This window comes from Cibotium barometz, chromosome 66 (genome assembly GCF_041138505.1).
Source record: "Cibotium barometz isolate CiBa-2024 chromosome 66, ASM4113850v1, whole genome shotgun sequence".
Lineage (NCBI taxonomy): Eukaryota > Viridiplantae > Streptophyta > Polypodiopsida > Cyatheales > Cibotiaceae > Cibotium > Cibotium barometz.
Window position 1 is genome coordinate 2159793 of NC_141111.1, and position 72089 is coordinate 2231881.

Below are 72089 nucleotides of genomic sequence, written 5' to 3' on the forward strand. Positions count from 1 at the left end.
TAAGCCATAAGCATAACAAACATGTATGTCTATTGAAGATCATGGGGAGTTTCTTGTGATATTCTACCATTTTTAGGTAGGCCATTTGTGTGATTTCCTTGTGTTTTATCAATTTTTTTCTTTTTGTTTTTTTTATTTCTTTTCTTTGGTTTTTTTTTGCCACCACCTTGTGAGCAACGAGTTCTTATGGGTTACTCTCCTTTTTTAGAGAAGAGGTTCTTATGTCTACCACGTAACTACCACGTAGTTGCTGTATTCATGCTTCTCATCTAGAGGGGTGAAAAGAGCATTGTGAGTTTGTCCTTGATGTGCTTATAAGTCTTCATTAGTAGACATGGGGATTGATTCTTGAAGTTGTGCCTCAATTGTTGTCGAGGTGGTAGGTACAGCTTTTGGTTGGTTGCCATTGGTGTTGACTAAACACGCAAGCGCTTATGTATGTGTTGAATGTACAAGATGGGTGGAGTGGCTTGCTTGGTGTTCCTTGGGACTCCATTCTTGTCAAAATTTAGGTGAAGTTCTTGGAATTGAAGTCGGTGGTGAGTCTTTCTTCACTTTATTCAATCTTAGCAACCATATGATGGGATTTCCATCATAATATCCTTGTTCTTGAAGCATGTGCATAGGCACCCATCTTTGATGAACATTATGAATTGAGGTAACTGATACTTTTGGTGCTGAGGTTTCTTTCTTTGTGCAGGCTTAGGGAATTTCTTGATGCGCTTGGGAATCCAAGCTTTGGTATTACCTTGGTAGTACACTTGAGCTTGCAGTAATGTTTTTGGTATTACCTTGGTAGTACCCTTGAGCTTGTAGTAATGTTTTTGGTACCCACACTTGTTGAGTTATTGGAGTTCTTTGAGGAACTCGTATAGGCTCTTGTGGACGATGTTGTAAAGTACTTTTATTCTTCTTTGGCCTTTGATTTTTGTGTTGAGAAAGAGGCTTTGATAATTGAGGCACCCAAATTGGATTGGCACCTTCATAGTATCCTTGACCTACAAGTAGCTCGTTTCCACCCACATTTTGATACCATTAAGATACCGAGATCTTGGTTGTCGTAGTGGGGTATTCTTTTTTGATGAAGTGGAAGGTTTGGGGCCCTCCTTCACATTGGTTGGCATTGAGGGTGCGGGTTTGAGACTTATGGGCATTGTTGACAATGAGGCTTGAGTCTCTTGTGGAGTGGTGGCCTACTGATGATGAGGCTTTTGAGCATTCATCCTTCTCCACACAGCAGCAGTGAGGTTGGTCGAGGAGGAGTTGTTGAGGTCAAGGATTTTCTTTTAAGTTCCTTTTTAAAGATTGATGGTTGCACTTGGGAGACTTCTTCAGGAATAGCTGGTGAGTGCGAGATTTTGGCATTAGACTTAGTTGGTGAGGATGGAGTTGAAGGGTTATATTCTTTGTCTGAGTTGGTCGTTGATACAGATGGTAGGTCTTCATGTAGAGGGCCTTCCAAGAAAGAGGCTTGTATCTTTTTTTTGTGTTCAGCATCATAGAAATCCATTAGGGTTCTCTACCTTGCAGTATGGTATTGTCAACTTTTTGTCGTTGACTATCATGATGACCTTATCGCTAGTAGCAAAGCAGCACAGTGGTGCTTGGGCAGCAATAGTCCATTTATGCCCCAAGATCAAATCTGCTTCAACACATACTCGACCACAAAAACTTGCAAGTAAGGGGGTTAGATTCTATATATATTGTTTGCTCAAGTATCCCAAACATGGCATGTTGATGTCTTTCATAAATGGGATTTTTTCAGGATGAGCGTTGAGTGTTGGTTGAATCCCATAACTCCTGGAGGGTCATGAGATTGTGTTCTCATTGTGGATAAAGTTGTGCCTGGGCTGTGGTGATTTTATTGTGAAGTGCAAATCCAATCATAATGTTTATGATATTTTGAGTAAGATATGTTTTTAGGAGATCCAGCTCCCCTCCAGGGTCTCTTCCTCCTGTAAGAAAAATTTCATAATGCCTACAAGAGTGTCCAAGGTGATTATTTGCATGGATTCATCAATTAAATACCACGAGTCATGTACCCAAGTTCCACCCAAGATGACATCATATTCAAGGGGATCTGGGCTAACATGGAATCTAAATTTCACATTTCCACTGATTGTTTGAGTAGCATAGCTAAAGCAACATGAAACTTCAATTGTTTCTCCATTGGCACCTTTTGCAAGACCATTGTCTTTATTACATATGATTTTAGGTTGTCCCAATGACATCCAAGTGTCTATTGTCATGATGTTATGACTAGCTCGAGGGCTAACCAATGTTTGTTTGTGCTTAACATAATTTTCCATAGGAAAATCTAACCATACCATGATAGAATCCTCAAGCGGAACCATGGATGTTTGAGTTTTTGTTTTAGCTTTTGTTCCCGTTTCAGTTTCATATTCCCATTCACTTTCATCTCCTCTTCTTAGCTCTCAGCTTTTTCAAGAGTGCCCAATGTGTAGAATGACACACACGATCCTTTGGCAACTTTAATTGAAGTCTATTTTGGAAACTTGTGAATCCTTACAGTCCTATTCTATGTAGCTCTAGAGATCTTGGTACAACTCATGGTAGCCTTTAAAGATGTGGGGGCTGAAGCTATGCTAGCCTCACCACCACGAGAGAAGAGCACTCCTCCAAATGAGGATTTGAGAAACTACTTAAATTTTGTAAGGGATTCATCAAATTCCTCACGTGCTTTTTCAACTGCCTTATTCGTGAAATCTTCCTCACATCACTCTTTTTGGGTTGATGAGTTCATTTCTATAGAGAGTACATCTTCCTCTTGAAAGGGGAAGCAATACTCCTCCAGTTTGTGAATTTTGGTTGCTTTGTTAGGTTTGACATTATGAGGTTTAATCACAATCGGTGACAACCGGTGATCCTGCATCACACTCAACAATGCAAAGCATGCTCTCCTGAGCTTCCTTTTTGCGTTCCTCGTATGTCACATGATCATAACTTTCAATTTGGGGTGGTTGGGTGGGTTCTTTTTTCTTTTATTGAACTGTGAGGTGCACTAAGTAATAAGTCAAAACTTGTTTCGTCCTCACTAAGTGACGTACTATAAATTGTTTCATCTTCTGACTTTCCTTATATCATAAGGTTTTCATTATGTTTGCCCATGCGACGAGAATGAACTTTCCTTTGGGCTTTTGTATCATATATCGCACATGTGGGCTTCGGGGTCCGAGCCTTTGAGGTGGATGCTTCTACATCATGTGTGGTTTTTGGCTCTTTTGGGATTAGGTCCTCCCCACAGGCTCCTTTCTCTTGTTCTTTATTTCAACCTTGGTTTTGACAGTTTTTTGGTTCTTGTTTTTCTCAGGTTTAGAAGGTTTTGCATCCTCTTTTAGTTTTTGTTTTAAAACATGCTCTTCTACCCATTTCGAAGTGTGTACTTTTGCATTCTTTTTTAACATTTCTCATGCCTTGGCTTGCAAGTATGTAAGAACATTCAAGGGTACCATGGACAATTGCCCATTTTGCACACTCAAGATTGTATTCTGCGAGACATGTTGCATTGAAGCAACTCATTTTGGGCATTCTTGGAATATGTGATCAATGCCACATCGTTCACATATGGGTTGTAAAGTGTCAGTGACTGTGGGCGTAGAAGTATTCCAAACTATGCACTCTGTCACTTTATGTAGTCCACAACAATAGAAACACTGAAGTGTTTGCTTAACTGCTTCCTGAGTAGTTTCTACCCTTTGGACTATTTCTATTTGAGGCAAGGACGGTTGTAGTATTGATGTAGCTATAGTTGAATTAGGACATTGAGATGTGTTGTGACCAAAGGCTTTACAATGTATGCAGTACATAAAGAAGGGCCTAGGGTATGCACATTGGTGATTGGGATGGACGTAGTGATGGCAATGTATGCAGTACATAAAGAAGGGCCTAGGGTATGCACATTGGTGATTGGGATGGACGTAGTGATGGCAATGAACACAAGGCATTTCACCCATCACTTTAAGAGGCATTACGGATGTTTGGTTTTGAGGGAGTTCATCCTCTCTGACAATTTGGTTCAAGGCTTTTACGCAAGGCTTTATAGAATTGAGGGAATGATGATTCCAGGATCAATTTTTCTTTTGCCTTTTCTTTACTTGGTTTAACATCTTATATCATGATCATCATGTTGTCATCTAAACGTATTGCTTCCTTACAACAATGATCGAATGTTTCTGGATTGGATATAATGATCAAGTTATGTAAGATGTTATTCTTTATGCCCATCATGAAACATCTCTTCAATTGAGCATCGTTTAGTTTCACCCATATCTCACATCGTGAGTCCAAGATTTTTATTCGAAGGATAAAATCTCTAATGGTTTCATTTTTTTTCACTCAATCGAATAGAGTTCTCTTGTTGCACTCCACCGATCACCTTGTCTGAAAAAGCCGTGGATACAAGTTGTTTTCAAGGTCTTGAAGTTGGTCTTAATCGCAAGCATCAATGTAATGAACCATCGACTAGCCTTTCCCACTAAGCAAAGGTTCAACGCATGTACCTTGGTGGTTGGGGCAGTTTAGATTTCCAAAGGCTTCACATCTCTGTTCAAACATTTGCATGAATTGAACAAGATTAGTCATTCCATCGTACTTGCCCATAATTTTAAAAATTTATATGGCTGTATTTTTGGATGAGTCATTGAGGTCATGTGTGGATAATGTGGTTTAGGACCTCATTTAGTCCTTAGGCGACCCCCTTCCTAGATTAGTCAATATGTCCAAGGTTTGGGCATTTAGGGGTTGCAAAGGGTTGGCAGCTAGCATTTCTAAAGGTTTAGGTCTTGTGATAGTGCTAGGCAAGGGACCAAATCCTGAAGGGATTGATGTGACAGGGGGTGTAAAACCCGATGACACACTTGTTGTCGACATGGCAAATGGTATTAGGAGTTATATTTGGGGCATGGATCTCAATGGCTCAAAGATTTCAGCCATTGGGTTCAGTTGGGGTGTGGGCCCACATAATCCCTCTATCGTTGTCATATCTTAACGTTGCCAATTACTCCTTTAATGAGCAAGCATATACGTGTTTTTTTTTGCTTTTTAGGATTTCTTACAGCCTCGAGGGACCTGGCGTACCTTTCTCTGGTCAAATGAGGGTTCATTTGCCTTAATTTGCTTAGGCGCTAAGCACACATGAACAACCTTAAAGATATTTTTCCAAAAAAAGTGCATGCCACTAGTGATGGAAGTCGCGGTCTCAAAAACGCATGTCAACACCCTCTTAGGATGAACTTTTCTAGAAAAAGTACAGGCTATTAACATCCCATATGGAAGAGAAGGTCACAAAACCTATTTTCTATCACTATCTCAAGAAGATATAAAAAAAATTTTGGAAATATGTTTTATGTTTTACTGCCCGTTTTTTAATGTGCTCCAAAAGGAATGTGGAAAAACGTTGTATGAGAGAGTTGTAGTATTTTTAGACTACTACAACTTTGTCTCTTTGATTTTTTTTGTGATTTCCTTGTTTAGACACTCAAAAAGTAGCCAAAATAGGATACGGGATCTTTTCATGATATTTTGGGTGATTTTCAGTACTTTAAAATCCACTTTTTTGCTCGAATTTTGGGTCGAATTTTGAGGCTACAGGTCAGAGGCCAAAGCGATGGATTTTTTCCTCGGGCACTCAAGACCAATTTCAAAGAGCTATGTAGGCTTTCCAATGAGCACTAGCACGCGTTCATCAACCTCACGGTTTAGGAGATCAAACAGGGTTGTTTTTTATACTCTCTCTTTTTTTCCCTAGACCTGTTTCACGCCCATGAAAGTGCACGAACCTTTCACGCCGTGAAATGGATCTCACTAACTTAACTAAATTTATTTAGTTATTTACGCAGACCGTTTCAACACATGAAAGTTCAGGGTTTCACAATGTGAAATGGGATGATGCAAATTTTTTGTTCACGTAGGCCTGTTTCACACTGTGAAACGAAGAGTTTCACACGTGAAATGGGTGTTTCACGAAAAAAAGATTCACGTGGGCCTGTTTCATGCCGTGAAACACAGGATTTCACGAAAATCTAAAATGGATGTTTCACGGAATTTTTTTCCGCACACAAGCCTGTTTCACACCATGAAACACAAGGTTTCATGAAAACGTAAAATGGATGTTTCACGAAATTTTTTTTTCTTTTTATTTTTTTGAGTCTAGAGGGAAATTCGAGTTTCCTTGTGTGGAGGGAATATTTTTTGAATTTTAAATTGAGGAGATATGGGCATTTTTGAAAAAAGGTAAGTGGGAATACAAAAAGTCAACACTTTTATGACACCCCCTTACACCCTTCATAAATGACTCCCAAAAGTGGCCATTTGCCAACTAAGGGACATCCTTTCATTCAATCCTCATTAGCCTTAATGAGTTATGGAAAAAAATGCTTAAGAATTAATCAAAGATTAATCTTTCCACTAATCTTTCTCTCTTTTGAATTGATCAAGAGCTCTAATTAACCACTAATCACTAGTTAATTCACACCATGAAGCACATTATTAGATAGATTCTTGGATTTCTAAGCTTTATGCTTAATCTAAAGTGTAAATTAACTAATAAAGATTAATTAAGCCCTTAATTTTGGCTCTTTCCCTTATGCAAATTAAGCGAAAAAGAGCAAAATTCCTCCAATTGATGAAGAAATTGATGCAATTAGGTGTTTTGATGCATCTAGATGCTTTCAAAACACTCAAGAACACTAGTTTCGACCTCTTACATGATCGAATTTGACCCCCAAAAACATATTTTCTAGTTTTTTTCCTCTTGAAACTGGATTAATCACCCCCTAATGACAAAAACCAATCAATTAAGAAAAATTAGTCGATTTCAAGAGTTTTAAAAATTTTTTATAAAATTTTACAAATTATTAAGCTACCCCTAATACTTGCTAACACTCTTATGCATACAAATCAAACAATAAACACATAAATCAAGAAAAAAATAATGATTCTAGCTCTATGTTTAACTCTAAAGAGAGCTAAAAATCCTAAAATTGCAATCCATTTCATTGTTTGATGCAATGGATGTAAACTGAACGTAATACACTCTATGTGCACACTTAACAAATACTAAAAACTAGATTAAAATTAACAAAACAACACATTTAAGCCAAAAATTTTATTCTTTCAAAAAATAAAAAAGAGAGCGAGTTCTCACAAAATCACACACAAACCTCCATCAAAACCACATCTTTTTCGTAGGAAACCATTAATCAAGACAATGGAAAATGGGTTTGTGTAGATTAGAGAGCAAACATTGGAAAAAGCCAAGGGATGGCTCCCTGACACCAAAAATGTTATGGCTTACCCAAACGCCTATCAAAACACATCCAACAACAAGATTACCTGGTGTGAATGACAACTCTCGTGAGGATCTTTCCAATGGCCGAGCTCATAACCCTTGAGGTCTCCAAGCTCCACAACACTTTGAGAAGCAATTCAACCATGCCTCCTGTAGCGTTGTCACACCATCGCGTTGCACTACATGTAATCATCCCTCCTCTCACCTCACTCACTCACACACACTCACTAGCATGGATTAGAGAGATATTAGCAAGATGATTAGCAAGAGCAAGACTCTATTCCACAATGGGAGAGTTCTTTGTATTATGAGAGATTTTCACTTATATACATGGCCATAAGTGTTCACACTCACTTAAAATGTGGCCGACTAGGCACTAGGCACATTAAGCTCATAAGAGGCCTAATGCTATTACAATGACTAATTTCATAATCCATGAAGTACATCATTTGGTACTTGATCCTAACTTGCTACCACATGCTCTTGAAGCAAAAATCACCATAAGTAATCCGTCGGACCATTACGGGTGCCCATCCAAGTTATAGATTTGGACACCATTGCTTCATATCTTGAATGTATGACCTTTTGGTGTATCTACCTTGACTCCTTGATATAATTAGCTCTCTTGTTAAACCTAGGAGTGGGTTAATAAATTGATTTAGGTGAAGTACTTTGTGTGGGTACCTTATGCACTAGACTATTGAAATAGCAAGTGATGGGTCAATGCTAGGAGCAAGGGGGAGTGGTATGTAACAAACATTTGTATGAGTTGCATAAGGCATAGACCATGGTTTAAAGGTTCAAAGGGATCCCAAATATGAAGGAATATGTGGAATGGCCAGCCCATTGGAGGCCAAAAGTCAACACGTGGAAGGTGGAAAAGAAGCCAAGTTGGGGGCTTGGTGCTCAAATCTAGGAAATACTAGGGAGAATTAATCAAGCTTATGGGCCATGATTAATGGCTAATGAAGATGTAATCAAGCCTATAAAAATGCACTTTATCTAATGAATTATTATGTGAGATACCTTAGCATTATGCTTCATTTTTACCATTAACAGTATCATTAATGTCAATCTCTTTCTTACATTTCTAGCATGCCAAGATGTTAATCATGATTCATTTCTACACACCCTAATACTTTCTAGACATAAATCTCAAGTTGGTATCAGAGCCACCCATCATCTCTTGGGTAGCTATGCACCCTAGGATAATCTAGATTACCAAAATAATTAGTTTCTCTAATTAGCTCAAGATTCAAAATCATCAAGGATCAAGATTTCTTGACTCATTTATTGGAAAAAGAGACTATTTGGAGCATCTACTTCAACTCATGAAGCTGTAAGATGTATCAAAGAAGGGCAAGGTTGATCAAATCAAAGACTTCAAAACATATCTCAACTTTACTATCACTCCATTACACCGAGTGGGTGTTCACTTCCAAGGGAGATGGTGCTCAAATCTAGGAAAGATTAGGGAGAATTTAATCAAACTTATGGGTCATGATTAATTGCTAATGGAGATGTACTCAAGCCTATAAAAAGATGCTCTATCTAATGGATTATCGTGTGAGCTTTTTGCTAAACCCCTTGCCTTTTTCATTATGCTTCATTTTTGTTATTAACTTGTTATACTCTTTCTTGTATTTCTATCATGTCAAGTTGTTGATCCTAATTCATTTTCTACACACCCTAATCCTTTCTAGATATAAATCTCAAGTTATACTTGTATAAAACATAGTCTAAACAATGATTTTGATGCAAACGGCCTTTATATAGCTCAAAAATGATGATTGGGCACTAATAATACACCCCCACTTAACTAGTGCATGTAGCCCATAAAATCTAATTTCATTAGACCTTATATTTGTGTAGCTAATCACTTTTTATACCACTTCCATATGCATCTAAACCTTACACCACTCTTTCATAATGCCGGTTGAGTTAACTACTAGTTCAAGCTTGTCTCCTCATTTAATTTATTTGTTTGGCATTCAACCTTAGACTAATTAATATTTACTCTCCCATTTATAAGTGCCACCAACAATGATTTCGCATCCAAGCACATGCTTAATTTTAATTTACATGAGCATTATTTTTTACTTTAGTTTTACTAATTTTTTAATGTCATAATATTTGCTACTAATGTTATTTTTCTCTTCCTAACCCTAATATACGATAGGGGGATACACATGTGTGCACATAGGAAGGCTCCAATAAATTTGTGCACACACTAACTTGGCCCAATAACCTCAATTATTTATCTTATTTTATTTTCTTAAGCTCTCAAGTTTTTCTTAGGCTCTCAAGTTTTATCTGATTTTATTTTTTTTGTCTCTCAAATTTTTCTCCTTAAATGTACACCTTCCCTCTTTAAATTTAGATTCTCACACTAGCATGTGCACTATAGAAAAAAATACCCCATATTAATTTATTATAAGATACCATACATAATTATGTTTTCTACAACTAGATTAATTGGAGAAAAGGTTAGGTGAAGAGAATTGACCCAGCCTTTGGATTATATTTGATAACCTAGGCTTAAATATAAAAATAATAGAGAGAGAAAACCCTTATACATATCCACATATAGGTTAATAATAATTTAGGGTTCAATTGCACAAAATATTATTCGAGAGGATGTGTAAATCCTGACCTTAGTTTTGAAAAGAAATAAGGAATAAAAGACCTATGTGAAACAAGTTTGTCATTAGTAAACCTTGTTTAATTTCATTGTTCATCACTCTAGGATTTAGTGAAAACAATCCAACCCTAGGAAGAAACTAAAAATTCGACACTTAGATTTAGTTAAATCCAACGTATAATTGTACTAAGCCTAGGAAGAAATTAAACCTTGTTTAATTTCATTGTTCATCACTCTAGGATTTAGTGAAAACAATCCAACCCTAGGAAGAAACTAAAAATTTGACACTTAGATTTAGTTAAATCCGATGTATAATTGTACTAAGCCTAGGAAGAAACTAGAAAATAGACACTTAGACTTAGTTAAATTCAACATACCATTATACCAACTTAAGTAGATTTCTAAGGATATAGACTTGGATTGAAATGGCCAAGAAAGGATCTCAATTTGAACTTAGACAGAAGTTATAATGACCCTAGAAGACCCTGTAAGAAAAGAGTTATAAGCTCTTAAGAAATTTGGGTACGATCCCAAGAATGTTAAAAGGAAATGTCTTGAGATGACATCACCACCATGATACATGCGACTAGAGGAATTTGACTTATTCGGGCTTCAATTGGAGATCTTGATTTCTCATCAAACTTGCAATGGTTTACACTACTTTGGTTATATGTATGATTCATGTTGCTTGAAGTCCTAACTTGAAGCAACCGTTTGAACACTCTTTTCATGTGATATATATATATTTATATATACATACATACATATACATATGTTGTTTGTTTATAGAAGCTTGTGAAAAGGTACCACAGATGTTCATGGATTGCCATGTGGATGTCATCCACAAGGTGCATTACATGAAGGTGGTTATCTGAGAACTTAACCCCTCTCGACCAAACATGGGTGTGCTCCTAGAATGGTTGGTGTGATGGACAAGGAAGACGCTCTGGATTGGTGCTTGGTGGCTAAATAGTGTGCAAGATGATACTAGACATACGCGGCCCCCAATGCCAGGTACTTGAGTGTGCTCACTTTTAGAATAGGAAGTGGCTCCTAGGATAGTGAGATTTCATGACTGTGGTGGATGTGAGACATGTGGGTTCCTAATCCACACAGAGATCTAGGAGTGATAGTATGTGTCATCTTGTCTAAGGATCACGATCGTGGTGCAAGGAGATATTTTATGATGATGTTGTAACTTAATGATATGTGATGATGTTGTAACTTAATGATATGTGATTATGATTATTGTTTACATATATAAAACTTATAGATGTTATGTGAATAGGTTGGTATGATGTTCTCATGAAAATAAAACTTATAAATGGTTTGTCTTCATGGAAAGAACTATTTTCAAAGGAGTGCATGAGTGAGCTCTTGCAACCTGCTTTCCTAGATTGTTCAATATTGCTAGAGTCTAGGCATCTAGGGGTGCAAGGTGTGTGGTATCCAAATCTGAGCATCTACATAAAGGTAGGACCATTTATTGTATTTGGCATATGACCAATCATCATTGTGGGAATTGGAGTCACTAAGGATTTGAAACCCGATGCCACATTTAGAGGCATGAGATGGTTCTTTGCATGGCAAATATGATTGGGGGTTGTACTTGAGGCATACACCTTAAGGGCTAGTAAGTTTCAATTGTTGGATTAAGTTTTGTTATTCACACATATACCTTGATTAAGCTAATCCTTATAAAAATATAAAAAATACTAGTGTATACTAATGTCCTAATAAGTAATCTATGGCTAATGCTCAGAATCACACTTGGGAGAGCTTGCTCTTCATTCCACCACTCCCATGAGACAAAGAATTAAATAAACGAAATAACATAAAACACAAAAGAGGTTGAGGTTGCTAGAAAAGCCTACTCTAATCACAAAAATATACTTCTAATCACACCAATTGCACACACAATCACATAATGCAACTCAAGTCCTACCCTAGAACACATTTCCTCCAACAATCTATGAAGGATTTGCATGCAAGGGTAAGATAGAGTGGAAAAAATATAAGCTTTTTTAGTAGAAAAAAACTCAACTTCCTTACCTCTTCCACCAACAGCAATGCCATTTATTCATGTCAAGAACCTTCTTGCTCTCTAGCAAGGAACCATAGTGTTGGTGGTTAGATCACTTGTCTTGGATCATGGAAGTCCCTAGTAAAGAGGCTAAAGAGGCGAGGAGGTGTGTCAATCCCTCTTGTTTAAGCCCTTCCTCTACTCTCTAATTAAATAAGTAATCCTTCCAAAAGATAGAGGTTAAGCTAAAAAATTTAGACCGCCTTCTTCTCCAATCATGCTCAATCACACTCTCACTCAAGCAAGCATGCACACTCAGCACACTCCATCCACTCACACAAGCACGTACACAATCAAGCAATCAAGAAGGTAAGAGCTTAAGCCTAAGAAGAAAGCTTTGTACTTGAGAAATGATAGAATCCCCCACCCCCTATTGCCCCATTCATATTATCAAAAGTTGTATATATATATATAAGGGCTTTGCCCAATTTCCCAACTTAAGTAGGTGCCCAATTCCTGATACATCAATGCCCCATGGCTTATACATAATGTGAATACATCTTAGGCTGGAGGTGGGGATTTTGGGTGTACAAAAAAGAATTAACAATCCCATAAAATCCAAACCCCATTTTTAGAATGAGTCAAGAGGCAATAGGTGGCATCCTCTAGCTTGTCACATTAGGCTGACCCAATCTCTAATAAACATCACATTCTTTGGAAATTTTCCCTGCATCCTTTTAACACAATAAGCCACCATAATCCTTTGAACTACCTTCTTTCTTGTAACTTCTCTAGAGAAATTTCCTCCATTTACCCATTGATGGGCTTCATGCCAATATTGCTTTTTAATCATGTCCCTTACAAAGTGGTGAAGAATTTGGTCAATGCCTATCCAATACAAATGCTTGGCAAACCCTGAAGAAATGCATTGTTAAACCACTCAAAGATTTCATTGCAAGCTTGAGCAAAGCTATGCCTGACAATGAAAAGGATGAGCAGATGTCAAAAGAACACCAAGCAATCCTGTGAGAGTTCCTTGAAAGTCAAGAAGTTTCTCTAAAAAGAAGATAAAAGAACTGGTGCATAACAAAACAAGGGACCCACATAGCCTCAGGGATGAAGATCATTATTTACATTATGTCAAAGCCCTGAGAGCTATAGAGGAGTTCTCCTCAAATTGGAAGGATCTAATGAGGAAACCACATCACAATATCTTGAAAGTAGATTTGGATATTACCAAAACCTTAGCAAAGAAGGATTCTATCAATTCAGCCTTAGTCCACTCTAAAAAGACTTCTAATAAGTTAGGACGAAGAAGACGAAATAGGTTCTTACAAGAGAGACAAATCAAGGAAGATTCTGGAGACGCTACTTCGGAGGAAAGTGATTAAGAAGACAACCGCAGACAAGTTCCCTCGCATTTCAGGAACTACAAGATTGAAAACCGTAAGGTATGTAACCCAAGACCAAAAAGGGAGAGACCATAGGAACCAGCTGTATATGATGGACTTGAGGATGCTAGCACAACCTAGTGTGAAGAACCTAAAAAGTGTTGGATCTCTGATTTGACCCCCAAAGAGGAGACCAAACTTACAGATTTTCTCAAGGAATACAAAGATGTGTTTTCTTAGAACTATTCACACCTAAAGAGAGTCCCTCCAAAAGTTTGCCACCACATAATTCCACTCATAGATGGTGCCAGGCCAGTCAAACAAAGGCCATACACATATAATAAAACCTATTCCAAGACTATCAACAAGGAAGAAGTTGACAAACTCATTTCTGTAAGAGATAGAACATATCGATTGTGTATCACCAGTGGTCATGTACCAAAAAAGAATGGTAACACCTGCACATGCATGAACTTGAAGAAGGTGAATTCTGCCATGGTGAGAGGCCACTACCCTCTACCATACACAAAGAATACACAAAGCATGTGCTCAAAAGAGTAGCAAGAAAAGAGTCTTTCAACTTCTTAATGGACTCTTAGGATACAATCACATATCCATCAACCCAAAAGATTAGCATAAGACTGCATTCAAAACAACAGAGTGGGTTCATATAAAGTCATGCCGTTTGGACTCACAAACGTACCATCTATGCTAAGGCTATGTTCCAATTATCGATATCCACTACATACAAGGATTTTATTACAGAAATTCTTAGAGGTCTTCATGGGCGACCTCTATGTGAACTCAAAGTTAACAAAAGAGCATATTCCCTATCATTGCAGGTGTTGGAAAGATGTCGATACTTTAGGATGTGCGTGAATCGATAAAAATGTAAATTCATGGGTTAGGCATGGGAGAATCCTTGGACGTGGTATCCAAAAATGAGATCACCACTGCGATGAAGGGAATATTTGAGTGAATATCGAACTCAAAAGACCCAAAACCAAGAAAGTTGTCCAAAGATTTATGGGACATATGAGGTACTACAACATATTTATGGGACACACGAGGTACTACAAGAGATTCATCTTTATGTATGCAAAAATCACAAGACCCCTTTATGCCCTATCGATATGCTTTGTTTGGACTGAAGAATGTGAGGAAGCATTCCACAAGCTAAAACAAGCCTTAATCTCAACTCCAATCATGAGAGCGCCAAGGTGGAATGTGATCTTCCATGTGCATATCGATGAATCGGCCTATGCCATATGATGCATATTAGATCAACCAGGAGAGACTTTCCTATGTGCTATGTGGTAGCCACTTTCTTATCTGTTATGTGGCGGTAGCCACTACTCTCTACACGTGCCTAAGCTTTGGGGTAGCATCAAAGGCATAGCTTTAGGTCTCCACTCTACCTTTGGTTTTACATTTGATATTTTACATACTTGGAAAGGCTTGTGGTGCATGTTTTTTAGAATTTGGGTTCCAAATGTGGGGTTCCCTTGGTAGAACTTCCAACATCTTTAACGAGATGATCAAGCAGAGGCTGTTTAGATTATGGCACTAAGGTTTGGGGCCAACCGCTTGACTTTCATTGGCTTGGGAGATTGTGGTACAAATGGCAAGGTTTTTGGCACCACCCAAACAGAAGGGTTTCCTTCATAGAAGCCTTGAGCTTCTAATATATTGATGGGGGTCTAGGTAGACTTGGCAAGTTCTAGGTAAGACTTCATTGCTTAGGACTTCAACTTAGTAGGCTTTTACTCATGAAAGGGCTTCTATTTGAATGGTTAGGAATTCAACTTAGTAGACTTTTTCTCATGAAAAGAATTCTATTTGAATGTTGGCTTCCATGTCTTTGTTTGGGCATCATACATTCCTTAGCTAGCCAAGGTACTCTTGGGTATCCACTCCTACTTGGTGACATCCTTGAGGGGTTGTTGTGGTTGAAGCTTAGGGGGTCTACCAATAAGGTTCTGGATCTTCATAATGGTTTGAGGGGCCGATCAATGCAACAAGGTGACAGGAGTGTTTGCTTTCAGAGGTTTACCTAAGGTGAGGGCACATATTTGGAAAAGAAAACTTGGGAGGTGAAAAGGTTGAAAGATAGGGCTTGGGACTTTGAAAGGTTGGAAGATAGGGCTTGGGACATTGAAAGGTTTAAGATGTCCCATTCACCACCAAGGGTACAATGACCATCCCAAAGGGGAAAAGCTCTAGTGTAGGGCTTGGGACATTGAAAGGCTCAAGGTGTCCTTATCCCCACCAAGGGTACAGTGACTATCCCAAGGGGGAAAAGCTCTACTATAGGCAAGTTGCTTTTTCCAAGTGATTATGCAATTAGTGTGGCTCCAATCCATCCCCTTTCGAGGACAATGCTTACATGAGTATGCATGTAGGAGTCACAAATGATGCAAGTGGCTCCAATCCATCCCCTTTCTTTTAGTGTGCCTACATGAGCATACATGTAGGAGTCACAAATGATGCAGGTTTAGTTTCAATGGAAAAACTTTCCTCAAAGGTATATAGGACTATGTACTCACAATTGTTTACTACAGCGCTGAGAATGGTTGTGGATGGTGTTAGGCATGGGTGGCCGAATGAGGTCCACGTCTCCTAGGAAATAAGGTTATTCTTTAGCCCTAGTGTCAACCAAGGCTGGTCGCATAGCTACATGGTTTTTTAGGGGAAACTCTAGCTCGAAGTGAGCCGATCCCATCATGGTTTTGTTTAAATATATATAGCACAAACATGGATGTTTTTCTACACCATCCAAGCGTAAGAGTGTGTTTTGCCAAAATGTGCATGGAGTCATCAGGCTCTTGGATGGGGTCATATTTTGGGTCTTTCACCATATAACATCTTATTACAAGCTCTGCATATATCAATTGAAGTGGTTAGAGCTTCTATGTTGCATGCTCTACAGATATAGACTAAAATGATCAAAAACAAGTAGTCCGAATGGTTGTATTATCATTAGATTCGTTTGTGAGCATGCTTCGACCGATTGGGTGAGTCTTCCTTGTTTTTAAATCTATTTTTAAGGACAAGTCACCCTTGCATGTGCAAATGTGATTGGTTTCCCAATCCTGAACTAGCCTTGTATATAGTGTACAACCCCCCTCTTATCTAGAAATCCATCACCATGAATGAGCAATGGAAGCTTAGCCCAAAGGCCTTGATTTTTTCCCAAAGGTCTATAAGTGGTGGACTTTCTAAGATCTACCAGTAATCCTCCCTACCATTATGTTAGCACCAACCCCATCTTCCAAGATTGTGAAGACCATCTTTCCGTTGTACATACACAACAGGCAACACAACATTCATCTTTCCCTTGTACACAACCTATAGCACTATATTCATCTCATCACTTTCGAAATAGTATGCCAACTTGTGCATGGGAAATTTTTCTATCATTTGGTCCTAAATATAGAAGGAGAGTGCACTCTATGTGGCATGACTGATCCTCCTCTTTGAGTTCAGCTATGTGGCCTCTTAGATATTCCATTCATCCAATTAGATAAGTCTCTCTAGAGTTGAGAATTTCCTTTCAAAAGAGAACTTATCACGACTTGGACTAGAAGGTTGTGAGGCCTACTACATCCCATGGGCAATATTCACACTCAAAGGTGGACTAGGAACTGCCACATGTAGGAAATGTGTCTACTGAATCCTCCTTGGGAGATGGTGGCTCTGAAGGGGACAAAATGAAGTCGTTTACTAACCTGAAAGAAAATATTATGATGACCCATTAAAGGCTAACATTGGTTATCCTTTGACTTTATCTAGCAATGGGGGATCTTATTGGATTGATCCTGGAGATAGGGCTCTGGAGGAAGTGGCTCTTTTGACCGGTTTGGCTAAGGTCTATGGCAAGATTTGAGGTTCCCTCGCTGGTTTTGAGGTTGGATCTAGGATAGGGTCATGGATACGCTCAAGCGAGGTCAATCACACTTGCTCAAGGATCTCTAGTTCGTCCTACACCTTCCTCACAAGCTCTTGGGCTTGTATCATTCGCTCCTTCTCCAACACAGGGTTGGGGTACTCTTTGAGTTTCTTGGGAAGGTTTGCATAGCCAATAGGTTTCTTTTCCTTGTGAGTAGGGGATTATATGTTTTTTTTTGCAAGGGAGGTAGCTTCAAAGCTCTCATTTAAACCATTTTTTATGGTTATCAAATGACAATTGATCATGTGTTATGCTTCCATGTGCTGTCCTCATTTGAGACCTCTAAATCTAGTTCTTTAATCTTTTTGGGTCCTACCATAGCCTTCATCAAGTCTTGCGACTCAAGCTACTTACTTTAGGTTGAAGCTTGTGCTTTTTACTTCTTGGTGGAGCCTTGGATGTTTCCTTAGCTGCAACCTTTTTGTCTTGACTTGAAGCCTTGTGATGGCATTAAGGGGGACCGTATGGATTAGTCCTCTTCATACACTTAACAAGTTAAGGCTCCTTGAGGTGGCTAATGTTTTTGCCACACTAGAAAAATTATCACTATGCCAGGATAATACTTATAAGCGTGCTCAAATCTACCCTTGTAGCATGTGATCAGGAATGACATTAGGATTAGGCAAGGAATTCGGAGTGCTTGTAGCACACATGGAACTTACTATAGGTTCCTTGTGAGAACACTCTGCACAAGCAATAGAGTGTGTGGCTTTGCATCTAAATAGTTGTATTGGTGGTAGACGTACTACGAGGTCCCTCACTCATTGTTGCACTTTGGCTTTGAACAAGGAGCCATAGTCTATGCCTAGAGCTTGTTCTGGTTACCATATACTACTTGTATGGGTCTTGTTACTCATTAGATTCATAGATCTGTGACTCACTAAGTATTTATTATATTGGTGCGGTTCTTGAAGGGAGGAGGTGCGGGTTGAGGTGGTAACACTAAAGGTGGGTATGGAAACTGTGGATGTCTATATCTACCTCTCAACAAGGGGTTATGGAAAGCCGGGGTGTACTAGTTGAGTAGTAGCAGGGCTAGGACTAGTAAGGCTAGTGGTTGCCTTAGCACTGGGAGCATGTGGCGGTCTGTGTGGGTACATCACTCTCCTGTGTGGTGGGTTTGAGCTTAACATTGATGCCACTGCAAGAAAAGAAAGGTGACCTCCTTAGCTCTTGGAGCACCTCTTTTAAGTTCTCTTTTCTACCATTTTCATGTAGAGAAAGTTGTAGATAAGATAAGAGGCAAGGTGTTATTGTTTTTTGGTTTGATTTTGAGTTTATGTGTTGTTTTTTGGTTGTAGATTAAACTTGTGTGGTTAAGAATTAAGCACATGGTTCTAATTAGTCACTGAGCTCCTATAGTTGTAAGGCAATTGAAAGAAGCATGATAAGCCAATGAGCTGACCCATTGATGTGATTGGATGTTGATGATTGTGGAGCTAGTAGATGGTTGATAAGGATTGTTTTGCTCCTTTTGTGGGAGAGGAACTCCATGTGGAAAACCAAGCTCATATCTACGATCAACACAAAGAAATCTACCAACTCATTGCATCAAAAAACCCAAAAAACTTTACTTTTAAATTTTCACCAAAATTCTAGTGTATTTTTTGGAAATATTATTGATTTTTGCTCATATCTCTTGATTATTATTTTTGTTGCAACTTTAAGGCAGAATTCGGATTCCTCATGCCAAATTTGATTTCCTAGCAATTGGCATTTAGATTTAGAAGGAAAAATCACTTACTTTTCCACGCCTCCCTCCTGGCTCAACTAAGAACACTTCCAATTTGCCATTCTTGCATTCCTCTCCTCTCTACATTGTTTAGATAGCTCAATTATGCTTGAATTGCATCAAAATTTTAATTAAATTTGTGGATTCATTGTCAGACTTTTCTACTATGCAAAGTAGAGTTGAGAGCTTGCCGAGCAAATTTCTCTCAACCCAAGAGGAGTTTGTGATCAGTTAAATGCTCCACATTGGTGATTCTTGAAAAAAAATCACCACAACTGAAATTTCAACGGATACAGGTTTTTTGCATTGGCTAAATCCCTAGGTATTAAGTTTTTTGAGTGGCTCAACAGTCAAGCTTCTTGAACTAAGGTGAGTATTGGTAAGCTTCCTTCACCCGAAAAATCAAGAGTTGGGAAACTTTTTTAATCTATAGATTCTCTGGACACCATGCTTGCAAACTGTGTGTGTGTGTGCGCGCGTGTGAGCGAGTAGCTACCCTATTCCAATCAAAGTGTACAAGTGTGCTGTTTGAGCAACCAAGGCCTACTTCAGCACTCATTATTCATCGATGGACGTGGATCAGACATCAATGGACATGGATCGGGCTTCAGTAAGTCATGGCAACCTCAAACTCTTCACCAATCAAAGCACGATTGTCATTTAGTAAATACCCTGTGAGGTCCCTCTTGCAAGTCCTAGAGTGAGTTAAAACCCACGGAGTCCAATGGAGTCAAATTGATTATCAGCTGCATACACTCAGCTTTTCCTTGAAGATTTGGTGGTTTAGAAGTGCAACAAACCCTCAAGCAGTGCCATTATTAAGCAACATAAAAGAGGTGAAACTCGCTTTTGGAGCCACAAAAAATGAAACCCGAACAGACATCAAACCTTCCAGGAATGATCCAGACCTGTAAAGTGTTCATTTGTGCTTTGCTTCATAATAGCAATTCAAAATTATGTTTTGAGAGTCTAGCCGTCAACCTAGGCTTGAAGAACAGGAGGTTTCCAGGCCTCAATTTATCTGTGTGGCTTTGAATATCTGCATTAGTTGCATTGAGGTTTAGCAAGTTGACATCCGGATCTGAGACTCAAGGTATCCACAACACCATTGGCACTATCGGTTACCCTATTGGCAGGTTTTGTGTCAAGCGGTGCAAAAGTTAGCCAGATAGGGCCTCGTATGTTTCCATGTTAGATCATTGTTTGCAAAGAACACAAAATTGGGCCAAGTCTAAGACCTCAAGAGCCGTCATTTTCCCACGCCTGGTTCTTATAGGTAGACGGAGCATCAGACAAATACAAAACTTTGCACGACTATGAACCATTGCTAGAAGTACGCCCCAATTCCTTGCAGTGGGCAGCAAACGCACAGAAAGCTGCCTAGTCTTCCACCAGCTATATTTAGAAGCCTGGTTCTCAGATTTGTCACATCCAATTGAAGAAAAAGGGCATTTTGGACCAAATTTTTGATCAAGTCTGGGAATACTAAACCTTCTCAAGCCAATTTTCCACTCCTGCTTCTGGATCCCGACCAGATCATTAGATTCAAACAAAATTTTGTAGAGGGAATTTCCCCAGACCCTGTGAAGGTCAGATTCCATGCTTCGCCCTATCTCCCCGGAACAAGCCAAGTGTATATGACAAAAAGGGCTGAAACATAGCGAGCAAGAACCCCTACAAAAGTAAATTATACAACATAATCTTACTGCCCAAACTTTAGCAATCACTGCTGTCACTAAAAAACATGACCAAAAAACGGAGGAAAAAAAAATATGACCAACTCTGACAATGTTTACAGCACAGAAAATCTGACAAGCGTAACTCAGCTTTCATTATAGGAACAGTAAGAAAAATGACTTCACTTTAACTCAGCACTAATCCATTCTGACACGTTTCCTAGGCAAAAGCTAATATTTACAACATACTAAACTCACCATGATCAGATGCATAGCTACTTACACACAACTAACACCACTTTTGCAGAAAAACCATGGAGCAGCTGCAAATTTGTTCATGCATAGGACCCACAACATTTGACAGCATATCTTTTCTAATCCTGCATTCGGCCTTGGCACCCTTAGACCTCGGCAGTTACAGAAGCAAAATAAAACCAGGAGAATGGACTACATTCTCCACAGAGCAAAACTAGAGCATTAAACCAATGCTTCATAAAAAGAGAAAAAACCGCTCTCACTGTTTACTTGTCATCTTGAAGACAGACAAATGTCACCAGGAGTATGGTCTATTGTTTTGAGTAGAGATGCACGCAGACTATGGCATCATTCAGTTTCACCTTCTTAAAAAACTTGGGTGGTTTTAATCGCACTCCACTCATTCTTGACCTACTTGTGCTCCACCACTCCTCTTAAGCCTTCAAAGTTACTCTGTGGACCATGGTTTCCCTGTGGATTTGATGACAGCTCTTTTCAACAAGGTCCAACAGCCTTTCAATGTTCACTGCCCAAGAATTTAGTGTTTCATTGCTATCTTTTACAGTTTGGAACGACACAATTCCAGCTGGTCTATCTACTTTCGCAATAAGGGCCTTCGACACCACCATCTCTGAAAGGTGCTTTTCAGTTTCCTGCAAATTCAAAGAACCTCAAAATATCTTCAAATTTGAAGTGTAACTGAAGAAGCCCAAAGAAAAGGGCAACCTACCATGTAACTAAGGCACCTCTTGACTGTAAACAAGACTCTCAAAGAAAACGTTTTACCTGCAGACTAAGATTTAGTAGTTCTGCAAACCGTTCCAGCCTTATTCTCGAGTAATATTTGGACACAACCAGTATATTCTGAAATTGAAACATGGATCAAATTAGGATCGTGTACACTAACAAAATTGCTGCTCGTAGTTCATAACCACCTAACTCACACTAAGAAATTTTTGTGCTCACATGTTCAATGACACGTTGCCGAAGATCCTCAAAGGCCTTTTCACCTAAGGCACCCCCTGGAAGACTGCTTTCCATGTTGAATTCACTCTCATAAACACCCCAGAATGCATCCCATTGTATAACTTCCATGGTTACAAAATGCTTCAAAAGTACACTGCACCAGTTACAATCAACATGCATACCATCCAGGACATTAGATAAAACTCCAACTCCAACCATGCTTAAAACTATAAGCCCATCATAATATAAAGAAACCTCAAAGCTTGTAATCAGTGGAAAGCAATTATTCTGCCTGTGCATGTGAACACATACCCACAGGGTATACAACTCCTCAAGAAAAATCATGAAGCTATCAATAGATAGCGATAGCAAAGCGAAAACATAAGAAGAAACTTTGACCCTACAGGTAACCATTAGAGCATAAGGCCCTCTCACGAATGATAGTCCTAATCAGTGAACAAGGTACAATCTGCTAATCACTGAGCAAGGTACACTCCAGACCATTCTGCTGAGAGGATTCTTCATTCATCTGTCCAAAAAGTATTAACCATGACCCTGAAGCTGATTGCTGGACAAGTTAACAGCACCTGATCCTTCCATTGTACTCAGAAAAATCTACTAGAAGAGCTTTTCTCAAAAAGACTATTGAAAAGCTCTTCTCTTTTCTTTTCTTTTTTTCAAGAAAGAAAATAAAGAAAATACATGGCGCTTGGGCATTTTTTTCGAGAAAAAAAAAAGAAATCCACGTAGCTTTCTCTCTTTTTCGCCGTTTGCTGCCCAGCGTTTCTCTTCGATGCTTTTTTTTCTGTGTTTTTTTGGCTGCCCGATGCCATCGCGTCTAGTTGTTGGCCGCCTACGCTTTTGCTTGCTGTATGGCGCTTCGCTGCTGCTGCCCATGTTATATGTGCCTGCTTGCGTGGCAGCCAGCCGCTAGCACCTCAGCCAAGCCTTCGCTTCTCTCTCTCTCGCGCGCTTGGGTGCAGTACGGCTAGAGCGCCTCTGCCATAGCCGCCTCAGCTCGTGAGCAGCAGCCAGCGGTACAGCCTATGCAGCCAGCCGTACCTGCACACGAGTCAGCTGCCACGTGGCAATGCCAAGTCAGCTGTTGACTGTGCTGTCCCAAAAGATGCTGCCCCTGCAACAGGATAAGAAAAGAACACGTGCATATGAACATGCACACACACACACACACACACCAAACATGCATCCACACACGTGTACAAACTTACACATGCAATTACAGGTAAACATGATTAGTGAATGCTAAACAGGTTTAAAACATGATTACAATGCTTAAGATAAAAAGGTAAAATACTCAGTCCTGTAACATACCCCCCTCTTAAAACAAAGCAATCGTCCTCGATTGTTCATTCAAAGGATCTGCCAACTCAAATAGAACCTAAGAGAGCAACGAGAAAGCTATGTCCTACCAACTGAAACAAAACATCGAAATACATAAATCGAGAGCATCCACTTCGTGAATAATCATGTCCCCCTGGATGCTTTACCTGCTCTACTCCATCCACTTCAAATCCATAGGTGAATAGTTCACAAACTTCACCAAATATCGACGTGAAACTTTCCCTCTGACTTTTCTTTCTTTATGTGCCAAAATCTGTTCCAGTTGAAGAATCTCATCAAGTTCTTCTACCTCTGGTTGCGGCTCATCAACCTGCTCTGTAGGCACCGCACCTCTGAAAGGTCTAAGAAGACTCACATGGAATGCATTATGAATCTTCCAAAAATCCAATAACTGAAGACGATAGGAAACATCACTCATCTTCTCAATCACCTGAAAAGGCCCATAGTACCGCATACTCAATTTAGGATATAAGCTCTGTTTACCCTTCATTTTTATGAGTCTAGCCTTCTCAAATCTCAAAAGCACCCAATCACCCAAATCACCCAATCACCCAAATCAAAAACCAATGATCGACGGTGAAGGTTTGCTGCTTTCCTCTGTTTCTCTTGAGTCCTTTGAAGAGCCACTTTGACCTTTTTGTAAGCCTCATCCATATTCTCCACAAAACAATCTGCCTCGAAGATCTTATCTTTTGTATACAGGATCGGAGGTACTTTCTTCCCGCCTTCCACAATCTCGAAAGGTGCCTTACCTGTCGAAGTGTGAATGGTGTTGTTGTAAGCAAACTCCACCAAAGGAAGATACTTTTCCCACTGTTCCTTATGATCCGAAACATAACACTTAAGAAGATCCAATACAACTGAGTTGGCAATTTCCGATTTCCAATTTGTTTGTGGATGAAAAGACGATGAGAACTTCACCGAAGTCTTCATGTTCTCAAACAATGCTCTCCAAAATAAACTCGTCATTCGAGGATCTCGGTCACTGACAATAGATGTGGGCATCCCATGGTATTTGAAGATATTCGTCAAAAATATCCTTACCATTTGCTCTGCATTAATCTTCTCCTAACTGGAATGAAATGAGCTTGCTTGTTGAAACGATCCATGATAGTCCAGATGCCATCATTCCCACTCTTTGTCCTAGTAAGATCAAATATAAAATCCATAGCAATACTCTCCCACGGTCTATCTGGAATAGGCAAAGGATGAAGTAACCCAGGTGTCTTTTGACGATCATACTTCACCTTCTGACAAATGATACAATCACGAACAAAAGCATCAACATCCATGCGCATAGTAGGCCAATAAAAGAATGCCTCCAAAGCCTTTACTGTAGCCTCAATACCACAATGGCCTGCATAAGGTGGAGTATGGCATTCTATCAAAACCTCCTGCCTCAACTCAGATGTGACACACAATTTGTCATGCATCATCAAGAATCCTTCCTTGAGAGAATAATGATCAACTCGCTCTCCTTCGGTCAAACGATCAAAAATCCGCTCAAAATCTGAGTCATGAGCATATTGTTCTCGCATATCATCAAGTTCATGATGAAAGATAATGGAGACGGCGGCCACATGTGGTTTCCTAGACAAGGCATCCGCTACCACATTCTTTTTGCCATCTACATGAACAATCTGAAAGTGAAATATGGACAAAAAGTTTGCCTATCTCATATGCTTCTCTGAGAGCTTCGTTTGAGTAAGGAAGTATCGAAGAGTCTAATGATCACTCTAAACAATGAAATCAGCCCCAAGAAGGTAATGCTTCCAAGTAGAAAGAGCATGAATAAGTCGCAAACAGCTCCTTCTCATATACTTGTAGATTTCTTTCTGCTGGTGACAGAGTTCTACTCTCATAAGCAATAACATGTCCTTCCTGCATAAGAACATCTCCAATGCTATTCCCGCATGCATCACACTGTACCACAAAAGGTTTATGAAGATCCGGTAAAACCAAAACTGGACCACTGGTTAGCTTTTCCTTAAGCTTGTCCATTCCTTTGCTGTCCATCGGAATTTTACATCCTTCTTGGTCAGGTGATGTAAAGGTGAAGCAATTTCTGCAAAGAATCAAATAAACCTCCTGTAATATGAACAAAGTCCTAAGCTTCTCACATCATGAATAGTCTGTAAATCTGGCCAATTCTTTATCGCTTCAACTTTTGCTGGATCCATCCTGAGACACTATGTGCCCAAGAAAGTGAATCTCCTACATGAAGAATTCACTCTTCTTTCCATTGACAACCAACCAATGCTTTTTGAGTTCCTCAAAGACTTTGGTCAAATGCTCTCGATGCTCCTTCTTTGAGTGAGACAACACAATCATATCATCAAAGAAAGTGCCCACAAAAGCACGGTGGGGTCGAAAAATCCGATCCATCATCCTGTTAAAAGTCGCTGGAGCATTCGTAAGACCAAAAGGCATGACCAAAAACTCATGAAGTCCAAAAGTTGTCCTGAAAGCTGTATTGTGCACATCTTCTGGCCTGATGCGAATTTGATGATATCCACTCTTCAGATCAATGCGACTGAAGTAAGCTGCTCCCTGTAATCGATCCAAAATATCATCGATTAGAGGTATAGGAAATCTGTTCTTGATGGTAATCTTATTCAGTGTCCTATAATCAATGCACATCCACCAAGAACCATCTTTCTTTTGTACCAAAAGCACAGGTGAACAATAGGGTGAAGAGCTTTGCTGAATCGGCTATACCTGTGACTCGAATGTTGAGGCGGCGGGCATGCCTCATCTTCTCCTCCTCAATGGTGGTGTGAATGATTTGGTGTTCTTCCCTTTGAGTCTCCTCCCTCACTTCTTTACGGATGTTCTTCTTCACCACCTCAACCCGACTGCTTGGCTTCGAGTTTTCCCTCCATGTCCTTTGTGATCTCCTTGGAGATCTCTTCTTTGATGGCCGTGAGAGTGTTGTCATTGATCTCCCCTTCTTCCTTCTCGGTGTTCTTGATGGCTACCAGTTCCACTTTCAATGCACTCACCTCCTCCTTGAGTGCTGTATTCTCTTGTTCAAGGTCCGTGACCCGTGCTTCGAGGGCCATGATGTGCCGGTGTAGTTTGTTCTCCACCTCATTGAGGTTGGAACCGGATGACATAAAAAGCCCAAAGGAACTCTCCTTGATTAGTGCCTCCATTGCCATCTCAAGGGCCTCGAGTTTCTCTTGGAGACTCGGGGCCATTCCTCGAGATTACTCTGCAGCCCTTCCCACAGGCAAGGAGGAGAGAGAGAGAGAGAGAGAGAGAGAGTTATGTTGCTGCCTTGGGGGCCTGAGGAAGGGTGGGTGGGAAAAGGAAGAGAAACCTGCAGACCTTGTGTCACCTTCCCCCAGAGAGAGAAGAAAAAGAAAAGAGAAACCTGCTGTCCTGCAGTCCTAGCCGCCGGCCTACTCACAAAGGGAGAGCTGTTCGCCTGCAGACTGCCCGCCCACATGCAGTCCAGACCTGCCGGTTCTCCACAGCCCAGCCCACGTGCAGTCCAGCCGTCACCAAAGAGAGAGAGATGATCGTTTCTGTCCTGTGTGCCCAGCCGACCAGCATTTCAGAGAAAAAAACACCCACGTATGCTGTAGCCCAACTGTGTGCCCAAGGAGAGAATCAGCCAGTCGCCTGTCTCCTGCCCCGCCCTTCACAAAAGCGTGTGAGAAAAATTCAGTGTGCAGTTCTGTGCGCCCAACAAAACTCCCCGCCAGCCTTCCAAAAACGTGAGAGAAAAGCACACATATCTGTAGTTGCTGTCGACTTGCTCCAAAAGAAAACCCAATAATAGCATAGACCTCCCCCAAATGGGCCACAACTCTCTAAAAAGTATTCCTTTGGATTATTAAAACCTTTGTCCCCTCTTAAGGTTTTTCAAACCTTTGTCCCCCACATGGGATTATAAAAGGGAAACTTCAAAATAACACCTAGAGTCCTCTAGACCACAAGTGTGCAGATTTAATAAATGCCCTGCACACTGGTGTCCTGCAAACTGACCACCATGCCCATACGCTTGTACAAATTCACATGGTCGTGACACCATTACCTCCACCAGAGAGTCGTCCTCAGTCTTGCACAATCAGTAAGCTTGCACGAGTTCACGCTTCGGATGTAGTGATGACGACGATCAAAGAGTTCGATATGCACCTCGAGGTGACAGCTCCGTGTAGTTGCTGTCCTTAGTCTCATGCACTCTAGATCTCCAAACTTTGATACCAAATGTTGGTTCACAAGTCCTTGAGAGAGGCAATGGGGAATGGCGAGAGAGGGAATTCATGCAAAGATTGAAATATTGACACAAAATTAGCACATGATTAACAACTAATTAGGAGGGCTTTAAAGCAAGATTAAAGGGGCACGATTCGTGCAGACTTAAGCATAATTTATCATTGAAGTATGTCCAAGTCTGTAAACTTGGCACATATCACAAGCTCGCGTGAGCTCCTTGAGTCATGAAGAGCTCTGAGCTCCCCCCCTCGCCCGCCCCCCCCCAATCCTGGTGTGCGCCTCAGCCCGCCCCCTCTTCCTGCAGTCGCGTAGCTGCCCCCCTCCCCTATGTGTTCCAGTGCTCACCACCCCCCCCCTTTTCTCTTCACTCCTCTGCCCGGCTTCTTTTCGCCACCCCCCCTCCCTCCCCTCATGATGCTTGCACCACCCCTCCCTCTCTCACACCTCTCTCCTCCACCTTGCCCTGCCCACCATCCCCCCTTCCCTCGGCACCCCCCCCCCTCCCTTTTTTTTGTTTCCGTCCTCCTTGTGTTTCTTTGCCTCTCTCCTTTTCTTCCCTCCCGTGCACGTTGGTGCTTTCTCGTTCTTTGGGGTTTTTTGCTCTATTCAGCAAGCTTCGGCCAATTCAGGTCTTTGCCCTAAGGAGGACTCGATGGCAGCCGCCCGTCATCCCCGACCGAAGCCGTTGTTGCTTGCATTTCCTCTTCCGAAGCGGATCTTCAAATTCTCGCCACGATTGTTGCCTCACTTGAGGCTGGTAGTGTACATTTGATTGGTAGGATGAGAGAATCTTGCTACATCACTTGGAAATCCCTCGTATAGGTAGGCTAGACAGTTAAATCCTCAAGTTATGTACAAGGGAGAAGATTTGGACATGGCCATTTTGATCTAGATAGGAGTCCCTACACCTATCACCCTAGAGGCACTGTGCGATGACGGTCCCTTAGTCATAAACGCTACACTGGGAGACCTTTGGTATTGCATTACCCATGCAGGTTCTTTTTTGGAGACAATTGGGGCATCCAACTTGGAGAGACACATCTCCATGTTCTGGTTCCTCAAGCACTGTAGACTCCTCCCCCCACCCCCCCCCCCAACCTTCCCTCACATTCAAGCTTGAAGCTCCATAGTTTGTAAAAAGTGTTTTAAAAAAAACCGTATTTTATCGTATGGTATCCGAAAATTTCATATCGTACCAAAAATTCCCGTACGGTATCGTATTTTCGTACCGTGACTACTATGACGAGGACAGCTCATGGATCTTTTACAGGCGAGCCTCATTGGCGAACCTGCAAAGAACGCCCATATTCACCCTCTGGGGCACGCATACTACCAAGTGGAGTTCAACTCACCATCAGCATCAAACCGAGTCATGCAGTTGAGTCCCCTTGGATTGCGTACGGCACAAGCCTTCTTTGCACAGTGGCAATGCAGCTTCGATCCAGCATCTAACCCTCTGGCTGGCGTTTCGGGCTTCCGAGTGCCAGTTTGTTCCCCAGGCCTTAGGAAGGAGTACCTTCCTCTTCTCCCGGTGATTGGTGGTGCCATCAGGAGAGTGATGGAGTCCCCCCCCACTGTTGCCTCGACCCTCGCATAGGCAGCTGGGATTCCATCCCTCCGCAACTGTGTAGCCTCGTCGGAGTCTATGCCGCATTGTATATCTATTCCTAGCCTCAGGGGCGACCCCATATAGTAGCACGTGGAGTATTCAAGCCTTCCAGGTCAATGCTTCATTTGCAAGCAGACGGGTCGTTTAGCGAGAGCTTGCCCTCGATGGCAGTCCAAGAGACCACCTCCAGTGGTTCCTCCCCCCATTTCTCGTGCTGATCCTCACCACAGGGCAGGGAGAGAGGCAAGCCCTTGGGCAACGGAGCACCAGGCTCCGCCTACAGATGACCCAACTACCGGCAGGTGGCGGATGGTTGGCCCACACACAGGCCGCCGGACGACCACCAGAGCTGAGCACCGCCCCCACCGCGTGCGCGACAGGCTAGCAAATCTCAGGAGGATCAAAGAACCGTTATGAGCATTTATCTCAGCATTTTCCTGTTGGTGACGCGCCCTCTCCCTCTCCAGTCTCGGAGCGAGCCCAACCAGTATGGCGGGCCGTGGCCGGTCCCTCGTCGAGACCCCCCCTCCCCCCAGCCCCCAGTATTTCGTGAGGCCGGCCAGCCTCTCTAAGCCCCCGACAGGCCCCTCCCTGCAGCCTTCCTAACCAATGGATCTTTCACAGCAAACCCCCCCCCACTACCTCTCCAGAGCACTCTCGTCGCCTCCCAACAGCCCTTGACCTGGAGTGGAGGCAACCGGCGAGTTCTGTTCATCGCTTGATCCACCAATTTTCTGACCCGGTGTAGATGACCACCAATAAGGGCTCTCCCGCCAGAGTCCCCACGTGGGGCCCTCTAGATCTTGGGACAGCCTGTGGACTATAGTTTCTTTCGATTGCCTGTCGACAGAAGGGACCGACATGTTTAAGGAGATAGTAGCCCCTATTCGGGTATGTGTGGTTTTTCACCACTCCAAGCCCTCTATGCCAGATAACGGCGCGATGATCTTCTCTTTCCCTTCAGTGCAGCCTCGAGGACGAAGTGGGATTATGAGTTGGTGGCTGCTGCCATCCAGGGACAGGCAGTCGAACTCTCCCACCATCTCCACGATCTTCGCATCACCGACATTCTCACCCATTTTTGGGGTTAAGCCCATCGATGCCAGGACGGGGAGATGGTAGCCTCCAACCTGGAGGTGTTACTTTTTGTATTCATGCATACCTTTGTCGCGATTCCTCTCCCCCCCTTACACATACCTCCATTATGATCAATGGAGTCCGAAGTATGTATACGCTCGCGCTCGGACAAAATGGCGGCACATCAAGGTTGCATCCATATGCACGTACCTTATTGTAAGGTACGTTTTAGTGTGCAGTACGGTATTGTATCGAGCTGTACAAATCCGTATGTGGCACCCCCCCTCCCCCCGACGGCAAGGGCGCGCATGGGCGATTGACCTTTGGCCCAAGATCCTCCCGTAGTTACCAATTTTTCACAGCTCGTAGACGCCCGCCTATACCTGCTTATTTATCCACCTCTAGGCGATGCCTGGCAGTTTTTAAAAACATTTTGGGCCAAAAAAAAAAAAACTAGGCCGACCGTCGTCGTTGATTTTAGCCGCAACTTATACAAAGTGCAAACATAGCCATTCCTCTCATTGATACAAACATTGCAGCGAGAGATGATGACGATGCGGTACCAGTCGTTGTGGTCACCGCCATTGCAGAGCCAGAGCTAAGAGTACGATAGCAAAGGGAACATGTTGACAGATGGAGCTCTCATTTTGGTAATTGTGGTGTTGTTGAATGTTCAAAAATGAATTGTTTTTCCATTCATTTTTATGTATATACATATGTACACTATATAGTATATACCTAGATGAATCCAAGAACATGCCCAAATTCACCTTTTAGGAACATGCATGTTATATACTCATGGTAGTCAACCCACAAGACTATATAACTATCAACTCCATTATGCATAGTATGGACTAGATACTATGACATCCCCACCAACATCATCGGTGCCCGATAGTGGGTGTAGAAGTCTGTATCAAGATATGCTCTCACACACGCACTCCACACGCACACGCACACGCACACGCACACGCACACGCACACGCACGCATAAGAGCATATATTCACACAAAGCCCTTCGTACTAAGTTTCTGTCAAACCTAACAAATAAGTAGTTGATAGGACAAATGCACCGCTAAAGATAGAAAGAATAAGCACAATATCAGTTGGCAGCAACTCCGATGAAAACTTCACAATGTGAAATATGCATGTTCGCTAATATGGCTGAATTATATACCTAGATGAATCCAGGAACATGCCCAAATTCACCTTTCGGCCTAGAAAAATCACTCTCTTTCTTTGGCTGATGGCACACAGGAGTTTGGCGGTCGGTACTTGGCTCGCAGTTGGAGATTGGCCAGCAACTTGCCCGCAGTGCGGCCACCCCCAGGAGTCTCAACGACAATGCATTGCGTTTGGGATTGCCCGGAGGCTCACCAGATTTGGCAGCGGATTCTCCACATCTTCACTATGGAGAGGGCATCAACCTAGATCATTACTTGGGGTACTGTCGCTTGGGCCACAGAGGCTGGAGTGGTCATGGCTCACGAGGAGGATGGGGGAGGGCTAGCCCTTCAAACTCTCACCATCGTATTCCAGCAGTACCAGTCACAACCCCACCTACTGGCAGCCAAGCTCAACCAGAGATGGGAGATGTGCAGTAGCATAGCAACCTGGCACATTTGCGGTGCTAGATGCAACGAGGCCATCGAGGGTATCCACACTCCACCGGCTGAGACCATCAGGAGCATATGGCTCGATATCATTCACACCCTCTACGGTTAGTGAGAGAAGTTACAGGGAGGTTCTGACCACATGTGGAAGCAACGGGAAGCTTTCTTGAGGCTTTGGAGGCCTGGCCTTGTCCTCACCGCCCGATAGAGGCGGAGACCCCATTTGGCATTACAGACCACCTGTGTGGTTGTCCCCCCCCCAACACCCCCTGCCTCCCTATATGAGATAGCTTTCTCCTCACAGAGCGGCCAGCCGGAGGAGAAGTGTCTCTTCCCTTATGATTATTTGATTCTCGCCCCATCCATGAGGTGAGTTTATATCTAGCCCTACGGAGTTGTATCTAGCCCATTGTGGCTGTTTTTTTCATTAACTAATAGAAGTATCTTTTTCTCGGGAAAAATTATCATTGAAGTTATAATCTCTTATAAACAGATTTAAGCCATTACATTATTTTGGCAAGTATATGCCACATATATACAAAGGATTATAGCAAGTAAATACTTTCTAGACACGTGAACTCTTTCTACATGTAAAGTGAGAGCTTATGTGTAATTTCTTGAATAATGCTAGACTAAGGTCTAAGAACCTTTTATTAAACCATATGTACAACGTGCACCTAGCACTTTTTACAATATTTTGTGTGTGTTTATGTGCACACTACACCACTACACATTTATCCTAACAGAGAAAACCCTGGTTTGTTAGTGATTTGCATTATTTTGAAGCCCATAAGACTTTGATTAAGCTTAGCAATTGTGATTATGAATGGAATCCACTCCGAAAAGTTAAAACATAAGCATTAAGCTCTGTTACGTGTGGATTAGAATGGAATAGTTAATTTTTGTTCATGCATTTCATATTTTTTCATGCATTGTTGGAATTGGTAGAGCTTCGAAGCATGCAAAAACGAAAAAAAACAATCAAAAAACACTTAAATATTTGCATAACCACCATTAGAATCCTTAACCACCCCTAGCAAGTCCAAAAAACCTCAAAGAACTCCAAAAACTAAGCCAAGCCAGCTCTCGGGTTGGGAGACGTGAACCCAGGGTCCCGCGAAAAAAGACCAATCGAGGTAAGGTGATGTGGGTGGAAGAATGTGTGACATTTGTGGTATAGGCTATTCATATAACTGCCGTTCATAGGCTTCCCATAGGCTAGGGTCTATGATAGATGTGGGGGTTCTTTTTTCCTCAAGAATGCACCAAGCTCCTGAGGTATCCTCGTTCAAAAAAGAGCTAGCAAGAAGCGCACACTTCTTTTGACAAGTGGGTCTACACAAGATGCGTTGCATCTCACGGGCTGGAATCAGCCCCTGTTCCCTCTCACATGAGGTGGAGCCTGATGATTTTGCACTCTTCATCATAACAACCATTTGGGACTGGAAACTGTAAGACCCATGTCTAGCCACACCTGTAATTAAGCAAAACACACGGAAACATATAGACATGGCGTCTAGCTCACTGCTCATCCATAGACCCATTGAGGAGAGGCCAAGGGGTTGATCAAGGCTGGTATGGATTCTGGAAGAGCCAAACCAATCGGACATGGTCAGGTTATCCTCTTTCAGCCTGCTGAACGGCCATGAAATGTGTGTTGTCATTATCCAATGCACCAAATCTAGAAAGAACACAAACAATCTGGCCACATGTTGGACTTGCCAGCTTGCTCAGTTTATATTACATCATCTCCATAGACACTGAAAATTCAGGGACACTTAGATATGATAAAAAATCGTTACACCAAGGTAATGCCAAATTTTATTGCATTTTGTTGTAGCTCAGGAGTGGTATTCACAAATCCACGATAAAAGCCCCAAATGTTAGCAACCCTGGATTGTGAAGCCCTTGCTTGAAATGAAACATATTTGCACAAGGAATGGTAGTGAAGAAGGGTGAGCATAAAGACATTAAACTCAGCCAGGCCGTACAAGAGCAACAAAAAAGATGGCGGGGGGAACTGCCTGTCATAATCTAAACATTGGCAAACCACTTTTAATCCTGCCTAGCTCGTCTCTGTTCTTTGAAATGATCCACTCCCAAAAAGTGAGCAGTCTCTCTCTCGCTCTCTCGCGCTCACACACACACACACACACACACACCCTTTACCTATCTAAATACAGATATACATTAAAATACAAATAAATATAGTAGATGCATATGGTAAACCATTCACTTGTTTCAACAACTACCATCTTTGAAGGAGTACTGGGTAAGAAACATGCAAGTAATAGTGAAGACTCGATATGACAAGCAAATGAGTAGATCAAATAACGTCCTTCTCAGGAGCACTAATAAACAGCTAAAACAATTATTCATGCCAACATTTTTTAATTAAAAAAACCCACCGAAACTTGGGCAGATCCATGAGCTTCTTATCTTCAAGAGTATTATTCAGTAGACTTGACTGCATAGGATCATGTGGGGACAATACAAGGTACCAGCAAATTTTCCTAAGCATCTGTCAAAAGGACAAAGCAAGAATTAGGCCAGACAAACATATAAAATTGATTTCAAAAAAAAGACAACATGCAGTTGCTTACAGGTAAGCTTTGAGATGTATCTTCCTTCACAAACGGGATATCATAAATGGCTTGATAACTCCGGCAAATCTCCAAATAGTCATTATTATGAGAGTAATATCTGGATTCAACCAAAAAAAAAAACTTGATAGAGCAACAACATATGCAGACACAGTTTACATGCCCACACATTAGCAAAGACAGGTGGGTCAAAAGCACAATTAAAACCTGATCATCAGCTCATAGTAAATGCGCTTCAATTCCAGCAATGAGGGAATTTCTGGTGGAGCTTCTTCGACAACAGCCTCACCCTCTTTAGGCTTCTTTTTATCCTTACCACTATCTGCTGCAAACACCCTTGGGCTTATCTTCCGGGAAAGGATTTGTGCACGCATATAATCCTTGCGGTCCAAACATAGACGTACCTAGCATGCAACAAAACTCTAGCTTTGATGAGCCAACAAAGTACCTAAACTGTGAAAAAATATGTAAGCAACAGTACCTGTCAGCAACTCTAAAAACCTTTTAGACTGTTTAGGAAACACGTGACTATGCCAAAGGACATTTTGTTAGAAAGAACTCTTACTTGCTCAAGAATAAAAGCAATTTTTTCTGTTTTTGCCATAGCTCCAAATGTTTCAACCTGAGATGGCAAGTCACACAAATCTCTCTCTCTCTCTCTCTCTCTCTCTCTCTCTCTCTCTCTCTCGCTCGCTCAGAGATTAAGTCCCCGGCAGCAAGACACGGATATAACATGAACTATGATGTGATCTTCTGGTCTCATAAGCCCTATGCCTCTTTTGAAGACGATTAATCTCTCTCTCTCTCTCTCTCTCTCTCTCTCTCTCTCTCAAATTAATTCCCCAGCAGCAAGACACGGACTCATGGCCACGGGGCAGGCAGACTTTCAAAGTACCTACTCCACATTGGATTTTATCTTCAAACTGAAAGCCATTATCAAGGAGGCCGGGTCACGGAAATTTATTGTTGCTTTAAAGAATTCCGCAATGCAACAGCCATTAATCACATCCACAATATTGAAATACAGTATGCACATGGGACACCACATTGGGCCCATAATGGCACGACCCGCAACAACCGGTATACAAGAGGGTACAGCTGGTACCATACCAATGGCGTCAGCAGCAGTACGGCTGCAAGTACAGGTACAGCCGTCAGCAGGTACAACACAGTTTTCTGCACAGCAACAAGGTGTGGCCAGCATCTGCAGTACTAACAGGCACAGTCAACGATGGCAGGTATAGACACATCTACATGGGCAGGAGATGCAGGGCATACAGAGCTGTAAGGCTAGATGGGGGCTGTTTGGAGATGCTCAAGGTGGCGATGAGTAAAAACAAACCTCCCCACCTTAGAAACTTGTGCCCATTTAATGCAATAGGATGCTGAATTACCCACGGTCAGAGTTGAGCACAATCTTGTCACACACTTTAACTATTAATACTAATAAACAATGGCACAACACGAAACAAGATAGCAATGCTGAAATTTATATGACAAGCAATAGATCCGGAACGAGCCAACCCCCCCTTGTAATATGATTGTATTATCAAGGATTTCTCAAGATACAAACTTCACGCACATCACATGCCAGATTCCAAGGACATTCATGCAACAAAAACAAATTGCAAAAATGTTTTGTCGACGTCCAAGTCAATTCCAAAGCTTTCACCGCGCAAAACCTCACTCCCCAATCCTCAGGGACTTGCCACAAGCAATTGTGCTCCATTGGCATGCATCCATACAAAGGCAATGTGTGTGCCAAGCCAAGATAGGTGCCAAGGCTTACCAAGCAATACATCACAGCCATTTAAAGACACTACAAGAAAGTTTTCCTGATCCAAATAGCCTTGAATGCATATGGACAACTTGCCAATGATTAGCATAACATGCACTTCTTTACCAATGAAGGCAGCCCCTCCTGCTATTTGAGGACCCATGTCCTCTACTTCAATACCCAAAGTAGCTGCCATTTGTGTAGAGATAAAAGTTCTCAGTTGCAAAATCGTCAAACATAAACAAAGCTGACTGATCCTTACGCTGTCCCCAAGCTTTGCAAACAACCTTGTCTTTGCCATGATGTGATGTATTCCCCTCCACATCGGGAACCAAATGCACATTGGGCTTTAGTGCATTCGCATTATTCATGTTTGGGCATGCTTTTGCATTATGATCAGTGTTTTCACGAGTAAAGCATTTGCCCTCGCGCATATATTGCTCTTTTTGCTCAACAGTAAGACCATAGTTAGCCACTTTGTAGGTACGCTTCTTAGCTAACTTATTTTCAACTTTTGGATCATTTTTGGCTTGGTTTTGGTCCCTTTTAGGTGATTGTCCACTAGTATGCAGGTGTGGGATAGCCCTCTCTTTGCCCTAGAATGAGGGGTTAACCTTAGGGGATCGGTTTGACTTACACAAGTTGTAATCCCGATTGAAATTTTCTCTTTCTTTCCGCCTCTGGAACATGCATAAATGGAGACACCTTCAAAAGTACTTTCCACCAAAACTTGTGCACATATGCATTCATCGTTTCCTCTTCATTTTGTTTCACCCAATCCCACTTCACGGATATCTCATTCAATGCATTGGGAGGTAAGAACTACGCATAAAACCTTTTGCTTAAACTCTTACCATGTTCTAACCAGATTTCGGGAGAGCTTCTCAATAAGCCACCGATGTGCATTAGTGCCTTTCTTGGCTGGATCATGGATTTGTGAGTGAAATCCTCATCACTGAAGGCAATATCAAACTAGGCAATAAAAGCAAGAGTCTTCGATGCATCATATTCCCCATTATATGTCTCAAACTTAACAAATTTGTCGCTAGCTTTGGTGTCACGAGATATCAATACATTATCATGCATCTCAACATGTTTCCCTGTGTCCGCATCCATTCGAACAGCCCCTATGGTTGACATCATTTTGGGAACAAAAGGGGATACATTGGGCATAGAAAGATGTGCCCTGTAAGCATGAGGCATAGCTAGCCTCTCAACATACATTGGTGCATTCTCACCCATAACCTCTCTCTCATGAGCATGCTCAAGGGCATGAGTAAACGTGAGAGATGTAACTATTTGGCCCTCCTAGCTCTATTTCACATGATAACCCATGCCAGGACACCAAACAGGTGAAAGAAGAGGGTCCATAAGGTTTGACTAAGAAAAAGCACCATTCTTGGTCAAAAATCAAGAAAAAAACAAAAAGTCAAACAAGGTTGACCACAAGCCAAAGGCACCATTGGAAAGAGAAGACTAAGCCGGACCAAAAAGCTAAAAACCGCTTCTTCAAAGAGCAGCTCCAGGGCCAAAAGAAGGCCCTGAAGCTAGAAAAGCAAAACATGAACTTTTGACTAAAGTTGGGTAATATTTTACTATTAAACAGACCAAAAGCAAAGTAGAAGGTAAAAGCAAAACAAAAGCATCACTTTTTGGTAAAAAGCAAGGCTTCCCCAAGTATAAAAGCAGCATGAGCCTCTCTTGAACATCAAGAGGAAGAAGAACCTCTTCATCGCGTTGCCATCTTCGTTGAAGCGTGGAGATCATCTTCTCCATCATCATCTACTTGATTATGAAATAAATCATGGAGTTTTTCATCGTTGCCCGTTGATTCAGAGCGCCTTCATCGGTTGCAGTACCCACATCATCATCTGTCCGTCACATCCGTACAGCCGTACAAAACTGTACGGACTGGAAATTTCAAAAACCCTAAAATTGCTCCAAAAACTCTTAAAATTGCTTTTTTGGAAGTTTTTATCACCCGAAAACGATTAAAACAAGTCTTATATCATTTTTCTTGCCAAAAAGAGCTTTTCCAAATTTCCTTCATCAACAAGGCTATAGGAGTTATGGAGATTACTCATGAGGTGAGCGATTGATTCTTGGACTTGGTTTTGGACCTGGAACTTGAACTTGGACTTGCATCTAGAACTTGGACTTGGATTTGGATTTGGATTTGGATTTGGAACTTAGAACTGGAATGGATTTGGATTTGGATTTGAATTCATTGGATTTGGATATTGGACTTGGTACTAGCCCGGTGAGAGATACTTGTGGGTCATTCCTGCGGTGTGTGCTCCGCATCAAAGATCTTGTGCCTCGACATCGACATCGACATCGACATCGACTTCGACTCGGATATTCTACATCGACATTTCTGTTTGTTTTGTATTCATTGATTGTATTGCCCTTGGCCAACGTGCCCGTGGATTGTTCTTGAATAAATTCCTAAAAAGGAGGCGGGGCTTGTTTCCCGCTCAGTGTGTACTGTGCAAGATTCCTATTCACTTCGCTCTCTATCATTATCTTTTGGATAAGTGGTTGAGTCCGTCACAGCACACCCTGCTAGGATTACAAGAGAGACGCGGAATACCTACACCAAGAGAAAGTTTCAGCCCATGTTGCATGACATTCGAGATACCTACATTTTCTTCATAGGCATCCTCGGTACGAGCCAAGTATGCGCGTGCTACATCCCTCAGTTACATATGCAACTCTCAAGCTATGACTCCCATGGCATGATCCATAAATGATTCAGCTTTCTTTTCCTTCAAACGGTCATGGAATAATGGATCTTGGCGGTAGAACTTCGGTTCTTCTTCTTGTGCATTAAGAAGAGCTTGCATACGAGTAAGTTCAACCCATAATGTTATGGATTCTCCTTCCTACACTTTCTCTTTACCACAAAGACGGCTACCCTACATGTTCATGTTCCTTGCTATACACAACATGAGTATGCACTTCCTATAAGGCATTGGAAGCATGCATGCCATTGTCCTTGCCCCTTGTGTTGGCATCTTCAACATTAATTGTATGGCTGTCCATAGTGGTTGCGTACTTTAGACACGGTACGGTATGCTATGTGTGCGAGTACGTAAAGTACACACCAAGATAAGTACTTTAAGTACGTTCACTTTTTTAAAATAATGTATATACAATAAAAATATATACTATATACCATAAATAATTTAGCAACACTGGTACACAAAATTGCACAAAAAACAATTGAAATTCAACCATCTATCCTCTATAAATGTCAAATGAGCAATGAGCATACAACATGAAGTCCTGCTCAATCTAAAATCCTAGTACAAATGCCAATAGTCATATGGCCGGCACAAAAGAATATAACGTCATACATGTTTGATCATAAATCATGAAAGTACAAGGCTAGCCGCTAGTAGCTACAAGCTAAATATGTGACTAGTCAGATACTGAAATAAATATTGATATGCTAACTACTAACTAGTAAGAGCGACTAGTCACCACAAGGCCACTCGCTAATAAATCAAGTCTCACGAGTCACCACTCACTTATCATCATCCAAGCTTGAAGATGACTCATGAGGATGATGAGTAGTCTCCATCTGTGAGGAGACTCCCATCAAAATCATATAGTGGCTTCATGCATTTGGTCCTCAACATCAACCTACATACCATGTATTCACGAATCTTATTAGTGACTAGTCAGTTTAAACTTTTTTTTAAGTACGGGTATGGAAAGCATGGAATTGATACGGCACGTATTGAAAGTACCGAACGGATGAGTACGAGTACGGAATGTAACTATGTGGCTGTCCATAATGTTCTAAGTGTAAAGATAGCTTGTTCGCAATGATCGTCTTTCCCAGTGGAAGTAAAAGAGAACCATACACTCTAATACAACTTCAATTCCACCGGTTGGTGTGGAATGTTTGATTGAACACAATGCATAGCGATTGAGTACTTTGAGTACAGTGCGGTATGGTACGTGTCCGGTACGAGTACGTAAAGTACGCATCAAGATAAGTACTTTGAGTACGTTCACATTTTTTACATTGAACCTCATATTTGGTACAAAGACCTTATCCATACGAGGTACGGTACGTATGGAGTGGTACAAAAAGTATTGAAGGTACACATCGGATGAGTATAAGTATGGAATGCAACTATGACACAATGCTAATCAATACACTAAGATTTGATGGACAACACACACCATACAAAATGTGATTTGTTGAATTGACAAGAGACGCACAATGAGTTGGAATAACCAGTCCCTCCCTCAAATTCTGTATATTGTGTTGGGTTTTATGCTGTGTATGCACCCAGAGGAGTGCTAGTGATCATCAGTAGATTACTGGGGCACTTTTTACTTCAGTTAGTGGAGGTTTTTTCCCCCAATTTAGTTCAGTTTCACTTATATGCAGTTTATAAGTGTTTTGGTCCACCCGGCACATTTATGGCCGGACATGTGAACACTTATCTTTTAGGGTCACTATCATGTGGCTATTGTACTTGATTTTTATTATTCATTGAAGCATACTGGAAGTCGTGTTCACTTCTCTCTCTTGGTTTCCACGCCTGATTGCCTTCTGTAAACCCTAACCCTAATCCTTGAGTGCCTTCAATTGGTATCAGAGCATTGAAGCTCTGCATTGCTGCTGCCCGTACAGCATACGTACACCTTGTCTGCGCCGACTTCAGTATACCTTGTCTGCGCCGGCTTCAACATCTGCTGCCCGTACACCCATTGTGCGCCGCCTTCAGCTACAGCTGTGCGCCTGCTGCCCGTACACACCATTGTGCGCCGCCATCAGCTACACGTGCGCATTAGCTGCCCATACGTACAGTCAAGCGCCGCCTACAACCTCAGTACCTGGTCGCCTTCAGTCGGGTACTGTACCTGCATCGCCTTCAGTTACTGTACCTGCCCGTACAGTCAAGCGCAGCCACCATCACCTGTGCGCCTGCTGCAACAGGCGACTTGCTTCCGTACAGTCAGCGCCTGTACCTGATAAGCACATCTGAACCTGCAGCTGACGTGTAACTGGTCACCCTACTCCGTACAGTGCACAGTACAGCACACGACTGCAATAGTACAGTCAAGGTATCTGCACAGTACAGCCGACCAGATTCTGCCACGTCAACATTCGACTGCAGTTAAGCCTACTGCTCAGCACAGAAGTGGTAAGCATTACATATTTTGAATATTGGGCATTTTTATTTTCTCTGTGAAAATATACAGGCACAACAGGCAGATTTTCTATCAAAGAAATATACAGGTTTTTTGCACAGTTTGGGTGCAGCAAATTTGGGCATTTTTGGGGCATTTTGGCATTGTGTACGCCATTTGCTGCTCTACTCAATCATTGGTGCATTGAGCTGCACATTCAGAGGATTGAGAGTGCAGGCAGATTTGGGTGAACTGTATTCAGTGGAGTACAGTTATTATCAAGGTTTCTGTTATTGGGTTTTTTGGTAAACAGGTACAACATTGTGCGTAAAGCATAATGGCAAATCAACAGCAAAGTGATGTATTCACATATTTGTCTAAGGAAGACAAATTGGATGGCACGAACTACCCCTTGTGGAGTTTTATGCTGAAAAATGTGCTTGTGGCAAAAGGTCTTTGGGATTTTGTTAGTGGTGATGAACCACGTCCACATCCATTGGCTCCAGAGACTCCTCCCCAAGGGGGTGCTCGTGGACAAGGACAACAGGTACAGGCTCCAGGACAGCCATTGCCTGTTCAGAGAACAAATGCTCAAAAGACATGGGATGCCAGGGATGCACAAGCTTTGTCACTCATTGCATTGTCAGTACAGAGGTCCATTATACCTCATATTCGTTCAGCTGGCTCTTCACAGAATGCATGGGTGACTTTGGAGCAGATGTATGCTGCTCGTAATGAGGCTAGGATCTCATTTTTGAAAAGAGAACTGGAAAATCAGAAGATGAATGAAGGAGATGATATGTCTAGCCACTTAAACAAGCTGCAGGATTTGAGAGAGCAACTCATCAATGTGGATGAGATTATTCCTGAGACACAGCTTGTGTCCACCATCTTGCACTCTTTGCCAAGATCTTACTTGGCTTTCCATACCTCTTTGAACCTCAGCATGAGGAATGCTGTTGAACCCCTCAAGTATCAGGAACTTGTTGCTCTCTTACTACAAGAGGAGCAAATGAGGAAGAATATGAATATGAACACAAATGCTGAACAAGCATTTACTACAGGTCAAAAGGGGAAAGGAAAAACTCAGCCAAAGAGTGCAAATCAAAATTCAGGTGATGGTGGTTCTTCACAGGATACCAAGAAAGGTGATGGACAGCCCAAGAAGACGGGCAAATGTCATTACTGTAAGAAGCCAGGTCACTACATCACGGAATGTAGGAAGAGGATTGCCAAAGAGAAGGCAAAGGAAGCTGGGATGTCAGTTAATGATGCTTCTAAAGCTCCTCCAGAGACTGCTTCTTTTGTTGAGGACAGGGATTACTGTTTTTATACATGCAGCTATGATGCCTCTTGGTCTTCACAGGCACTCAGTTTGACAGAGCATGCATGTACTTGGTATTTTGATAGTGGTGCCTCAAAGCATATCACATCTCGCAGGGATTTGTTTAGTCATGTTGGCCCTGCCCCTGTTGGCAAAACTGTTCAGTGTGCCAACAATGCTTCATATCCAGTTCGTGGCATTGGGGAGATTCAGCTCACAGCCATTGATGGCTCCATTCTCCGCCTTACAGATGCCTTGTATGTACCAGGGATAAAGAAGAATTTGTTGTCCATTTCTTCTTTAGCACATTGTGGAATGCAGGTCCACTTTGATGATGATAAATGCATGGTCAGAGACAAAGCTAATGCCTTGACCTTGATGCTTTCTGGTACATTATGTCATGGACTTTATCAGTTGGATGCATTTCAGCCAGTGGATCAGTCTGCTTATCATGCATTCACTCTTACTCCAGCTATGGTTGATGCGGAGTTATGGCATGCTCGCATGGGGCATGTAAATTTTGGGAGTCTTATGCTTATGCAGCGACATAATATGTTTACAGATCTACCTCTCATGGAGAAGCCTCCAGATCATATTTGTGAAGGATGTATTTTGGGAAAAATGCATAGGTTTTCCTTCCCACGTGATCAGGCTCTAAGAGCAACTGCAAAGTTGCAACTTATACACAGTGATCTTTGTGGTCCCATGCAGACGAAGTCATTAGGTGGTTGCTTTTATTTTGCAACATTTATTGATGACTTCTCTCGTATATGCTGGGTCTATCCTTTGACACACAAATCACAGGTATATGATGCATTTTTGGCCTTTGTAGCACTTGCTGAGACAGAGTCAGGATGCAAGGTGAAGACTCTCCGTTCTGACCGAGGGGGGGAATATATGTCACATGTGCTGAATTCCTTTCTTGGGAGTAGAGGTATAAAACATCAGTATACTACTCCTTACACTCCACAGCAGAATGGGGTTGCAGAAAGGAAGAATCGGTCACTCATGGAGATGGCCAGATGTATGCTAAAGGCAAAAAGACTACCACATATCTTTTGGGTGGAAGCAGTAATGTGTGCTTGTCATATTTTGAATCGATGTCCCACAAAGGCATTGGTTTCTATTACTCCTTTTGAGGCTTGGCATGGCCGCAAGCCTTCTGTATCGCATTTTCATATCTTTGGGTGTCTTGCATATGCACACATACCCAAAGAGTTGAGGAGGAAGCTGGATGATAAAGCCACAAAATGCATTTTTGTTGGGTATAGCCGTGAGAGCAAGGGCTACAGGTTATATGACCCACTATCCAGGAAGATATTCATCAGTCGGGATGTGATTTTTGATGAAAAATCAGAAATATCCATGGCTGGTTATGAGGCAAATCAGGCTGAAAACGATGTGTTTGAAGGTCTATTACCCATGGAGTTTCATTCCACAGTTGGTGATCCAACTCATGAGGGTACTGGACAGCCAGCAAATGATGTAGGTGGTGCAGAAATTCAGCAGCCAAATGAGCCAGAAGCTGAACCAAATATGGGACAGCAGGCACCACAGGTCAGACATATACCTAGATGGTATTTGAGGACATTACAGGACAGCCATTTAGAGGGTCCTCTTGCTGGTCGTACTCGTAGGGAAACAAGGACCAATGAGCATGCACACATCATGGATTTGAATCTGGTTATGGCAGCCAATTTACAGGATGATGATGAGCCTGATTCATTTGTGGATGCACGAGATAATGTGCATTGGAACAAAGCCATGCAAGATGAGATTGATTCTATTAAAAAGAATCAAACATGGGATTTGGTTGATCTGCCCAAAGGCAAGAAAGCAATTGGTACTAAATGGGTCTATAAATTGAAAAGACATGCAGATGGATCCATTGACAGGTACAAAGCCCGTTTAGTTGCAAAGGGCTATGCACAGAAGAAGGGCATTGATTATGAGGAGACATTTGCTCCTACATCCCGTATGTCGACACTTAGGTGTGTCATTGCATTGGCTGCACATCGTGGTTGGGTTGTTCATCAGTTGGACATAAAGACTGCATTCCTACATGGGGACCTCGAGGAGGAAGTTTATGTATTTCAGCCCATGGGATTTGCAGAACATGGTCATGAGGGGAAAGTATGCAGGCTGAAAAAGGCCTTGTATGGTTTGAAACAAGCTCCACGAGCTTGGTATGCAAAAATAGATGCTTTTCTACTCACTCAGGGATTTGTGAACAGTCCATCAGAGGCCACTTTGTATGTGAAGAAAGAAGAGACAGATCTGCTAGTCATCAGTCTTTATGTGGATGATCTCTTGCTCATGGGATCAAATGATGACAAAATTGCAGCTTTTAAAGAGATACTGCAACAGACATTTGACATGTCTGACTTGGGCCTTGTACATTACTATTTGGGCATACAGTTTGTGCAGGATAACAGAGGCATTGGGTTGTTGCAATCACACTATGTTGCTAAACTTCTGGAGAAGTTTAAATTTCAGGATTGCAAGCCTATTAGTACTCCTATGGAGCCTGGGATGAAACTGTCACTACAAGATGACAGTGTTTCCTTTGATGCCACTACACATGCTCAGGCTGTTGGGTGCCTCATTTACTTGTGTAATACAAGGCCAGATATTCACTATGCAGTCTCTCAGTTGAGCAGATTTATGCACAGCCCACGGTTGTCACATTGGCAAGCTGTGAAGCGTGTATTCCGTTATTTGCAGGGTACCTTGTCTCTTGGGTTGCTGTCACCATTGAGCTATCTAATGGTCCTCTTATCTTCTTGTGTGAGCTTTGGGCTCTGGATGAGCATACTCCGTAGTGTTGCTCCATCGCTAGGACTGGCACGGCGTGATTCGTAGTGCCAGGGACGGGTGGATTGCACACGGTGTATGTTTCTGGATTACCACCGCTAGGACTGGCACGGCGTGATTCATAGTGCCAGGGACGGGTGGATTGTACACTGTGTGTGTACCTGGAATTGACTTTCCGGTGGACCTGTTTGTGCCCGGAAATGTCAAGTATTGTGCAAGTACATGAACGGAGATTATCCTTTAACAATGTTGCATTGTGCACTCATGTTTGCCTGCCTTTGAAATGTTTTCGCGTGAACTGGTTTCGTTTGCATGCTTGACATGTGTGTCTAGCTCAGGGGTCGGGGACGCCCTCCCGTGAGCCGTGGAATGCCTTGTCTTCTGACAGGTTTTGTGGCGTGTGAACAGGTGGGAAATCCTTATTTTAATAAGAGTTTTAAGTTATAAGTCTTATAACTTACAGGTTTCATACTTCATTAAAAGTAGGTGGACACTTTATACCCAAGCAGGGGTCACCCCTTCCTGGACTCACTTCTCCAATTAGCACTTTAATATACACTCTTAAAAGACAATAGCACAAGACAAAATAGCAAAAGAAAGTAATTAACAACTCTGAGCATAGATAGATGACACCACACTGAGGCCGGAACGGCCGGCCCCCCCCCCAAGGAATGATATTATTACTTGGGAGAATTTGTTACAAGTACACGGGCCCAAGGCCAGATTTCCAATAAGCAATGCACAATGAAAAACAAAGTATCAAACCCAAATATGTTTGTTGATGCCGAGTCAGCAGTCACCAAGGGCTGCCCCGTCCATAGCACCTTCCAGAGTCACACTCCGCGTGCAATCCACCCGTCCCTGGCACTACGGATCACGCCGTGCCAGTCCTAGCGATGGGGCACCCTCACGGAGTTGACTCGGTGAATGGAAGAGGAGTCCAGACATAGGAGAGCAAGAGAATTCCTCATTCTTCGCGATGAAAATCTTCTGGAGCCACCGTACAGCCAGTAGGAAGAGTGAAACAACCTGGGCTACTTGTAGGAAATGCGTATGTCCTAAATCCCACTGGTTTGACCTGTTGTACCTGCTGTACCTGCTGCTGTACCTGCTGTACCTGCTGCTGTACCTGCTGTACCTGCTGTACGACCAGAATCAGCAACTAATGATGGTACTGTACCTGCTGTACCTGCTGTACCTGCTGTACGACCAGAATCAGCAACTAATGATGGTACTGTACCTGCTGTACCTACTGTACCTGCTGCTGTACCTGCTGTACCTGCTGTACAACCAGAATCAGCAAATAATGATGTGCTCCAGCCTGTTTTCTCTAAATCCCAGCCAACAGTTGTGTTTTCTTCCTCCAAAATGCAAGGGAGAGGGCTGGAAGTGAGGCGCCTTCCTCCCATGCAAAGAATTGGGTGTGGTAGGTGGGGTAGGTGGCCAACCCCCACCCCACATGCTATAAAAGGGTGCCCAGGCCAAAAGAAGGTGCCCACACTTATAAAGTGTCCACCTACTTTTAATGAAGTATGAAACCTGTAAGTTATAAGACTTATAACTTAAAACTCTTATTAAAATAAGGATTTCCCACCTGTTCACACGCCACAAAACCTATCAGAAGACAAGGCATTCCACGGCTCACGGGAGGGCGTCCCCGACCCCTGAGCTAGACACACATGTCAAGCATGCAAACGAAACCAGTTCACGCGAAAACATTTCAAAGGCAGGCAAACATGAGTGCACAATGCAACATTGTTAAAGGATAATCTCCGTTCATGTACTTGCACAATACTTGACATTTCCGGGCACAAACAGGCCCACCGGAAAGTCAATTCCAGGTACACACACAGTGTACAATCCACCCGTCCCTGGCACTACGAATCACGCCGTGCCAGTCCTAGCGGTGGTAATCCAGAAACATACACCGTGTGCAATCCACCCGTCCCTGGCACTACGAATCACGCCGTGCCAGTCCTAGCGATGGAGCACCACTACGGAGTATGCTCATCCAGAGCCCAAAGCTCACACAAGAAGATAAGAGGACCATTAGATAGCTCAATGGTGACATCTCCCCGTCTTCTAAACAGTTGTCCGCAACTGAAAAGCTTCCAAATAGTCATGGAGCAGCTGCGGATAATCTTTGAAGTAGTCCTCATCAACCCACTTAGCATCAATGGGGAGATAGTTCTTGAACTTCACCAAATAGCGTCTTACAAGCTTGCCTGCAGATAGCTTACGCTCTTTATGAAACACAATCTGCTCTGGTTGCAAAATCTCTTCCAACTCATCCACTTCTGGTGGATCCTCAATGATAGGAAGACTTGGTTCCGGACCCACATACTTTCGTAAGAGGCTAACATGGAAAGCATTATGTATCTTCCAATGGGATGGCAATGCTAAACGAAAAGCAACTTCATTGATCTGCTCAATGACCTTGAAAGGCCCATAATACCTGGATGAGAGCTTGGGAAACATCCCCTCCTTACCAGATCTCTTACGGAGTCTAGCTTTTTCGAATTTCAGCAATACCCAATCATTTACCTTGACATCCAATTGCTTTCTATGCTTGTCTGCAGCCTTCTTATGCTTCTCTTGAGAACGGGCTATGGCTGTCCGTACCTGTGCAAAGGCAACATCCAAGTCCCTGACAAAGTCATCAGCAGCAAAAATCTCATCCTTAGTACGTAGGATGGGAGGCAATACCACTTTGCCATAAACTATCTCAAAGGGAGCCTTCCCAGTAGAAGCATGCACCGTGTTATTGTATGCAAACTCCACAAGTGGCAAATACTTTTCCCACAAAGTCTTTTGATCAGCCACATAGCATTTGAGAAGGTCCAATACGGCTGAATTTGCTGCTTCACTTTGACCATCGGATTGAGGATGAAAAGCGGATGAAAAATTCAGCTTTGTGCCCATATTGTCAAAAAGTGCTCTCCAGAAGAGACTGGTAGTTCGAGGATCACGGTCACCCACAATAGATTTAGGCATGCCATGATGCTTGAATACCTGTGATAAGAAAACTTTTGCCATATGATCTGCCTTGATCGTCTTCTTGACCGGCAAGAAATGAGCTTGCTTACTAAACCGGTCAACGATAGTCCATATAGCATCATTACCTTGCTGAGTGCGAGGCAAATCCATGATGAAATCCATAGCTATACTCTCCCATGGCTGCGAGGGAATAGGCAATGGTAGAAGCAATCCAGGAGACTTCTGACGATCAAACTTGACCTTTTGGCAAGTGAGGCAAGCACGTACATAAGCCTCAATGTCCTTCCTCATCCCTGGCCAAAAGAAGTAGCGTTCAACCATATGAGTAGTAGGTAGAATACCTCTATGTCCTGCATACGGTGGAGCATGGCATTCTTCCAACACTTTTTGCCTCAAATCTGTGAGCACACAAAGGCAATTATCTTTAAGGAGATACCCATCTTTGATCATATATGATGCATGAGTATGACCAGCCACCAAATCAGCCCATAAATCTGAAAAATCAGCATCTATATGGTACTTATTTTGCATAGACGACAAGTCTCCATGAGAGGCAATTGAGATAGAAGCTACATACGGCCTTCGAGACAATGCATCGGCCACCACATTCTTCTTTCCCGGTGTATGCACAATCTGAAAATGAAACATAGAGAGGAAATTTGCCATCCGCATATGCTTCTCTGAGAGCTTAGTTTGTGTGAGAAAATACCGTAAGCTTTGGTTGTCGGTCTTCACCATAAACTCTGCACCCAGAAGATAGTGCTTCCAAATGGTCAATGCATGAATCACTGCCAATAGCTCCTTCTCATAGATCCCCAAAGAAAGCTCCGTATCACGCAAACGGCGGCTCTCAAATGCCACGGGGTGTCCTTCCTAGTTTAGGACAGCACCTAAACAATCTCCACATGCATCACATTCCACAAAGAATGGCTTGTGCAAGTCAGGAATGATCAACACGGGCCCAGATATGATTGCATCCTTTAGTGAATAGAAAGCTTTGCTTTCCAATGAAGTCCACTGAAAGGGGACTTTCTTCTTTGTCAACTGATGAAGAGGGGCAGCAATCAAAGCAAAATGCCATATGAACCGTCTATAGTATGAGCATAAGCCAAGAAAACTACGAACCTCATGCACTGACTTGAGTTCAGGCCAATTCTTGATAGCCTCAATCTTGGCGGGATCCATTCGTATGCCATCTTGAGAAACAATATGCCCAAGATAATGAATTTCGGAGAGGAAGAACTCACTCTTCTTAGCATTGATGTGAAGTCTATGCTTTCGGAGTTCTTCAAAGACTATGGCCAAATGCTTTCTGTGCTCTTCTTCACTCTTGGAATAAACCAAGATGTCATCGAAGAAAACTCCAGTGAACGATCGATGATCTCTAAAAATCCTGTCCATCATACGGTTAAAAGTGGCAGGAGCATTTGTAAGACCGAAAGACATAACAAGATACTCGTACAAACCAAATGCTGTCCTGAAAGCGGTCTTATGCACATCCTCTGGTACTACCCGTACTTGATGATATCCACTCTTCAAATCAATTCGGCTGAAATATGCCGAGCCATCCAATCTATCCAAAATATCATCAATACGAGGAATAGGAAACCTATTCTTGATGGTTAGTTTATTTAGAGCCCGATAATCCACACACATACGATAAGAGAGATCCTTCTTCTGCACTAGAAGTACGGGAGAGCAATACGGTGAAGAGCTAGGGCGGATCAAACCTTTTTGCATGAGCTCATTGACTTGCTTCATGATCTCCTCCTGCTGTGATGCACTCACACGGTATGCCGGCCTATTTGGTGGAGAACTGCCAGGCACAAGGTCTATACGATGATCCTCCGGCCGTGGTGGTGGTAGCTCCCCTGGAAGTGAATCTATAAAGCAATCTGCATATTGTTTCAAAAATTCCAGCCTATCACATGTGAGAGAATCAAGAGAATGATCAACATGGTCTACTCTATCACGAACAAAAATCATGTACGAGCAAAGACCCTTTCTCATGGCTTTATTTATTTGAATGTGGGATACAATAGGGATAGAATTCCCTTCCACACCGGCATCAATAACATGCTCTTTGCCCCTATGCATAAATGTGATCCGGTTGGTCTTGTAAGCCTTGCGAGGATCAAGACGGGAGTGCCAAGGCTTTCCAAGCAATACATCACACCCATTTAATGGTGCAATGAGGAAGTTCTCATGGTCCAAATATCCCTGAATATGCATGCGAAGCTTGCCAATAAGGGGTGTGACCTTGACTTTCTTGCCAACAAATGCACTTCCGGCCTCAATCTCCGGTCCCATGTCATCCACACTAATGCCCAATGCTGTAGCCATTTCCAATGATATGAAGTTGTCCGTGGCACAATCATCAAACATAAATAATGCGGGTTGATCTTTGAGCTGTCCCCATGCCTTGCATACCATCCTATCCAAAGCATCATGGGCTGTCCCCCCTTGTACATCGGGCACCATATGCACATTAACCTTGGTTTCCTTTGCATCCTCTTTGCCTGCTTTCTTTGGGCATTGCCGGACCATGTGATCTTTACTACCACAAGAAAAGCACTTACCGTCACGTATATATTGCACCCTTTGTTCCGGAGTAAGTCCATAGTTAGGCCTTTTGTTGGGACGCTTCTTCTCTGAGGTACTTTCAGCTTTTGGAGCTCCCTTAACTTCATTGGAGTCCCTTTTAGGTGGCTGTCCACCCTTATGCAGATTTGGGACAGCCTTGTCCTTCCCCTTTTGAGCATGTCCATCTCTATAATTTTGCTTCAGCTTTTGCTCCAATTGTTCGGTGGCCAAAGCAGCTGAAATGAGCTGTTGTAGAGTGTGGTTTGGATACAACTCCAAGCCCGATTGATAAACCGGTTGGAGTCCCGATTCAAACTTTCTCTTGCGTTCCTCATCATTTACCTGCATAATAGGGGAAACTTCCAAGAGTGTTTTCCAAAACTTGGATACATAAGCATGAACTGACTCACCTTCATTCTGCTTAACCCAATCCCACTTCTTGCGGATGTTCTTCTTGGCATTAGGGGGTAAGAATTGGACATAGAATCTAGTTTTGAATTCAGCCCAAGTGTCCACGGGAGTGCCTGAGAGCTTTTCGGCAAGCCACCAATGAGCGGCCGTGCCCTTCAAGAACATGCTGGCATGCCTCACCTTGGACTTTTCTGAAAAACCCTCATCACTAAAAGCAATGTCAAATTGGGAAACAAATGACATAACCTTGGAAGCATCAAACTCACCATGATATGTCTCGAACTTGACGGATTTGTCCCCGGCTTTGAATTCCTTTTGCTTATGAACATGATGCTCATAATCCCCATGCGTCCTCTTGATTCCACGTTCATGTGGATCAGCCCTGACATCCATAGATGCTCCTGCATACTTAGGTGGCACACGTGGACGTGAACCATGTGCTGTACCTGTATGCATGTGTGTAGCCCCACCACTTTCTCTTGCAGCATAAGCATGATCCGGAGAGGGTGTGGAGATGGGAGCATGAAGAAATGGCTCTTCACGGGAGAGTTCAGCAGGTAAAGTAGTAGTACGGGGATGTCGGTGCGCTCTAAGCCCATGAGAAACCTGCAAAGATGAAGAATGAGGCTTGTAACGATCATCTCTAGAAGTAATGTTACCTTCATAGGCATGGCTATGCCTCCCATGTAAGGTAGAATCACGTCGGGATGTAATGGAAGGCTCCTCTTTGTGGACAGCAGATTTCAGCTTTGGAGAGGCTATCCCAGGCATGTCCACCAATGGAGATCTCTTTATAACAAGCTCCCCATCCTGGCCCTGCAATACATCACCCTTGTCCACTAAGAATGAAAGAGCTAGCTCACGAGGTTTCAGCCCTGATCCACGAGCCAAAGCTTCAAAGTCTTGAAAGACGGTTGCCTCCTTTTTCTTTGCATCTAGCACTTGTTGAATGTGTGGGTCCTCACGTAGGCTGGCCAGTTCCATCTCCCTGGCATGGAGAAGCTCTCGCATACGCTGAATTTCAGCATTCATGGCACTTGGCTCTTGCTCTTGCTCCTGCATTTTCTCCTTGCCACGGGACGGCTGTCCCAACCATACATGATCACGGGCATAAGGCATCCGTCCACTTGCTTGTGTTCCACTGGAGTGCCCCTTTGAATTTGGCACTTCCTTGCTACTTGCTTGGCTAGCCATAATAAGAGTAAAGTCACTAATGGAGAGTGGTCAGGAAGCCTTTGGATCGTCTCCCAATGTAGAAAAAGGAAGATCCGTGCTCTGATACCACTGAAACGAGACCCAAGCAGGGGTCACCCCTTCCTGGACTCACTTCTCCAATTAGCACTTTAATATACACTCTTAAAAGACAATAGCACAAGACAAAATAGCAAAAGAAAGTAATTAACAACTCTGAGCATAGATAGATGACACCACACTGAGGCCGGAACGGCCGGCCCCCCCCCCAAGGAATGATATTATTACTTGGGAGAATTTGTTACAAGTACACGGGCCCAAGGCCAGATTTCCAATAAGCAATGCACAATGAAAAACAAAGTATCAAACCCAAATATGTTTGTTGATGCCGAGTCAGCAGTCACCAAGGGCTGCCCCGTCCATAGCACCTTCCAGAGTCACACTCCGCGTGCAATCCACCCGTCCCTGGCACTACGGATCACGCCGTGCCAGTCCTAGCGATGGGGCACCCTCACGGAGTTGACTCGGTGAATGGAAGAGGAGTCCAGACATAGGAGAGCAAGAGAATTCCTCATTCTTCGCGATGAAAATCTTCTGGAGCCACCGTACAGCCAGTAGGAAGAGTGAAACAACCTGGGCTACTTGTAGGAAATGTGTATGTCTTAAATCCCACTGGTTTGACCTGCTGTACCTGTTGCTGTACCTGTTGTACGACCAGAATCAGCAACTAATGATGGTACTGTACCTGCTGCTGTACCTGCTGCACCTGCTGTACGACCAGAATCAGCAACTAATGATGGTATTGTACCTGCTGTACCTACTGTACCTGCTGCTGTACCTACTGTACCTGCTGTACAACCAGAATCAGCAAATAATGATGTGCTCCAGCCTGTTTTCTCTAAATCCCAGCCAACAGTTGTGTTTTCTTCCTCCAAAATGCAAGGGAGAGGGCTGGAAGTGAGGCGCCTTCCTCCCATGCAAAGAATTGGGTGTGGTAGGTGGGGTAGGTGGCCAACCCCCACCCCACATGCTATAAAAGGGTGCCCAGGCCAAAAGAAGGTGCCCACACTTATAAAGTGTCCACCTACTTTTAATGAAGTATGAAACCTGTAAGTTATAAGACTTATAACTTAAAACTCTTATTAAAATAAGGATTTCCCACCTGTTCACACGCCACAAAACCTGTCAGAAGACAAGGCATTCCACGGCTCACGGGAGGGCGTCCCCGACCCCTGAGCTAGACACACATGTCAAGCATGCAAACGAAACCAGTTCACGCGAAAACATTTCAAAGGCAGGCAAACATGAGTGCACAATGCAACATTGTTAAAGGATAATCTCCGTTCATGTACTTGCACAATACTTGACATTTCCGGGCACAAACAGGCCCACCGGAAAGTCAATTCCAGGTACACACACAGTGTACAATCCACCCGTCCCTGGCACTACGAATCACGCCGTGCCAGTCCTAGCGGTGGTAATCCAGAAACATACACCGTGTGCAATCCACCCGTCCCTGGCACTACGAATCACGCCGTGCCAGTCCTAGCGATGGAGCACCACTACGGAGTATGCTCATCCAGAGCCCAAAGCTCACACAAGAAGATAAGAGGACCATTAGATAGCTCAATGGTGACAGTTGCTTTATCCTGAGGGGGGTGACATGCAGTTACACGCTTACAGTGATTCAGATTGGGCTGGTGATTTTGATACCAGACATTCCACTAGTGGAAATTGTTTCTTCCTTGGCGCTTCATGCATTTCTTGGCTAAGCAAGAAACAGACCACAGTGGCCACTTCGTCTTGTGAGGCAGAGTACAGAGAAGCCTACACTACTACTGTTGAGTGTGTTTGGCTGCGTCGTCTTATGACTGATATGGATATTTCAGTGGAGGAGCCTACACCTATCTATACTGATAGTCAGAGTGCCATTGCTGTGGCCAGGAATCCTGTGTTTCATGCTCGCACGAAACACATTGAGATTCACTATCATTTTGTTCGGGAGAGACTCCAGGCAGGAGATATCAGTCTGATCTACTGTCCTACAGATCAGAATGTGGCAGACATCTTCACCAAGGCATTACCACATCCGAAATTTGAAGCATTCCGCAATGCTTTGAATTTGTTTCCATTTGGTGGATGATGTACAGTGATCACATATCACTCCAGGGGGGTTTGTTGGGTTTTATGCTGTGTATGCACCCAGAGGAGTGCTAGTGATCATCAGTAGATTACTGGGGCACTTTTTACTTCAGTTAGTGAAGGTTTTTTCCCCCAGTTTAGTTCAGTTTCACTTATATGCAGTTTATAAGTGTTTTGGTCCACCCGGCACATTTATGGCCGGACATGTGAACACTTATCTTTTAGGGTCACTATCATGTGGCTATTGTACTTGATTTTTATTATTCATTGAAGCATACTGGAAGTCGTGTTCACTCCTCTCTCTTGGTTTCCACGCTTGATTGCCTTCTGTAAACCCTAACCCTAATCCTTGAGTGCCTTCATATTGATCTTAGGAGAATCAAGTACATAGCATCACGGCATTTCTGACCAGATTTCCATACCAATGCATATGAAAACAATATTGCAAACAATATGGTTGTCGATGAAGATCTCCAAGGAAACTACCCCTCTATTGTTCCACCCAAACATGGTAGAAATAATCTTCAAGAGAGCACCCAGGAAAAGCGAACACTACACAGGATACATGAATACAGAGTCCTGTCCTTCCCTCTTGCTACTTGCAACCTTAATTAGTCATGTGAGCTTACCAATTGCAGGTAGAGTCGATGACAGCGGAAGTCTTCATGATGGAAGCATCTCGAAGACTGAAATCTTCATTTTGTCGCAATATTTTACCGACAAAAGTCTTCAAGCAGGTGCACGGAACCCTAGGAAAACTTCCCATATGGTTCTACTTAAGAAAGGATGGCTGAAATTAGGGCTTTTAGCCAAAAGACCAAAAATTACAGTAAACAAATGGATTGTTTTGTTGAATTTGAGCCATTGAGAGTGTATAGGAGAAAGAATATGATTCGGAAACAATCCTAGATGCTTGAGAAACACTCTAGCAAGCTTGGATATGGAGTTGAGAGAGTAGAAGTGCACAAAATACAGCCATAGAGCCCTCTTGAGTTGGCGCCCATTTGTGAGAAGGGAGGAGAGAGAGAGAGAGGGAGAGAGGTGTCCACCTACAAAAGGTAAGTGCAAAGGGGTGCAAGGTGGAGGTGACACATGGCTAAATACTTACTTTGGAAAAAGGGATAAGGCTTGGGCACCGAGACACTAAGTTGCGACCGCCTCGGGACTTCACTGAGTGTGTACACAGAGCTCATCATAATTTATAAGTCCCCCAAAACTTATTAAACTTTGAATACACTCAATTATAAATTAGCACTATTTACTAAGAGATACATTAACACAATTTGACCAATACTTACCACCTGTCCACATGCAACATAACCATGTCAGCAGATTGTTTCACACGCACGGTTCGCAGGCGGGCATCCCCTTACCTCGAACTACACATTGGTCGAGCAAGCATGAAAACAACATGCAAATTTAATTTGCAAGCAAGCACATAAAGATGCTATGCAATGCAACATTGGCATGGACAATCCCCATTCATGAGACTATACCCAAGGAACATTTCAGAGTAAGTACATGAGGTACCAAACCCAACGGAAAGCCAATCCTCTAGGCGTTTCCAGGCACAAATCCCAACAGAAAGGCTATGCTCCAAGCGTTTTCGGGCATGTACACACAGACACAAGTCCCAGTGAAAAGCCAATCCTATATGTACACACAAGCACAAGTCCAAGCAGAAAGCCAATCCTCCAAGCGTTTCTGGGCACGTACACACAGGCACAAGTCCAAGCGGAAAGTCAAGTCCCCTAGATATTCCGGGCACGTACACACAAGCACAAGTCCAAGCGGAAAGCCAGATATTCCAGGCACGTTCACATAGGCACAAGTCCAAGCGGAAAGCCAAGTTCCCCAAATAGTCCAGGCATGTACACACAGGCACAAGTCCCAATAGAACATCTACACCCAAACATGACATTCCGGGCATGAACACATCAAGCCCCAGCAGAAGATCATGTCCACAGTATCACATGACAAGCATCAATCCCATGCATAAGCATAAACCAACAGTCATGGACTGCAATCTAATGCATACACGTCATGAGAAAGCAAGGGTGGGCCATTTGGGTGGCCAAACGGTAACACTTGGCAAGAAACTACGACGCACTAGCCCACTCGGAAAGAAAGTGCGTTCAGGCTCATTTCCAAGAACCTAGTAGTCTTAGGTACCTCCTCTAGACTATTCCTTACATGAATTATCTCAAAGAGAATTTCTTGAGACTTTCATAGGATGGTTTTGTTGATGAGCATGAATATCTTGAAGACATGTCCCATGCAATGATCATTGCCATTGGTCATATGAGAGTATTATCCTATCATTTAAGTATTGTGACAAGTAGAGCGAAGGGCATACAACGAGAGGAGCAAGCATGCAAGCTATGCACCATTGGGGAGATAACAACACAGAAGCACTACATGTTTGCTTGCCTTGTATATTGTAAGATATCAGGAAGAATCTATTGCCACTTATTTGTTCCCCTTTCATTGGGATGCACTACAAAGACCAGAGATACTTGGGTATTTTTTGCACCATCACATAGAAACCTTATAGCAGTTGAATTCAACAAGGTAAGATCAATTGGATCTAAGGATTTCTGGAGCTCATATCAAATAACCACCACAAAAAACCCAATCGTGGTGGCACTAGAGAAAGATGATAGATCAAAGCGATGCACCAAATCCTACTAGGGCACTCACTTTTCGCCAAATGATAATGCCATTTAGCAGGCCCATGGTGTCACCTTAGAGAAAAAGCACAATCTCTCTTAAGAATTGAGCAACCTCACCCCCACCTTCATCCCGCTAGCTCCAAATCAAGGGCATACTATGATGTAGAGATGCACCAACTTGGGAGGTGGATAATGCAGCTAAGTACTCTACATATGATGAGGATGACATGTGCTTCACTCTCCTATTTGGATACATTATTGTCATTTACACCTGCCAAGTTCGCATGGCACTTTTATCTCGAGGTGTTTTTCTTTCTTTCAATGTTCCAACTCTTAGACTATCCATAGCACACTTACAACTAACTGCTTGGTCTCATAGACCTTTTGAGTCTTTTGTATACATTTAAAAAATCTTTCTTTCTTTCTCTTTCCCTACCTATAAAAAGTTCAAGCCACATTAACATAGACATGTCACAACATGGCAGCATTTCTCCGAAGGTAAAAACTAGACTCAGACAAAATTAGGCTTGACGTACAATTTCAATAATTAAGTTATACACACACAAGATCAAACTACATTCTTGGCCGTACATGCAGTCATGCCACTTCATCACGCTTACTATATAGACCATTGTCATGAAACTTCTCTTCATACCAGGTTTTATACCACTTATCTATAAATGTTTTCCATTAACGAGCATAATTAGTCATGAGAAATAAACTTTAAAAACTTCTCCACTAGATGGACTGTGGAGATACAAACATTATATTCCACTTGCTATATATCTATGCAGTTCAAGATCAGAAAAGATTATTACTCTCTCACTGCTTTATTTTCTGTAAAGTTTCTTTAATGCAATCTTTGAACAAGCAGCAAAACTGATTTATCTCTACCATTCATATTCACAAGCACACACCTGTGCACATTTCCATTTTCTCCAGCAAATCAAAATGCAAGAGAAACTGCCACCATGAAAATACTTACTGCAATTTCTTGCATCAATTCTGCTGCCTCTGCAATCAGACCCTGCTCCTCCTTGATCTTGGCAAGGCTTCTTACCAATCTTGCTCTCTCTATCTCTACATATATCTGTTGGTAGACCCAATTGCACACTTTGATAACTTTGCAGATAGAAGCATTTAAACAATGAAAATTTGCATGAGTTTCCTGACAAATTTAAGAAAACAATTCGAACCAAATTCTCATGATTTTTTTATTTTTATTTTTTGCTGACCTTGCCTGCCGACACCATGTTAAGAGTCTTGATAAGCTCAATGCGTGTTTCCAGATCTGGTGTTTCATCAATGTACTGCATGCATTGTCTGACCATTGCAGTGACTGCCTGCTTGCAAAATCCACACGTAACTACCAAACCTGAACACTTGGAAAATTTGGTTCTAACAAGAGCAACAGCACTGCCACCACAACAAATACACATCGTCATATCTTGTTTCCTCGTACCTGCTTCAACTGAGCTCTTCGTTTTGAGATGAGAATTATCTGATCGTTCAGCTTCTTCCAGGCCAGTGCCTCGCGGCATAGCTGCACAATAGCTAATACAATTTGTCTTGTTCCAACAATATCAGCAGCCAGCCTCATTTGCTTCTCAGAGTTCAACAAAGTCTCGATTGCCAGATCCAGCTTGCCCTCCTGCAAGCACCATTATGCATGCCAGTTAAACAAAACTGGGCACCTGCAGATCTCATGGCTCTGCTCGAGCTTCAAAAACTGGCACACGGTCAAAGCCGGAGCCAAGTTGAGGAAAACGCCAGACGGTTGAACTGCCACAGGCAGATTTTGTGATCTGGCACAACCTACATACAGCAGAGCGCTTTCGCCTAGACACGCAGAGAGCATACTCTGTGCGCACAAACCCTGACTTTCTAGCAAGAGAAAGGAAAGCGTACCTTCAAAGCAAGGGTGCGCTGCGCTTCGATCTCCCGGTCGAGGCCACCGTAGTCGACGCCGCCCCTGCTCTTGACTAGGTGTGCTGCTGCTGCTGGAGGCGCTTCCTCGTCCATAGCTTGAGTCATCTGGGATGATCGGCCGCAAAGCAGAACACAAGAGGAGCCTGAAGAGGTTTTTTTGGGTGGGGAAAAGTGTGTTGCTAAGTTAGCACGTCACAAGAAACGTAGAACCTAAGGAGCCACGTTGTCGAGTGAAAAAATAAAGGGAAAATTACCAATTTGACGCTAAACTATGTTGAAATTCTCAATTTGATCCTACTATTTTCAAAATTCCCATTTTGACCCTCCCAAATTACCAAATGGACTAAAATTCATGTATTGACCCTCGTATTTTTACCATTCTAATTTAGCCGTATTGCTCATCAAAATTACCATTTTGACCCTAAAATTTGCTATAAAATCCCCACATTGGCCCCCAGAACTATTGGCTCTTTAAATTGTAGTAGAAGTTTGCAAGAAAGGACAATAAAAGAAATATCTGCTATCATGTCTTAGGAGATCTCTCCTTCCTCTATGCTGGTGTATGTCTTTGAGAGCATCTAGTTCAGCTCTATGCTGGTCGTGTGTGTTGTCTTTGAGAGCATCTAGTTCAACTCTCTACTTGGTCACTAAGGCTTCCAAAGCCACAACCTTCTTCTCTTGTGATGTAATCTACTATTATGTTGTTCTTATGATCTGCTAAGAAAAATGGGTCCAAGGGTGGTGACGCATACTAGGTGTGGCGGGTAAATCTTGGGTAGCAAAGAGAGGGAGTGGCAAGACTGAGGCATGACCGGCTAGCAGGGTTGAGTCCTTTGCATGATGAGTAGGCAACCATGTGGAGAGAGAGAGAGAGAGAGAGCTATTCTAGCCTGAAAGTCCTTCCAGCTAGCTCGTATTCTTGCCTCTTGGTTTCATGCACCTCAAGTTGCTTCTTAGCTCGGTGTGCCCGTCTCACAGTGATGAGCAATTCTTGTACAACTTCTTCCTATACAATGTACAAGGCTAATCTAGGAAATACAAAAATACTAGGTCAAATTGGGCGTAACTTAGGGTCAAATTAATAATTTTTCCTATTTCTTTTATTGTCCATTTTTTATGCTTTCTTGCAAACATCTACTACAATTTAGGGAGCCATTAGTTTTGATAAGTCCAATTGGGTAATTTAGTAGGGTTAAAATGGGAATTTTGAAAATACTAGGATCAAATTACGAATTTCGACATAATTTAGGTCAATTTGGTGATTTCCCCAAAAATAAATAAGAGACCCAGCTAATCACCCCGTAATATGTATGTCATAGACCATCTCGGCTACTACCCTATCGTTCTATAGAATAACCAGGGTTCGATGCATTCGTTGGCCACAAAAGAGATGAGAGGTACAGCCAATCACCGTAATCTTTATGCCAAAGATTGGAAGATCGTCTCGATTACTACATTATCGCTCTATTTAATGGAAAAGAAGATTAATTTAGGAGACTTGAGCAACAATTTCGAGGACTATATTTCTGCTCTCCCTAACTTCTTCTTCTTTTAGGAAGGTGGTTTGAGGTGTACAATCTAATTTCTGTATTGAGCTTAAAGGAATTAACTTTCCACAACTTTGAGATGGTTTGAAGAAAAATTACCACAAAATCCATGAAAAATATTTAATGTTCTAGTTTTGGCTCACATACCCTAGGGCACTAGTGAACTCGTCTTCTAAGCCTCCCGAGGTGGGTAGCTGGGTGGCTAGGTGAGCGTGTGTGTCTATGTGTGTGCATGCATGCGTGTGAAAAGGGAAGTATTGTTCAACTCTAAAACTAGAAGCAACGCATAAGTTCACACACATCAGGAGGCAAAGTATCAATTAGCATAAAAAATTGGAGAAATAGGAAGGCTAAAAATATGGAGGAATAGGAATATGACTCTCTTGAAGGAACATATACAGTATGTGTACACAAGAAAGTTGTGTGTTAACCTAAGAGTAGCACTTCACTCTTTCAACTACTAGGATGTGTATACAAGAAAGTTTTGAGTAGCATTTAACCTAAGAGTAGAACTTGACTCTTTCAACTACTATGATGTGTATACAAGAAAGTTTTGAGTAGCATGTAACTACTTTGAATGTTTTCCTGAGAAAAAATATGCATCCCAAGTATGGCTTTACAACTATATGTGGGAAATAAACACAAAACCAACTCCTAGCCATTTTTGTCTTATGTTTTACCATGTTTCCTTTGGTCACTTTGGTTTGATTACCTTGATTAGCTTTGGCTGCTTATTGTATCATATTTACTTTGGTCACTTTGGTTTAATTGCCTTGTTTTATGTACGGCAATTAATTTATTAATTGTTGGGTGACCCAATAAGTGAAAAGAATATCTTGTGTCAAGTTGATTGTGAGTGAATCCGATCAATGGTAACACGTGTGAGATGTGCCCAGGTAAAGTTGATTGTGAGTGAATCCAATCAATGGTAACACGTGTGAGATGTGCCCAGGCTAAGTTGATTATGAGTGAATCCGATCTCTTTGAACACGTGTGATTTGTGTGAAGACATTGTGAGTGAATCCAATGTGAGAGTAAATGTTTTTCACATAGTGTGAGGACATTGTGAGTGAATCCAATGTGGAGTGAATTCGATTGATTATGTGTGAAGCATGGTAGAACCATTTGTTAGAATTATTTTTGTGAGTGATTCCCAAGTAATTGTGATCTAACATTGTGGACTATGTTGAGTATAGATCATGAGTTCGAAACAGCATTTAGAAGAATCATTGCACGATTTTTTTGCATGCATGAAGTACCTTAGTTCCACATGCAAGGAGAGGGAAGACGTGTGTGATGAGGAAATTCCTCTTGGGTCCAAAGAGGACCGACTTGCTCACCTCTATAAATCCTTTTATCAATGGTGCAAACTCCACATTCATTTGCATATAACATGATGAAAAGGGACCCTTGCTAGAAATCGCAACACTCATTCTTTCACAAGTCTTGCATTCATCCATGTGTGGATAATCAAATGTGAAGAAGAAGGAAAGTTTTATAAATGGCACGATGATCGAGGAGATTCGCTCTTAACTAGATAGCATCAATCGGAACCACTGAACCATCATGTTATTGCCCACAAAAGGCAATGATTTGCTGTGGGTATTCTAATTAAACCATCTAAGTACTAATTGTTCACCGCCTTAGACATTGGGTAATATGTCTAAGTATGGTGTGTGCATGACATGACACCTTGTGGTGTCCTAGCCACCAATGCCGCATTGCATATATGCACCCCCACTAATCTCTAAGTCAGCTATTAGTGCTTCCACCCTTAACATAAAAGATTGCTCGAAACATTAGTCATTTACAATAACTCGCATAAAGGGATTTCACGGGTACAATTTCAAGGTTGAGTTGTATCTGGTTGTGGGAGAGATTCAAATTGAATACCTATATGTTTTATGTTGAATTTAGAAGCAATTTGTAGAAGGATGAAGAACTCTCTAGAGTTTGTCAACAAGGTGCGGTTGTCATTAACACAGTTTTAGGCCACTTGTTTAGCATGATCTTGGACCACTCACCTTTTGGTGTATGGGAGGATACTAGAGCTATAAAATGGTGTGCTATAGTTAACATGTACTGACATTTTGGCTAAGGAATCTTTGAGAATATGAATGCACATTGTTACGGATGATTATGTTAACACATTTTGTGAGTTTACCTTTCGCGAACTACATTGTATATATGCCATCTACTTGTTTTGTTGGCACAGTACAAATACCTTTAGCCAATATTCTAATTTTGAGTCCATCTAAGCAGGCTAATGGTATCAAGCCTTGGTCTTTTTAAGTCTTTATGGGATGTCCAACCTAATGTGAACTCTATGGCTTGGTATATAAATGACTTAAAATGGAGGGCTTAAAATGGAGGGAGACTTTTGTTAATATACTTCTTTTGGAGCTAGTGTTGTTGTTCAAGAGCGTGTCTACCAAGTATTTCTAGGTAAAACAAGGTGGTTGTGCTTATTTTGGTTATAGCAATTGTCTCCTTCCTTTTGTAACGATATAATGTGGGAGTTAAACTCACCATTCCTTGTGATCTATTTCAATGTGATAGATAGAATAAGCCCCATTTTATGTGCATATGACATTGATTAAATGAAAGTAAGGTGCAAAACAAATTTCCATCATAGGTGAGGAATTGTAAGGTATGTGCCCATTGTTCTCCACATATGTGTAGAGAGGGCGCTCCAAACTCATGGGACTTACTAATGCATCTTACAAATGGAGAGGCTGTTCTCCACTTAGGTGTGGAGAGGGTGCCCTAAACTTGAATAGTTGAAAGTTTGGCATTCTTGATGGAACTATTCTCTAAAAAGGGAGATGCAAGATAAATTCCTCTAGCTACTCAGTTTAGAAACACACACTCGTATCGTTGATGTAGGAGAGTATAGTCTTTAAGTCTACCTTAAACACCTTAATAGAATTTATGAGAACTTGAGGACTGGGTCCCCCTCCTTGTACACCACCTTCTAATCTAATCCTCTTCACCAACTTGTCATTTGAACCATATTCACTCATGACTATCCCACTACAATAAGAGGAGTTGAGTGCAATTTTTGGAAAGACCAATGTGCACCTCTCAAAGAACCACGGAGGACGCTAATGACCCCACCTCAAGAGATTCATTTATGCTTTTAAAAAAAATGCAAACTTAGTCATCACTTGGAAATAATGTCTCAACACAATTGCCTCCCCACCCAAAAAATGAATAAAATCAAAACAAAACAAAATTTTGAAATCTTCATCATCAAATTTATACTTAATAGCATGATGATCGAGGAGATTGGCTCTTATTTAACTAGATAGTATCAGTCGTCGACACCCCTAAATCATCGTATTATTACCCACAAAGGCAATGATTTGTTATGAGTATTACAATTAAACCACCTAAGTGTTAATTGTCACCGCCTTAGACATTGTGTAATATGTGTGAGTATGGTGTGTGCATGCCATGACACCTCATGGTGTCCTAGCCAATGCTGCATTCCATATATGCACCCCACTACTCTCTAAGTCAACTATTAGTGCTCCCACACTAAATATAAAAAATTACTCCAAACATTAGTCATTAACAATAACCTGCATAAAGGGATTTCACGAGTACCATTTCAAGGTTGAGTTGTATTTGGTTTGGGAGAGATTCAAATTGAATACTTATATGTTATATGTTGAATTTAGAAGCAATCTGTAGAAGGATGAAGAACTCTCTAGGATATGTCAACAAGGTGTGGTTGTCATTAACACACATTTCGGCCACTTGTTTGGCATGATCTTGGACCAGACACTTTTTTGGTTTATGGGAGGTTACTAGAGCTATAAAATGGTGTGTTATAGCTAACATGTATTGAATTTTGGCCAAGCAATCTTTGAGAATATGAATGCACATTATTAGGGACAATGATGTTAATACATTTTGTGAGTTTACCTTTTGCAAGTTATACATTGTATATATGCCATCTACTTGTTTTGTTGGCACATTACAAAAACCTTTGGCCAAGAATCTAATTCTGAGTCCATTTAAAAAGGCGTATGGTATAAATCCTTGGTCTTTTAAGTCTTTATGGGATGTCCATCCTAGTGTGAATTGTATGGCTTGGTATATAAATGACTTAAAATGGAGGGAGATTCTTACATATATAAGAAACTTAAAAGTGGGTCTTAGCTAACTCGTGTGCAACATTGTCTCCTTAGACCTCCATCATTAGGAGGTCCAATATATTCCCCAAGAATCTATCCCAAACCTGCGAGGTTGGGGAATTGTTTTGCACTTTTTGTTGGCTTCACCCCTCCTGGTTCCTCTCCTCCTTGAGATGGGAGGGGAGTGACCCTCTTCCCTTTTATGTTCCCCCTTCCAACACAAGGAAGTGTTTTCTACCCCTTGGGCCTGGAGCCAAAGTTTGTTCTTTATACCTTCGTTTTGTAAAGCCAATGATTTCACCTTGAAATGATTAAAGGCCACCAAAAATTTCACCTTCATTAATTAATCCAACAATTCCACATTAAAATGAACAAAGGCAAGAGATAGAGAACTCTACGCCTTCTCCATGAGAGACCACGGTGGCCTATACTAGAAAACAATCAAAATAGAGAGACAATCTACCTCCATTGCATGGGAGATATTGCTCTTTATTCCATCAATCCCTTGATAAACAAAAATAATAAAAAAGTTCAAACATTTGAGCTTTGCAAGATAGAGAGAAGAAGAGGAAGAATGCAACCCACTTAGCCAAGTCAACTTGCATATTATGGAAAACATGTGCTTGTTTGATACAATAAGAAAATGTTATTTCCTCAGTAAGAGATTGAAGATCGTTTCGCAAAATGGGTGGAGAGAGAGAGAGAGATAGAGAGAGAGAGAGAGAGAGAGCTATGGAAAGTTCAAACTCTACTTCAATGCCTCAGTGAGAGAGAGCACGGGGGAGAAGGTGAGAGAAGGAGAGAGGGAGAGAGAACTTGTATCAGCACACCATCACTCACCCACATAATCTTTAAGCAATCATGTAACCTAGAAAAGGAAGCATACAAGCAAGCTTCAATCACAAGAGCAAGAGACTCAAACTCAATTGTGAGAATGGGATTATGTGTTTTCTTATTAGTCAAAATGTCTTATATATAAGACTCATGTTTACAATGCCCAGTCGCCCAAGTAATGCCTTATATACAAGACTCATGTTTACAATGCCTTGTTGCCCAAGTAATGCCTTATATACAAGACTCATGTTTACAATGCCCAGTCGCCGCCCAAGTAATGTCCAAGGGTCCAAAAGATAGTCTAAACTGATTTTCTAGTCTAAGTATACACTATCGGCATTACACAAGTTGTAAGCACGATTTTGACTATCTTTTGGCATTACACAAGTCGTAAGCTTAGAGATTTTGTATAATCATTTACATGAAGCACATTGTGTGGTACAAAAAATATGTCTTGAAAATTCCACCATGCATTCGGAGTAGTGTTAGATAATGTGTTTAAGATATCCCCTCCCTAATCATGATTTTGCCATCACAGTTCCGCCCTTATAATTGAGATTAAGTTCAAAGGGAGTTAGTGGTAAAAGCCACTAAAGTTCTAGTAGAAGTCAAACATGGCTTTGTATACAGAGACAGCTTTATAGGGGGAAGTCTAGAAGGCGATCTCGAACATATCTTTGCAGGTAAGCATCCTCCAGCCTTACATTCATTAGACTTGCTTATAGTAGCCAAGTATCCATTGAATAATGGGGCTTTTGTTAATGTGGAAGGCCATTCCTTGGAGACCTTCATCAAAAGCATGCCAATTTAGAAACTCCAATAGCATGACAATGATGAGGCAAAAAAAGTAAATAGTGTTGAGCATATTAGGGTCATGCACTGCATTATAATCTTGGATGAACTTACGCATGGTGCAAAGCATCCAGTCCTCATGGAGAAGTAGGGCCGGCAAGGTGGAGGTATTCAAAGAAAGTTGAATTGCAACTCTTTTTATTAAAAGAGGTCCCAGGCCTATCTTCATTTGATTAGGAAATAGATTGGGCTGACTTTGATGTACCTAGGAGTATAGCAATATTCTTTCCAAGCTCGGATAAGGTAAGTCCACCACTAAATAGGTTGTTCTCCCATAAGTTCATACGTGATAGGGGTAACTCTGGCTTGTGGCCTCTTGTATCTCCCATGGTCCCTCTTACAACAATGAGACAGGGGCAACTCTGGTGCTTGTGGTCTCTTGTATCCCCCATGGTCCCTCTTGTGGTGATGAGCTCTTAACCATTGGTTAAACTTTTCTTCTAAACATACTCTAATTAGGTAGATGTCCAAGTGATCAGTAATCATGTTGATATCTGGTGTGGGGTTAGGTTTCTCCAGTATCCCAGTGGCTTTATCAGACATACTTTGATCAGGAAAATATCTAGGTCATTGCTCCTGTTGATATCTGGTGTGGGGTGAGGGAGCTCTTGTATCCGCTTATCACACAGAGCTCTTGACCATTGGTTGAACTTTTCTTCCAGACATACTTTAATCAGTCAAATGTTGGCATAGCTTTATCTCAGTCTTCATTTATGTCTGGTAAGGTTAACTATAATGGATTTTAATAAATTTTTAAAAAATACCATTTTTATTAATAATTATCTCTTTTGTGTGTAGGTCTACGAAAGAAAAAGGTGTTCTACTTTGCATGCTCAATGTATTGGTGGGTGGAGATGCATCGCCATTTGGCATCATGCATTGCTTGTGATAGTCGATGACTCTAGGAAGCACAAGCTTTAATTTTCTAATGATAGCTAGATTGATTGATTGATTCTCACTTCTTTCACTCTTTTGTTTTTTTGATATTGATCTTATTCGTTGCTGCAAAGCAAGATGTTCTTTACATGTTTCTTTATATATTTTTTCTTATTCAATGATATTCTTATTTTATGTTTCTTTAGATAGTATTTCATACTCAATAATATTCTTATTCTATGTTTGTGTGTGTGTGTGTGTGTGCGTGTGTGTGTTATATGTGTGTCTACTTCATGTGCATGTGTATGTATATGTGTCGTAGACATAACCACGTATGTAGAGGCTACGCGTATGTGAACGAAAATATGTCTATAAAAACTTATAGTTGGTACACTGATATGCATGTCTACTATCTATGTGTGTCTAAGAATAGTCAAAAACTCATCAAAGTTGGGTTACACCAAGTAGCACTTTACACTAGTTTTAGCATATGGGTTTGGGCCATTTGTATGACTTAATTGAGAAAACTAAACATAATAATAATAACTCCTCATTTTTTAATGAGAAAATTGCTTAAAATTTTTAAGGCTTAATGAGGGCGATCTGGGCAGGCGATGATGATATGATACAAAAGACCTTTGGGAGATGCACTTGGTGGGGGCGAGATGTGTTTGGTAATAACAAGATGCACTTTGTAGTAAGGCACAAAATAACAAAATAACAAACAATAACTAAATAAAAAACACAAGAACAAAAACTACCCAAAAAAAAAAACCACACCCCACCCCTCGGCAGAGCTGTGTGGCTGGCTTTCACACAACCCACCCACCTTCGCCGACTCCAGCTCGACCCTGCCTTTACGCGCCTTTGCCTTCGTGCTTCCCATCGTCGCCACCAGTGCTTTCTCTACTCTTTTGTAACCTCTTTCATCATGCACTAGGATTAGTGAGCGAGTGAGTGAGGAGATTGTCCCCCATTGGATGTGCAATGAGACAATGCATGCGGGAGGAGACACAACAATTGAGCTCTCTACGAGGGTTGTGCTCTTTAGCTTTGCTTAAGCTTTGGCTAAACTTTGCCAGTCCCAAGGTTGGAGCCACAAGGGATGAAGAATCTCTTAACAGTATGGCTAGATCTTCTAGTGGAAAAGAGCATTAGTTAGCCCTTACACTAATTACAATATCATGTCCAAAAAAACTTGGATATCTTTGGGCCTCACCCTTATAGACATTGATGTGGTAAATTCTAATAGGGAATACATTAAAGTCTTGGGCTATTTTAGGTAGACCATTCTCACCATCGATGAAACTATGGATGTAAGTAACCCTTGATGTTCCTAACGACAATTAAATCATCCTTGGTGGCATCTAGATGGGTGATATGTGGTATTCACTTGATCAATCCATGCAAGTTAGCACCTTGGAAGCTCCTAAGGAAACTTTCATGCTACTCTTACATTAAAAAAAATCCCTTGAAAGAGTTGAAACCCTCAATGCATGAACCTGACCTAAAGCTTCCTAGAATCAAAGTTGGATTTGAATTGGTCAAAGAAATTAGAACAATATAAGCTCAAATCTATCCATGGTGTGATAAAAATGTCATAACATTTGAGTTATGGGATTTTTTAAGCCAACCTACATTATAAGCTCAAATCTATCCATGGTATGAAAAAAATCTCATAACATTTGAGTTATGGAATTTGTTAAGCCAACATACACTACAAGCTCATCTTGAGTCATAGTATTTGTTAGGCCAACTTGTACTATCAGCTCATCATGAGGGGATTCCTTTCACTAAGGACAAGAACATGCCATGTTTGGGAAACTTTAATATGCAAACTAAACCTCTAAAATGTAAGCTTGAATGTAGATTTAATTATGGGGTGTGAATGGATTGTTGCCACCAAAGCTTAACTATGCTTTTACTAGCAAAATAATCACCTTGAAGGTCCATAACTACGAGATAGTAGTACCATCTTGCAACAAAGAGGATCCAACACTAAGTGGTCTCTATGATGCTTATTGGTCGAGAGAAAAGGATAACCTACCACATTTTCCATGTGAAACCCACACAAGCTCGATAAAAATCTCAGCCAACTTCCAATCTTAGGATTCTAGAGAAAAGGATAACCTAACACCTCTTCTGTGTGGGAAACCTACACAAGTCTGATAAAAACCTCGACCAACTCAAAAGTTAAGGGTTCCAAAGAACTTATAGCAAGCTTGGAGATACTATGGTAATGATGAGATATGGATTTTAAAGAAACCCATAACACCCCCTAAAGGAAGAAACCTTGATTGCAAAGGCACAAACTCTCATGCTGACTCTTTTTTGTATATCCAACTCCCCACCTCTAGCCTTGGATTTATTCACATTATGTATGGCCATGGTCCAATGATGTATCAAAGGCTAGCCATAAGCCTTGTATATATGGGTAGAGATAGGCAATGGGTAGCTAGTTAAGTTGGGCGATCGGACAAAGCCCATTTGTATATATATAACTTTTGATAATGTGAAGGGGAGAATTCAAACATTTCTTAAGTGCAAAGATTTCTTCTTCTCTTGAGCTTTTAACTTCTTGCTTGCTTGATTATAGGACAAAATGCATGCTTGTGTGTGGATGGAATGTGTTGAGTGTTCATGATTGCTTGCTTAAGTGAGAGTGTGATTGAGCATAATTGGAGAAGAAGGCAGTTCAAGCTTTCTAGGCTAACCATTGTCTTTTGGAAGGATTACTTAGTTAATTTAGAGTAGAGGAAGGGCTTAAACAAGATGGATTCACACACCTCTTGGCCTCTTTAGCCTCTCCAATAGGGACTTCCATGATGATCCAAGACAAGTGGTCCAACCACTTGCACTATGTTTCCTTGCTCTAGAGAGCAAGAAGTTCTTAACATGAATAAATGGTGCCACTATAGGGATCGAGTCTTGGATGAGGTAAGGAAGTAGAGCTATTTTTTAACTTAAAAATATTATGTTATTTTCACTATCTTGCCCTTAAATGTAAATATCTGGAAGGATGTTGAGGAGATGTGTTCTAGAATAGGATTGGAGTTGCTTTGTGTGATTGTGTGTGCTATTGGAGTTTTTGGGAGTGAATTTTTATAATTAGAGCAAGATTTTCTTCTAACCTTAACCTTTTTTGTGTTTTATATTCATTAGTTTGTTCTATTCTTTATCTCATGGGATTGGTGGAATGAAGAGCAAGCTTTCCTATTAGGAAATTAGTGTACATGAGCATTTTTTATATTTTTTGCCAAGGTTAGCCTAATCTTTGTAGTTCTTGTTTTTTGTAAAATTGAGTTGAAAATCATGACATTAGAGTGTTGTTAAGCAACTTAATTATGTTAAAAAACTTTAAAAAACATTAAGAAAAAAAATGACATTGAATTATTACTAAGCAACCTTAGCATGTCAAAAAACTTTAAAAAAAGCATTAAGAAAAACCTTGAAAAATAAAAAATCTTAAAAAAACTATGTTCTTTACTATGTGAAATTTTTGGTTCATTGAATAGGATCCAAATCATCCATATTCAAATCATAGAATTCGCATCCAAATCATTGACCAGAGTCTAAAAGTTGTTGATGAGAGATTGTCTATGATAATCTTCATTTGCCAGAAATTTGAGCACATATTTAAGCATTGAGAATGGGGACTACAAAGGTACCAATCCAATATTCTTTTGTAAGTGGGTATAAAGTTGAGCAAAAATCATTGATGTACTTGAAAAGTACATAGAAATCGATGCTAGCTCCACCACCATTAATGCACTTTTGGATTGACGATCTCGAATTCGGATCATCGAGACCCAACTCGCTTCAATCTCGATCGCGTCAATTCAGCTCAAGAGTTTGGATTACCAATCCGACTCAAAGATCATCTTAAAAATCAAATCGTTCAGTGTCTGGATCACTTGTCTTTTCATATCGTTACCTTTTTTAGATTGGGTGATTCCCAATTTAGGTTGTGGGTATTTCTTGATCGTCAATCATATCTCCAAATCATTTACGATTCAAGTAAGCCAAATTCAAATTGTTTATCCAATTTTTGGATCATTAAGATATTCAAAATGCTATTTAGATCATAGCCTATTCCGATCGTACATCTAGGTATCCTATTTGTCTCGTCGAATCCCCGATCTCACTAGATTCTAAAGATTGGTTAAAAAAAACATAATTACGTTGTTTATATGTATCTTGCTTGTTCTTTCTTTTCTTCTAGAAGCTTACTATTTTTCCATCAAGAACCTTGAAAAATATAAAAACATTATAAATAGACAATAAAAAACCCATTAAAAACTCAAAAATCACAAGTTTCTCATAAAACGAATTTTCATAAGCAATTTTAGTACTAGATCAAGTGCTTATGCATTTATGATTAGGTTGAATCATTACATAGTCATATTCTAACCTA

General features: G+C 41.7%; 1 protein-coding gene across 1 annotated transcript; it reads right to left on the reverse strand.

Moving 5' to 3' along the window:
• Window positions 1-21020: 21020 nt before the first annotated feature.
• On the reverse strand, window positions 21021-59632 carry LOC147602670 (26S proteasome non-ATPase regulatory subunit 12 homolog A-like). Its single transcript, XM_086797645.1, has 11 exons — window positions 59404-59632; window positions 58958-59146; window positions 58731-58838; window positions 58481-58585; window positions 34996-35052; window positions 34638-34834; window positions 34431-34530; window positions 34236-34348; window positions 21943-22096; window positions 21763-21840; window positions 21021-21629 (listed from the first exon to the last, which is right to left on the reverse strand). The coding sequence occupies exons 1-11, from the start codon at window positions 59527-59529 to the stop codon at window positions 21411-21413; spliced, it is 1446 nt and encodes a 481-aa protein (XP_086653771.1). The 5' UTR covers window positions 59530-59632; the 3' UTR covers window positions 21021-21410.
• Window positions 59633-72089: the final 12457 nt, after the last annotated feature.

Excerpts from the sequence above, each read along its gene's own strand:
- LOC147602670 (XM_086797645.1), bottom strand. The coding sequence starts at position 59,529 with ATGACTCAAGCTATGGACGAGGAAGCGCCTCCAGCAGCAGCAGCACAC. Across the intron at positions 34,531-34,637 it reads TACTATGAGCTGATGATCAG|ATATTACTCTCATAATAATG; the intron begins GTTTTAATTGTG and ends GGTTGAATCCAG. Across the intron at positions 21,630-21,762 it reads TACTAAATCTTAGTCTGCAG|GAAACTGAAAAGCACCTTTC; the intron begins GTAAAACGTTTT and ends TTGAATTTGCAG.